General features: G+C 34.8%; 10 protein-coding genes across 10 annotated transcripts in view; 4 read left to right on the top strand and 6 right to left on the bottom strand.

The window, feature by feature from the left end:
* Window positions 1-5,222: 5,222 nt before the first annotated feature.
* On the top strand, window positions 5,223-11,603 carry TRIADDRAFT_60278 (uncharacterized protein; the record flags this gene model as incomplete). Its single annotated transcript, XM_002116274.1, has 17 exons — window positions 5,223-5,351; window positions 6,514-6,585; window positions 7,130-7,253; window positions 7,582-7,655; window positions 7,729-7,850; window positions 7,940-8,096; window positions 8,195-8,438; window positions 8,751-8,860; window positions 8,946-9,198; window positions 9,299-9,411; window positions 9,502-9,816; window positions 9,925-10,211; window positions 10,297-10,368; window positions 10,488-10,533; window positions 10,622-11,146; window positions 11,235-11,381; window positions 11,490-11,603. The coding sequence occupies 17 exons, from the start codon at window positions 5,223-5,225 to the stop codon at window positions 11,601-11,603; spliced, it is 2,904 nt and encodes a 967-aa protein (XP_002116310.1).
* Window positions 11,604-13,195: 1,592 nt separating this feature from the next.
* Window positions 13,196-17,414, bottom strand: TRIADDRAFT_30625 (uncharacterized protein; the record flags this gene model as incomplete). Its single annotated transcript, XM_002116179.1, has 9 exons — window positions 13,196-13,225; window positions 13,511-13,615; window positions 13,919-13,997; window positions 14,130-14,223; window positions 14,336-14,405; window positions 14,590-14,712; window positions 14,950-15,123; window positions 15,697-15,796; window positions 17,311-17,414. The coding sequence occupies 9 exons, from the start codon at window positions 17,412-17,414 to the stop codon at window positions 13,196-13,198; spliced, it is 879 nt and encodes a 292-aa protein (XP_002116215.1).
* Window positions 17,415-20,509: 3,095 nt separating this feature from the next.
* On the bottom strand, window positions 20,510-23,720 carry TRIADDRAFT_30731 (uncharacterized protein; the record flags this gene model as incomplete). Its single annotated transcript, XM_002116178.1, has 8 exons — window positions 20,510-20,697; window positions 20,794-20,947; window positions 21,055-21,407; window positions 21,498-21,560; window positions 21,664-21,803; window positions 22,129-22,404; window positions 23,193-23,389; window positions 23,514-23,720. 8 exons carry the CDS (start codon window positions 23,718-23,720, stop codon window positions 20,510-20,512), a joined length of 1,578 nt encoding a protein of 525 aa, XP_002116214.1.
* Window positions 23,721-27,343: 3,623 nt separating this feature from the next.
* Window positions 27,344-34,491, top strand: TRIADDRAFT_60275 (uncharacterized protein; the record flags this gene model as incomplete). The annotated part of the gene is made up of 11 exons (XM_002116273.1): window positions 27,344-27,572; window positions 31,275-31,357; window positions 32,054-32,099; window positions 32,374-32,502; window positions 32,598-32,677; window positions 32,760-32,918; window positions 33,249-33,414; window positions 33,609-33,731; window positions 33,794-33,874; window positions 33,976-34,119; window positions 34,361-34,491. 11 exons carry the CDS (start codon window positions 27,344-27,346, stop codon window positions 34,489-34,491), a joined length of 1,371 nt encoding a protein of 456 aa, XP_002116309.1.
* Window positions 34,492-36,450: 1,959 nt separating this feature from the next.
* Window positions 36,451-39,036, bottom strand: TRIADDRAFT_60274 (uncharacterized protein; the record flags this gene model as incomplete). The annotated part of the gene is made up of 2 exons (XM_002116177.1): window positions 36,451-37,160; window positions 38,484-39,036. The coding sequence occupies 2 exons, from the start codon at window positions 39,034-39,036 to the stop codon at window positions 36,451-36,453; spliced, it is 1,263 nt and encodes a 420-aa protein (XP_002116213.1).
* A 4,931-nt stretch (window positions 39,037-43,967) lies between these two features.
* TRIADDRAFT_60273 (uncharacterized protein) lies at window positions 43,968-45,439 on the top strand (the record flags this gene model as incomplete). The annotated part of the gene is made up of 6 exons (XM_002116272.1): window positions 43,968-43,986; window positions 44,149-44,190; window positions 44,368-44,465; window positions 44,621-45,028; window positions 45,143-45,277; window positions 45,398-45,439. 6 exons carry the CDS (start codon window positions 43,968-43,970, stop codon window positions 45,437-45,439), a joined length of 744 nt encoding a protein of 247 aa, XP_002116308.1.
* A 263-nt stretch (window positions 45,440-45,702) lies between these two features.
* TRIADDRAFT_30505 (uncharacterized protein) lies at window positions 45,703-48,582 on the bottom strand (the record flags this gene model as incomplete). Its single annotated transcript, XM_002116176.1, has 10 exons — window positions 45,703-45,819; window positions 45,924-46,027; window positions 46,118-46,228; window positions 46,304-46,488; window positions 46,596-46,662; window positions 46,775-46,848; window positions 46,921-46,994; window positions 47,067-47,145; window positions 47,676-47,912; window positions 48,512-48,582. 10 exons carry the CDS (start codon window positions 48,580-48,582, stop codon window positions 45,703-45,705), a joined length of 1,119 nt encoding a protein of 372 aa, XP_002116212.1.
* A 2,468-nt stretch (window positions 48,583-51,050) lies between these two features.
* Window positions 51,051-53,695, top strand: TRIADDRAFT_30652 (uncharacterized protein; the record flags this gene model as incomplete). Its single annotated transcript, XM_002116271.1, has 6 exons — window positions 51,051-51,119; window positions 52,638-52,729; window positions 52,881-52,995; window positions 53,140-53,211; window positions 53,410-53,517; window positions 53,591-53,695. The coding sequence occupies 6 exons, from the start codon at window positions 51,051-51,053 to the stop codon at window positions 53,693-53,695; spliced, it is 561 nt and encodes a 186-aa protein (XP_002116307.1).
* A 6,258-nt stretch (window positions 53,696-59,953) lies between these two features.
* On the bottom strand, window positions 59,954-62,558 carry TRIADDRAFT_38242 (expressed hypothetical protein; the record flags this gene model as incomplete). The annotated part of the gene is made up of 2 exons (XM_002116175.1): window positions 59,954-60,528; window positions 62,403-62,558. The coding sequence occupies 2 exons, from the start codon at window positions 62,556-62,558 to the stop codon at window positions 60,058-60,060; spliced, it is 627 nt and encodes a 208-aa protein (XP_002116211.1). The 3' UTR covers window positions 59,954-60,057.
* Window positions 62,559-71,799: 9,241 nt separating this feature from the next.
* The window catches only part of TRIADDRAFT_50847 (uncharacterized protein), a gene marked incomplete at both ends in the record, with an annotated part of 14,984 nt that continues 14,694 nt past the window's right edge, over window positions 71,800-72,089 (bottom strand). Inside the window, one exon of the mRNA XM_002116174.1 lies at window positions 71,800-71,830. Coding sequence (XP_002116210.1) covers window positions 71,800-71,830 — 31 coding nt within the window. The remainder of the gene's footprint in view (window positions 71,831-72,089) is intronic.

Genomic DNA, 72,089 nt, shown 5'->3' with positions numbered 1-72,089 from the left:
ACAAACATACTGTACACTGTGCAGTGCGATCCTTTTCCAATCCGATGAATCAGCACATACTGTACAGTACAGTACATTATACTGTACTGTACTGTACAGTATGCGGGCATTTTTGACGAAATTAAGTCAATTTTTTATACTGTATGTGGAAACAGTAAGCTCTCTTGGGCATGCTGTTGCAACTTTTTGGTCAATTACATGTTGAAAATGTTTTTTCACCATTTATGGTGTACCGTTATTCTTGTAAAATCGCCATTTTACAGTACATGCTAGTACAGTAAAGTATATTCAAACACACGCACGGACTCCCAACATCATAAGCAGCGTAAACTGGGTCCGGTGTGGTGCGATACTAGCCGAATCCGCACACTCGGCACTCAGTCGACAGTGCATTAAACATAAATATTCCATAGTCAGGTTCCAAGCTTTTAACTTGCTATAAGCTATTAGCAAGCCTACAATCGTAGACGGCATAATACAATTTATGGTACGTTTACATAGGCAGCGAAAACCCAACGTCCAATCAAGAACTAGACATACAGTATTTGGTCAAATCCTTTTCAAAACTCGACGCAAGTCGCCCAGAATAGAGCATTAACGTATTTGAACTCTATATATTGTGTATAATATCATATGTGCCAGAGTACAGTACAGTATCTACTGTCCTTAGGGACTTTTAAAGAAAAACCTTTCAGCAATTGAGGCTTTCTTTTGCTGGTCCATGGTACTGTACACTGTACAGTACACTGCTACTTATCCTGCTGCTGGTGCAGCAAAGATTACTTAATTAATTAATTAATTCAATCAGACCTTGATACATTTCATTTGCTGGCGAGAGGCGCCTAATATACTACCGTAATTAGTGTTTGAATAAAGCAAGTTCTGTACTGTTGAATAGTACAACTTGTAAATGTGATAAATCATTCAGGTACAGGGTTTCTGCAACAGCCTCGGAATGCTCTTGTCTTACTGTATACTCCTACGGTACAGTACACAGTAAATGCCAGTTGATCTCCTATTCCTAGCTTTCATGTTGAAATACTATACTTGTCAATGGTAATAATTATATACAAAATCGAGATATTGAAGCTTAAAATATCATTACATAACATCGATTTGAATTTTAATAGCAATTTGCCTTTAATATTCCTTAAGAAATACTACGGAAATTAAAACTGGTAATAGTAATCAGTAATATCACTACATATTTCCTATCGTGTCAACAGAACTATCACGTTTACAAAGCTGTAATGGTTTCGTGATACTGAAGCAACGTCAGTACCGGCAATGTTCACCAAGTCTAGAAAACGTAATAATCTTTAGCTTAACATAAATAATAGATGCTATAGTAATGTATAAGGCAAAAAATCGAAGAGCTAACTTAATTTGTGTATAGATGAACTTTATACCTGTAGTGTAACGTAGTTGCAGACTGTAAATATAGTAAATTCAGATATTAATTTGAGGTATCTTACACCACTTTCAAATTATATCATCATGGATATTTATAGCATGCATACGTAACATACAAGGGTAATAAAGTTCATTAACTGGTACGAAGATAAGGAATCCTTGGTGTAGCAATTTACAAAATATTGCAAGACTCTTTTTGAACGTCAGTTACTTTCATCACATCTTTGCTACTTATGTATTTTTGAACCGCTTTGATGATCTGCATAATCCCCAAAAATCGTGTTGTTAACAAAGTTTTAAAGTGTATCAATGTTTATGGCATTATTGTATACATACCGTACATTAATAGTGATACAATTGCGGAAAATATAATCTAATTCATTAACATTTACCATATAAAGTGACATAATCCTAGAAGGTAATATTGCATTTATTTCCTGAAGAGGATATTACTTACTACAGTAAGCACGCGTCTATCACGTATAATGTTATCAATGTACTGTACACACCTCTTCATGGACAGGAAATCCTTTCGATTCCAGCTTCGAGAAAATTACGTTTCCGTCAACTGTGACCTCGAAACTCGCTGCGAAAAGATTGAGTTGTTATTTGTCAGAAGTAACCATAATAAGAAGTAGTGTACATACGAGTATATGTACAAGTTATATATTGAAATATGAGTAAATTAAGTAGCGCATGTTTATACGTGTACACGTGTTATAGACTTACAAGATCTACCAGTTTCTCCTTCAACAAGGAGGTTAGGTATTGTGGCCTTTAGATCCCTAGCGAGGTCTCTGTATCGGCCGACATAGCCTCAGCTGCCACTATGAGAGATGTTGACAATAGCTATGAGTTTATTCGGTATTGGAATGAAATTTAAATTACTATAATATTGTATTTTACTATTCGCGATCACATGTATACTCGTATGTATATAATTTTAATATTTAGTCACTATAGTATAAATGATCACGAACGAAATTGCCGCTTCAAAGTATTGCAGCACAGTGTTATTTCCATCAGCAATAAAACCATCCACTCTACTGTACTCATATATACAGTATAAATAAAATGATACGGATAATGTGCAAGTTATTTTCAGGATCTCTTATTTCATCACATTAAACAGTACAGTGCCATAATAATATATCACGATGATATCGTAAAAAATACTTCGTCATTGTCTCACTGCATGGCATGGTACCGAACGAATATACTGTATACTGTGCATATACTGTACTGTTATGATGAGGAAGAGTAATTACTAAGTACAATAATAATAAGAAGAAAATAGTTATTCTCTACGGCTAATTAATTATTATATCTTATAAATTAACTATTTATAGCCGGTACCGTACTATCGTAACACTTTTATGATCTGGCTGTTATTCACAAGGCAAGCGAATCAAAGTGATCGCAATCAATAAAACGCGTACCGATACTCACTAGAGATAAGAGACCCTCAGGATAGTAAAGACTTGACGAATTAGAATGACGATGATGATGTTGTATTTTGAAAGTGACTATTCTGAAAAGCCCTGTTCATTTAAAGAATTGAACCGTGGAATTCATTGCACGAGCGTCCGGGCTTACTTGCATACTGTAGAGGTAGTAACTTACACAAGTAAAGAATTCCTCATAAACAGTGTATCATAGCTAAAACTAATTATCATAACTTATTAAAATCTATCTCATGAAAGGCTACTACTGTCACGTCTAATTGCTGCTCAAGAAATCACCATTAATCCTAGATAGGATCAACAGTACAGGAAGACTAGAATAATTTCTAACGACATCTATTCGAAATTCAATACACTACCGTCGTACAGTATTATCGTGACATTCCTTACCAGTATTCTACGTGAACTTTGGCACTCATATTGATTGATCGATCGAAAGACTTGACGAAGGATTAGAATATACTCTTACACGTCGTATGATGTTGCGATGGCAGTCGGACAAAGTCTTTACGGCTTATGATGCTTTTAACAACTACAGAATGATTGAGGTGGCCAGTTTCTATACGGCCTTGTGATCATTATTGTGATCACAAGACTATATATAGCAGATCACGTGGTTGGGAAATACTACAATATTGAGCTAGGGACCGCTAAATACAGTACTGTACAGTACAGTATGCCAGTGTCCTTAAGAATTTCTGTAGCGATATAGAGAGCGATTGCACTCATTTTGGGGTTAGAAAATGAACTATTTGATCGGGTTCGGGTTGCGTTTTCACTCCATTTAACTACAGTACTATGGAATGTGGATATACATAACATTAATTCATGCTGGTCTAATCGAGGATACGGTATCAAACCGCTAATTGTGATGCAGTACGCGGTAGAACATCTCTCGTGCTTCAAAACGATAGTTTGACTTTTTGAAGGCACATTTGAATACGCGTATCTTCATAATTTGCGATTTTTCCTTCATTGGTGAAGTGCCTAATTATTATTATATTGAGCAGTATTCTTCTTGTAAAATTTGGACTATGGGAAGATGCTGTTTTTTATTGTAGAGCAATTCACTTTCAAAATAATCGAATGAATGAAAATCGTCATTATACGTGGACTAATACTGCTAGAGACTATTAAAAAGAAAGAGACGGGACAGGAAGCTGTTGTTCACTATACTAATAATGTGGAAGCTGATTATGTGACTGATCATTTCGACTGTATCGTATGCCTGTATCCATATACTATACTGTCTGCAATTGATATCCAAATTAGCTGCTATTAGCCTGCTAAGTCAGTTTGTGCAGTATGGTATACGGCTTCATCAGTAGCGTATAGTAGAATGACCGAAAAAGTGATAAGCTTCCACATCATTTTGCACTGTGGTCGTTTCCTGCCCCGTCTCTTTCTTTTTAATAGTCCCTGATAATACCTATCCTATCGTTTTTAAAATCAATCAAATTATTCAAAATACTGTAGTCTGTATTAAGAAGAAATCATTGCTAGCTTTATCTATTTTACCATGAAAATATTGTTTATCAATACGTTTAATAACTCACATCTCGGAAAAGCTAAGAAATTATCAATTATTTAAACCATTAGCAATGGATTACACTTTAAATTTACTGCCGTCAAGTTAAAATTCAAGGAAATGATAAATATTGATATATTACAAGCGAAGTACCCACACGCAGATAAATATATATATACGTATATCTATCAGTTTAGTTTTAAAAGTCAATCATGTTAATTTGAAATTGTTATGTTTTTAAGCAATGAGTTTTACTCCGCGAGTAAGATTTGTAACTAACTTTCTTATTAAAAATGCTGGGTATTTATAGATATTCCAGCTTACACCTTTTGCTTTTGTGCGTCGTGACATTTTACATATACATCTAATTACTAACTATTATAGCTATCGTTTACGTTACAACATATGCATGTATATACAATAAATTATCAGTCCACCTTTTACAATATAATCATGTACGGTATTATAAGACTACATACAAGTCATCATATTATAAGTACTTACTACAAATGAATGAGCAATGATAACTTATCCAAGTATTCCGATATCCCCCTTAACTATTGAATTCAAGAATTAGAATATCAAGTTATCCTATCAAATTTCGAAGGAATTATGATGTTATACACTGAGCTGTATTGTATCTAGCTGGCTGATACTATATCCTCCATTAGACTGAGCTTGTACACTATCGTAACGGACGGACAAGGCGGACTTGTTCTGTCGTCATAGAAATACTAGTACTACGCTCAAGTTGAGACTTCGTCAAATTGAACAGTGATTGAGGGCTAGTTGGATGGTAAATAAGTTGGATTATAATTATGGCTGAACGAGCTCTGGATAAAGTTCTAGGTTTATCACTCGATCATTACTATCACAAAGCACATTTATCAGTTGTTAAAAGTCTTCAGTCTCTGGTAAATAAACTTCTCGATGTCAAATCCAGGCAGGTAAGTGACAATTCTCTACTGCCATTGACGTTATTCCTTGATGCTTTCAATGAAGATCTAATGGTAGACGCCAATACTTCAATAATAATAAATCAGCTAGAACGATTATAACTTGGCAGCTTACTCATACCATTGGAGCATAATAGCAACCAATAGTTTTCTGTTTGCATCTACCGTATTTAAATTGTTTTCGATCTGATCCGACTTTAGACGTCGATATTTCGATGATAGTTAATCAAGCTTCAAGATGTCGGTAGCTCACTCATACTAATACAGTTGGCGATCGTGCCCTAACCCTAATCTTAGCTGCAGTGCTCTGCAGATATTCATGCTATTTAATATTTCCAGGCCTAACTTTGGATGTTAGTGTCTCAATGATAATTGAACAGGCTAAGTAAGTCTAGAGCTCTCCCACCTTAATATGTTTTAATGTTATGTGTTGAAGTACAGCACTATTTTGACGACCCTGCTACACTTTGCAATACGCGTACACACTCCAAATCGCAATGGTAACTTCTTTGCTACATACTCTGCAATAGCGATACAGATAGGTCAGTAAATAGTGTCGTCTATAGTTGCAAGTGTTGTTCAGTATGACCGTAGATGGAATTGGAAATCAATTGTTTTAGATAGAGATTCTACGCGTAGAGTTTCCGAAATCATCATGCCTGTCATAGAAATAATAATTCGTAGATTAGGGTAGAGTACGCAATAGATATTGTTTACATATAGTATTCACGTTCAATTTAAACAAATAGACATCAAAGCCATTAACTTAGTAGACTCCACAAGAACTTGTTATAACAAATAATTCGACCTATAGATTGCACATAAATGCGTGCTATATATCCATCTCCATTATTGCTTGTTCCCTATCTCTGGCTCTTTTTATTACAATCAGCTTAATAGATACGTCTCATGATTAAATGCGTAGTGTCTTTACTATGTGCTTAAACTTGCAAGATTGATTAGAGTATATTACTTTCACTTTGCTGATCTTGTTATTTCGTGCTAAAACTTCTTGATATTTAGCTCTACTAAACAATTCTGTCATACTATCGTTGGCCACCACATATTTTTTTCATGCTATAACATCTAAAGCTATTTCATTACACACTATATCCAAGCTGCACTTAGTGGTTATTTATGTTTTCATGTACAGCAAGAAGATAAAATATTATGTGCAGAGATCGAATTGCTAAAGGAACGAATGCAATCACCAAATATTTCTTCAGTAAGTCTATGGATTGCTATACAAATATTAAAAATAAAATTTTAAAAGGAACTCTTATCATGTCTAGAAATTTGCTTACAATTTGTAAGGGTTTATGCTAGATCGTATTATACTGTACAGATTGTATTCATTATTTCTTTACCTAGTATAAGATAATTACATAAGTAACCTATAATTAAGGTTTGTAACTGTTTGCATCTTGTCAACGTTCTCCAATGTATGCGTAATTTGTATTACAATTAGCTACTACAGCTAATGCCAGTTCTTGTTCGCAAATATCCATTAGTCCACGAGAGGAATATGTTATGTACGTATAGTTTTACCGTAAATGAAAACAATTATAGATACAAACTAATATTATCTATGTAGTTGTAAGTTATAGAATTAATGATAGTGCTTTAAGGTATATAACGTATGTTGTAGGGGCTATCTCATGCAGAAAGAATACATAATTCATAGTACTGTATATAATGCGCATTCCGTGTTATACGCGTACAATTATTTCACTGCTAGCAAAAGTAATTGATGTAAATATTTCCGTCAGGGCGAAATGAAAGATTTCCTGGTCGAAATCATCTTTATGACAACACATCATTACAATGTCTCCTTTGCTGATATTCATGCCATCAAATTTACGCAACAGAATTCCATGAAAGAAAAACGAATCGGTTCGTAATATTGACCTCACTGTGGATATGTTACAATATGTACATTTAGTTGAAAAAGTAGAATACAGTATTGCCAGATAAATATTCGACTTCATTCACACATTACACCTCACTAATTCTAGTGCTATGTGCAGTTTCATCACACAATCCGCCACGTATGCCTGCTTTTTTAATTACTTCTATCTTAAAATTCTTCACTGAAAGCTTTCATGAATATCTTACTGTAACTACGATATATTTTACATGATTGATAACATTACGTATATAAATATATCTATACAGTATTTGTCAATTTGACATCTTACCAAAAGAATGTTATCTTATTAAGGCTACTTGGCTGCATCATGTCTTTTAAGTGAAGATCATAATCTACTGGTTCTATTGATTAATACGCTGCAAAAGGTTTGCCTGTTTTGAATACTACATTTATTAATTTAGTATCAGTTATTTATTTTACGCGTAATGATCTCAATAGGACTTGAATAGTACTAATTTTGTTGAGAACTGTATGGCGTTATCGACCGTTGCTATGCTAATTAATATTGAAACAATGCCTGCCGTAATTCAAATTGTCGAAAAGAAAATTAATCATACGAGGTAGTCATTTACCAGACTCATAACTTAATACTAGCTTTACTGTATATTTTAAAAATTTCTCTTTTTGATTATAATTTTATATTTCACAGAGAAGCTGTAAGGAAAAGAGCTGTTATTGCCTTACTTAAATTTCATCATTTATCTGCGGAATCCGCTAATCTTGCGAGTAAACTTCAAGAAATATTATTCGACTCTGATTTTAGCGTTCTTACGGCGGTCATAACCGCTTACCTGTGCCTAGCCAAGGTACCATCAAACCCTTTGGTCTTGTTTTATTAATTTTCATATTATAATGTTTGGTAAAGGTCTGAATTCTATTAAAATTGTTAAATATGACTACACAGGAAGATCCCGCACCTTTAAAACCCTTAATTGACAGATTTGTAAGCATCCAGCGTCAGCTTTTAGCTCATAAGCCACCGTCCGATCTAAATTATCGTGGAATATCTATGCCATGGTTGCAGATAAAACTCTTACGGCTATTAGCGTATTTAGGAATGGACGATTTTAATTGCAGTCAAAAAATATATCCCGTTATTATAGACACCTTAGCATCGATAGCAAATCCAAATTGTTTAATTGAATATTGTAAGTTCACTTTGGATCGAGTCACTTTGGTAAATGTCTTGGTGTAATAGTGTAAGATAAAAGAATTAAAATATTTGTTTCAGCTATCATTTATGAGGTGGTTCAGACAGCTACAACAATATACCCAAACATAAAACTACTGGAGAAGGCTGCAGATAGGATATCAAAATTTTTGTCTTCAGAAAATAACAATTTGCGTTATATAGGTAGAACTGTAACTTAAAAATGTCTAATGTGTTCCATTTATAATCGGCTAAGGCTTTATAGTTTCCTTATTATTTTCCAATATTATCGTATTAAATGGTATTTTAGGGATTAAAGGTTTATCATCGATTGTTCAAGTTAACCCATTGTTTGCCGTCGAGCATCAGATGACAGTAGTGGATTGTTTAGACGATCCTGATGAAACATTACGTCGAAAGGTAAGTAACTGTATCCTACTGCATCATTTGTAACGTTTCGTAACAATTCTAACGATCCTAAACTATGGATGCAAAAATTTTTAAGACTTTGGATCTGCTATGCCGAATGATTAACCCCAAAAACATCGTATTTATTACCGAAAAATTGATTAAGTATCTGCAATCTAGCGAAGACAACTATTTTAAGTCTGATTTGGTTTCCAGAATCTGTCAGCTTGCTGAAAAATTTGCTCCTGATAGCTTCTGGTATATCAAAACAATGAATAGTATATTTGAACTAGGAAAAGACTGTGTACCTGTTACTATGGTCGATAATCTCCTTCGTTTAATTGCAGAAGGTTTGTAATTGGCTTATTACTTCAAACTGCGATAGATTATTAATAATTACTTATATAACGTGTAAATCTTATTTAAAATTTTGTATTAAATACCTTCTAGGGACAGAAGATGAGCAATCTGATATGGAACTACGTATGTACGCTGTTCATGAGTATTTTAAGTTATTAAAGCGTCCAAAACTTTCAACTCTCTTAATACGCGCAATTTCCTGGGTTTGTTCACTATAACATACGTATTTGATCATTTCTAACAGTCTAATAACATCGTCTATTATTTACTTATTTCATATTTATCATACTTAGGTTTTAGGAGAGTACGCGTACTTGGTCGATTCTATACAAATGATGAATCTTGCTGATAATATGTGTATCTTAGCTGAGAACGTCTTAAAGCAGTATCCTGGTTGCTCTTGCCTTTTAATAACAGCTATTATGAAATTGATTAGTCGAACAAATGATGTCTCAGATTATACTCACAACTTTTTAGAAGAACATAGTAATTCCGTAAATCTGGATGTACAGCAAAGATGCCAGGAAGCACTACAATTATTGATTACTTTAGATATCAACGATAGAAGTGAAATTCTACCAGTGAATGCAAGTTGCGAGGATATTGAGGTATATACCAAAGAAGTATCAACATTGTATCCTATAAAACGTAAATTACGATCCAGTAATCTTCCAAAGCTAATACTAATTGCATCATCAATATTGAATTATTGTTAGGTTGATCCTTCGCTTGGTTTTCTAGACACTTTTGTAAGTAATGCTTTAGCATATGGAAGTTTACCATATCGAACATTGAATCAGAGAAAGGCGATACCAGATGTTAAAGTCAGATCAAGTTTAAAATTCGACCCATATGTAAATACTAGCGCTAGTTCAAAAGAGACACCGGTAGAGGATGACGGAGGAAGAGTAATAGCATCTCATGATTACTCTAAGCCGGAAGGAACAGAGTTTAATCGAAAAGAATTTAATCCTCAAGATGTAAATGCTAAAAAAGTAGAAGGGTGAGTAGATACGTGTATAGAGAGGAATACTAGCAAGACCTAATTCTAAGTTGAATATACTTTTCTGAAAATTATCACCCTATAGCCAACGTCCATGGACAAAAGAGGGATATATGATACAGGCTCCTTTAGGTGGTCAAGACATCGAAAAGAAAGCGTTAGTACTTGATGACTACATTAAAATTAATTGATTTACAAATGTAAGCTTTCTCTTAACGATTTTCAGGATGTGCCGTTACTTACACATGCGTTCTTATTAATAATGTAATATATTAGTAAAGAAGAAAATCTTTCCAATATCGAAGAACCACCTAGCCAAACGGTAAAATGAGGGATGATCATATAAACTAAAGCCGTTATGTTAAAGCACGTATAAATTTTAATCTAGGGTTTAAATTTAATTGATATAGATTTTGCAGAATAAACCCAATTATGAATTAGAAGAGAAAAAACGCATCGCATCAGCTCTGTTTGTTGGATTTGATTCAGACGACATAAAGTCTTTAGCACCGGCGGCTAAGGATGAAAGAAATAGAGTGAACGATCAAAGTTCTACCACAGCGAGTGAAGTCACGTTATCTGCAGGCATTAACTCTGCGGAACCATACGAATCTCCCAAACCAGCAAGCGACTTATTGATTGGCGATAATTCTACTGAATCTAATCTAATAAACTTATCTATAGAAAATATAAAGATCACCGAAGAGCAATTAAATACTAACGAAAACAGTAGATATTTGGAAAAATTAATTGATGTCGAAAAGAATCAACTTCTCGATCTTGAAAATAATCCGAGTCCAATGAGTGCGAATCCTGTTGCTGATCGATCAATACAGAATCCTCTAGACGATTTAACTGATTCCACCATTTCTATTGAACGCGAACTGTTTCCTGCGGAATTACTATCATTTCCTCACGGCAATCTTGATGTCTTGGTAAGTGTTAGCTAGAGTCTTTAAATTCAAATATTGTTTACTAGTATTCGGTATTACAATTTAATTATTCCCGCAATTCTGTTACTAGTCAACACCCTCTTTTGGTAAGTTAAGAATTGCTCTCATGAAAGTTTGGAAAGAAGACGCGTTTATAATTGTTTTAGCCATAGCGAATCAGGCCGATAAGCAATACAATAAAATCAGTACAGTCCTTAAACCGTCATCTGGTATTCAGGTAGAACATCGTTAAGACTGTTTTAATTATTTCATACTCATGATCTACGCATGATAAATGTTTCACCTATAGTATCTTTATGTCATAATGTTATAACCTGATATACAGTGTGCCGTTAATGAGAAAAAAATGGAAAACCCCAATTTTATAGACAACTTAGATATCGGCGAATCCGTATGTATTTCTGCTAGATTAATGTTTGACATATACGGTTTAGGATAACTTATATTACTGTAAGAGTTGGCATGTTATGATCGATTATATACGTAATTTTACACTAATCTAGGCGTTTCATGAGTTGGAGCTGGTATTACTTATTCCATCGCTAAATCTTAGCTTGTCAGGAAATATATCCTGCTTCAGCCCAGTAACAAACTCCTTACAGCGTCATTTTTTTAATTATTCTATTTCTATATTCGATGTAATTAGGTAGGCGCGGTGTAAGATATAAAAGAGTATCTAATCAATGATAAAAGATATATCATCTTCTAATCGTTACAATCAGATTTAAAGTGTAACACACACATTCTCAACTAAGATTACTTGTTAGCACTGGTACTTTGCAGTCAAATACAAATTTCTGTAATGCAGTATAACTAAGTTCATCGTTGTGATCTTTTCCCGTTTTTAGACCGCTTAATTTATCGACTGCAGCATTTGAACAAAGGTGGATATCAATGGCACATGATTATAAACATCAACAAAATCGAATCTCTATAACGAATCTAGTGTCAGAATGTGAAAATATATTAGAAAGGAAATGTAATGTAAAAGTAGTGGAAACCATAGGTATCGTGCAATTCAGCTTTTCCTGTACATGCTTGATATTTAGTGTACTGGTATCTTTACATAAGTTCACCCTTGTATTGATCGGAGATATCGTACTATCTCTATTATCTTTATAATTTCCTTCTATCTTCTTTCTTACTAGGAAATGAAATTATTGGTGCGGGCAGGTTAGTGCAGTTATCAAATACTGCTTTAATACACTGCCAAGCTGGTAATGACATGATACAAATATGGATCAAATCGAATAGCAATCTCTTAAGTCAGTCGATAGGGCAGCAACTATCTAGTATGCTGAAGAACTTGAGCTAATACTGCACATCATTCGACTCATTGTACATGCTGAAAATATATCTTCAGAGAGTAGAAGCTTAATAAACTATTTATTATGAAATTTTGTCATCTATATTGCAATACATAATTGCATACTGTAAGTCAACGTGCGTTGCATAATTGCCACTGTATGTCAACGTACACCTGCAATATTCTATAAATAATCTGCACAGCTGGATCGCTGCCAACAATACAAATCTTAAAAAGAGTATCTCTATACCAAACCTGATAAATTAATTACTATCTATCAAGAACTAAATCATCTACAAATAATTACATGTATTATAATTACGTAGATGATTACATACATTATTATTAACTGTGCTACTTCTACAATCCGGCAGTTTCGAGAAATAATGTAATAGCTTACACGCTGTCTTGCGATAAATTGCCGCAAGAGATCAATTGGTGTTGTTTTAATTGTACATTTTGTTGCTTACGAATGTTTGGTATTTACTGTTACAAACTTTATCCGGATTAATTAATTATATAATTGTTAGAAAACCTTACGTAATCACTGTACAACACAGCATATTTATGAACAGTGTTATATTTTATTGGAAGTATAAATGGTCGCTACTAAAATAGGTGTTCATTAACTTGTACAAAATTAATGAATAAGTTCCACCATTGTCACATGGTATTGCGTAATAACTCCTACGAATTGCCCGTTTGAATTCATATTTGCTAAAACTTTAATGGCTTTCGCCTGGTTTACCAGCGACCTACAAAACAAATTGTCTTCTTATTAAATTCAAAGCATTCGCCTATCCACAAATATTTTATTACAATTAAGACCTGTTTTGCTACTATGGTAGCCCATGTATTTTATTACTATGTAAATTTTGTTTATATTAATAAAAGTTTTGATTTAATCAGAGAAAGATAGTATAATGATGACATTTAGGTAATAATTTAATATTGAGACCACTTAAATAGTTTGTTTGGTTACTACTAAGTTGACACATATGGTATAGATGTTGTAAAAGATAAGAAATAGCTACACTTACGCGTTTAAAACTGCTCATGTCAGTTTTGTCGATTAAATTTCCAATAAATGCCAAATGGTTGATTACAGTTATATCATCTCCACCTTGATTATTTTTAACGAATAGCTAAAGGGATATAAAAAACTATTTGTAAGCTTTCTTCTACATGTATTTTGATTTAAAATAAATGGAGAAAAACAACTAGATATGAGTATGGACAATCTAAGACACACGTATAGAATTATATGATAAATATAACAACTATATATCAAACCGTACTATACTAATTGCGCATACTCGAATTTTAATAATATTAACACATATGAAGTCTGAGTTAATCTGATATGAATAATCTCAACTGCCAAATAAATTTATTATAAATCATACTAATCATTCAATAAGTGCTGATTAAGCGGCATTATAGTGTACCGTTATATTTTCAACATTTTGAAATTTGACGTAGCGAAGGTTAATAACATTTCCTTCAGATACATCTTCCCCCGTTAATCTGAAAAGAATTTAGGAATTACTGATATGATTGATAGCAAATTACAAAACGTAAATTTTAAGGCTTACAGTTAAACTACTGCAAAATATGGAAAATGTGTTACTGTATAGATAATTAACGTCAATTCCTTACTCAAATTGCTGAGTAGACTGTTTTGCTTCTGCTTTGTCGAAATCTAATGATACCGTTTGATTTGTAAACAATTTCACTATCTTTGGTGCTCTACCTAAAAAATTGATAAGAAATAATTAGGTTACAATAGCAAGCAAAAATTTTAGCTAATAATTAGTCGTGCTTCCATATTTAAATAGTATATGTTTAATTGTGCTACAGCTGACCATCATCAGGAGCATTTAAAATAATGGAATGAATCTTGACGGGCTGCTGGAATGCTATATAAATTAATAGCTATAATGACAAAATAAGCCATAATTAAACACTGAACTAGTAATAAAAATATACTTCATTGCCTGATAATTAATCAGTATATCATTACGATCTGTTACATTGTATCATTTGAAAATCCTGGAAGATTTCAAGCTATTTAAATCAATTCTAAGTTGATAAAACACAATATAAGATATTTTCTTACCTGTTCATCACAATCACTTTCTAGGTATAATGCGCTTTTCGTCAATGCATTCTTAAATGGATGATCATCATTTTCATTTAAACACTCGCAGTTCGATAGATTTATAGCAGAATATAAGTTTACCTGGACACAGTCAATAATTTATTTATCAAATTATATTCCGATACAACAAATAATGCAAGCCAAACGACTAAAAATAGTCATAACGAAATTTAAAGATTTAAGAATAGCATTTTCAACTGACATCTGATCGTAGTAGTATTATATTGGGGGTAGAAATTGAATATTTACGCCTATACAGTACTATCACCCTTAGCGAATTTTATAAGTTGTAAAACTATTACTTACAAAGCCAGATACAGGACTTTCATGCTCATTCGTTGAACTGCTAGACGAGTTACTGCTTCCACCATGCTGCTTAATTTTTTCTTCCAATAGCCCAGCTTGACTACCACTAACTTCATCAATTCTAGCTTTATTCTTAAAGAATCGGAATGTCGGTACTGAACGGATGCCTTGCGCTTCAGCAGTATTCTGATTGAATATAAATTGTACGGTTACTTGAAATATTTTCCATGAGAAATTATCTTTTATGCATTTTATTTTATTTATACAGTTAACGAACAAATAAAGCCCTATTACTCGATGGATTATAATGTTAGCAATCTCATCGGAACGATATCAAAGAGTGCAGACTTCGGAGTTGATAGTACTAAGAACGGTATGTAAAGGACAGATTTTGTTATTATTATGTCCAATAGTTTTACATTCATATGGACTAATTCCAGACAGGAGATAATAATCTACCAAGTAGACTGAATATCCGATATATATATAATAAGTTAGTAAATTAAAATTTGCATGCATTAGGAGTATAATACAATACCGTACACTGTACAGTATTACGATTATTTATAGTAGCAGACTTATACGTGTTGATTTATCTTGAGATTCTGCTTTATGAGTAAATTATGATGGCTTAATGTATGTAAACTGTGAATGAAATGAGGCACGAACACATACACACAGTATTGATATACAATATAGATAGATAGCATGGTAATTTTAATTAGTACATTATTTTTCTATCCAAAAGCTCAAACTAACCTGACATTTATCAATATCAACAGATAAAAAAATCGTGGAACCTTTATATTTATTACTTAACGCTGCAAATATAGGTGCCATTTGACGACATGGTCCACACCTAGATATAGTAAGCATAATAAAGGCTGATTACGAAATGCATTTTAATTTATAGAATTAACTGAAGATAGAATCTAGTCTAAAAATATCTGCAAAGCAAGAGTAATATTGACATTTAAAACTGTATCATCTACTGTACTAGCATTTGGTTGCTTTTGTACGCGTACACATGCTATAGTAAGCGTAAGCATTACACTGAAAGATCTATACCAAAGTACTAGATTGTAAATTACAGTACAGTATAACTCCATTTTGGAGTATCACCAAGTTAGTGATTGTGCTACTTTTGGGCTTAAGTTAATGTTCTAGTCAGTCAGTGATTGATTACTCTTCATACAGTAACCAATAGCAAGTACTAACAGTCCTGCACCGATGTACTAGAAAAGTAAGCTAAAACTGTATCCGTCTTCCTATATTGTAGTAGGCATTGGCAGTTACTGGAAGTGCTACATCCTCTGCATTACATTTTAACCGAAAACCATGTCTTGGAGAATTACTATGATTATTATTTCTCTATTTTTTGGACTTTATGATATTATTATACTAACTTATTGGCTAATTATTTATCTTGCTCATGCTGAAGCCAGTAGCAACTAGTGCAAGTCTGGTTGTAGACGATAACCTTATCCTTCTTTATATATACAGTATAGTCGCAGCCAGTAGCAACACTAAAAGTACAGTGTCCCGATACGCTGGATTGTAAAGTACTGTACAATGGCATCCTGATATTGATTTTGACAATTTTTTTGAGTTGATTTAACGCTACAATAACTCCTTGCCTGGCAATTCTTCATAGACTAAGTGGTCAAATGGTGTTCAACTTGTACTACTATTGTCAGAATGAAAAATGATTTGACGCTATGGAGTCCTTGTGATAATAATTAATGAATATACCGTGAATGGTATGAATGGTCGGTTAATAGCATTCTACGAGATAGGACATCGGACAAGTAATTAACTTAAAATCGGTGTAGTCCATATATTATCATAAATTTTCCGAAACAGCTTGTAGAGAATGTAGTACTACGTATAAATAAATAATAGGAGTAATTCATGACATTATAAATGGTATTCTCAGTAAAGAACCACTTATACACAGGACAAGGCAGCTTCGTTTAGAAGACAGTGAAAAGGTTCTACAATTTCACTTGCTTCACACTGCTGTTGATACAGTACTGTACTAGCACTGGTACTTATTGCAACAAGTCAGCTAAACATTTCTTATTCTTCTACAATAAGAATACAATATTCAAGGTAGTACTATGTAAAAATAAATAATAGGAGTAATTCATGAAATTATAAATGGTATTCTCAGCAAAGAACCACTAATACACAGGACAAGGCAGCTTCGTTTAGAAGACAGGGAAAAGGTTCTACAACTTCACTTGCTTCACACTGCTATTGATACAGTACTATACTTGCACTGGTACGTATTGCAACAAGTCAGCTAAACATTTCTTATTCTTCTACAATAAGAATACAATATCAAAGGCCCTATGATATCCGAATATTTACCATGTTGCCGTAAAATCAACCACTAGTAACTTTTCTCCAGCTTTGTTGAATTCCCTTTCAAATTCAACATCAGAATTACAAGTAATGACAGAACTTGAGGCCATCTTGCTTCTCCGTATTCAATGAATTGCCAAAGTGAGTTTTCGCCTGCACGGACTCTTCGACTGAAGTGGTTGATGCATCACTCGGTATTGGCGTATGAGACAACATCGCATTGTTTCTCTTGAAAATTTGACGTACGGTACGGTACAGTCGTACAGGTGGTGTCACCGTCACACACTCATACTATCGTCGTATCACTTCACTTCATTCACTTGGACTAACTAGGACTTGCACGATTTGAAGCGTAATGATGATTTGGCACAATACTGTACAGAATACAGTACAGTGTATTGTACTGGAACATTTTTTCTGCATACTGAACAGTACTATACAGCGTGCAATGTACTGTACTCTACAGTGTGCAGTAGAGGTGCTTTTTCTACTGTAAGAGTACTGTTTAAAATAAAAAAAAAAATAATAATAATTTTCAAAATTATGTAAGTTCACCCAGTTTAACCTTGAAGTTTTTTTTACCTTTATGAGTTTGTCACGTTCTGTAATAGTTACATAATTAGTATGTTACCTTCTTTCTATATATGGTTAAATATCACGATGTTATTATCACGTCATGCGTATATTTTGATGTAGTTATGGTACTATATTAAGCTTATCTATAGATGTATTCTCATGTTGCCATACTCGGTATGATATCCTATTTGTAATGTCTAAACTAGGGAAACCTTTCTCTTAGTGATGATCTTGTGATCTATGCCAGTAGATCAAAGGTCACAATAAAGAAAGTATATAAACTCATTATTTTAACAATAAAGTTAGTTCTTCAACTTAATTACTGGGTCTCCTTGCTGAGTGCAGATCTAGTACTTGTTACAAAATTTGGAAGTTGTAACAGAGTTCAAATATTGTACATTAAGTTAAAGAGAAAAATTCTTACAATCATGACCTATAGGCGGATCATCAAGCGATCCCAATATGTACAGCACAGTAATATAATAGTATTCTCTAGCACACATTACAGCATGAAGTAGTCTACATGGACCTTGGCTGTAATGCTCATTTACTCAGTTTGAACAGCATTTCTCCACAAACAAACTACGGCTTTATATTATTACTGCTAATTTGTGCATGTTGATACTCGTACTATTAATTAACCGTATTCGTATACTGTACTGTTCAGTATGCATGAATAACTGTACAGTAGACATATATATGATCAAGGTACTGTAATTTCGATGCCATTGTAAGCACGGACGATTGAAATTATCATTAACATTTACGCGTATGATCCCCAGTATAATTACGTAATTAATTAACAACAGCCTCTACTGGAATACGTACGATATTGTACGCATCATTTCTGTTAAGAATAAAACAAAACTAAAAATAACTTTCTAATTATTAAACTGAGCTGTTAATGCTCATAGACGGCCTTTTGAAACATCAAGTCACTACTCACTACTCATACTTAGCCTGGAACATTCGTGAGAAATCATATTATACAGTATAATAATTAATTTTTAACAGTAAGTACGACAGTTTACGTAGTACCATGCAAATAGAACCATCATTGACTTATTATACATACATAACGATCAATCTTTACATTTTCGAGCCAAATCAATATCTGATGTCCATTTTATAGTCATGTTGACAACTTATTTACACCAGTAATATCAGCGGTCCAACTATATGAGTAGAGAGTATACGAGATAGTCCGGTATAGCACAATAGACTTCGTTACTGCTCTACTTTGCTACTATCGTAATACCTATGTATGCTTATACAACTATCTAAGCGCACATCGTTAAAACATGAACACACGAATATGGTTTGTGATTCAGTTATTCAGGACTTATTCTAAGTTAAATACGCATAAACGTATATATTTTACTGATCTGCTCTTGCATAGAATCATAAATATACATAAACACGGTTAAATAGACGCATATCTTATTCATCTAATTTTAATTACGGCTTAAGAATCATTCTTTTAAAATTCAACCCAGTTAACGGTAATATAATCAATGAGCTAGGTAAACATTTCAATACAAAATGTGTAATTATGTGTGATATACAGTAACAAGTCCAATCAGAAGGACTGGTGTCAAAAATTAAAGATAACCTCATTACTGCATTGCTAGTTTAGTAATTAATGGATGTTAGTATATTTTTTGGAGTATCATCTTCTTAAAGATTACAGTGCATCCATGGTTTTACAGGTTGCAATTCAAAACGAGTAATAAAATAGAACAATGGCAATGCTATAACAACGTAGTGCCAGGTAAAAAACGCTATGTTAAATAAGTGAGACATGTATGCGTTCTATGCATATATCGTAGCACTATCATTTGCTTAGGGTTTAAAACTTTAATTCCGTGTTAAACCGCAGCTTCACATAAAGTGTGATCGACGCACAATGTTGATAACTTAAAAATATTTTAGCCCCTTAAAATTCGATTTCATTTCATAATCTTAAAGACAGATTGGACACAATATTCTTAGCCCTCATTACCAAACATTCTCTTATCCATAGATATCAAATCTATTAGCACCATGTTATATCACTAACCTTGCGTGCTAGTACAAATGTTGCGTTACAGATTGATGCAATTGATCTCGCAAATTATTCCTATATGCAATAAATTTATCTAGCAACGTAATATTACACAGTAAATATGATTAATTCTTTGATCGTGAATCATTGCCTACAATCATACATTTATAAAAAATCATATCGGTATTGACGCGGTATCAAGAGCGTTGACGATTATACATGATTCTGGGTTAATGAAACTTGTACTTTAAGAGTTAATTAGTACGATTAAATCCTAATGAGTTCTATTACTAATTTGAAATAGATACTATCTAGATACGATACGCATATGGTCAGTACTAAGTATTAAAAACGTTGAAATTTACACAAAGTACGTTTATAACGCAATGATGCAATTGCTGGAAATAGCGTCTAAAATTATTATACTACAGTAGAACGCCTAATATTAATCTTATTTTCAATACGAGAATACCTGTTAATACAAATACTAAAGTATTAATATGATCATATGCTTTAGGACTACTAGTAATTTTGAATAATCTCTAACCATAGAACAATTAGTGATTTCATCGTGACTAAATCACTTTAATCTGGTGGCATTCGATTTGTAGATGGAATCGATTGCAATACTTGATCTAAAAGCTGTAAAGCTCGATGAAGGTGAATTTCAACCCAGCAGGGTGTTTGCTTAATATCCTTACGAGGATAATCAGGTCCCCACCCTTTAACGAAACTAAATCGCAAAATGCATAATCGCCGTAAGTCATCGACTCCTAAACCCATAAAAATGTGTTTAAAAAAAAATTGAAATGACATACTTAGTATAAGAATTTGTTGGGAAGTATAGCCACATTATTTATCTATCGTACCTATACCAAGAGCAGAACCCATGTTTATAGCAGGAGCAATTCCACCTACACTACCACCAGTACCAATAACAGCAGCGGCCTGCGCGGCTGCTGCCGCTTGAGCTTTGCTGGCTTCTTGTTGCATTTGTTGATAGCATAACTGCAAATCAAATACCTAGTGCCATAATCATCACGTCTTAATAATTTGTAATATAGGCCGATATTAAAATTCCATATCATTAGCTAATACTTGACTATACCATAAAGTATACGATGTCTTACCTTAATGTATGCCTTAGGATAAACCTTATGCACATAATCAAACGGCCCTCGGCCAGCTTCTCGGTCTAAATAATAGCTTTGGACAAATACACTATGCTCGCTAAGACAACTTAACCAAACGTCACCTTCACCATGGCATTCCAATCTTACACCTTTACCGATATGAAGACGGGCACGTTCACTTTCTTTAGTACGATGCACATTTGAAAGTTGGCCTAAACAGAATCTATTGCCTCCAGATGGATCAACAAATCCATCTACAGAAACAGTATGAAACTGAGAAGGGACTTTAAATGATTCTCCAACTTGTAAATCTAACTCGTAGTAGGCTATAGTGCACCAATTGTCCGGAGCTATATAGGCAAGAAAGTATCATTTGTTGTGATTTATAGATTTTTACAAAGACAAAATTGAAAAAAAAATTTTTATTTTCGATAACTTACGAGGTTGACTAGATATTGGTCTGGGCATGGAAGCCGCTGACGGAGAACTTGCTGCTTGAGTCCCTATACAATAATACAGTGACTCGAGTATTACTGTTTATAGTATCGTATAAAATTTCACAGTAGGTTTATTTATTATTACAGTAAGCAGTGTTTTGTCCGGTACGAGGAGGAGGGTTAACTGGGATACTATTATTATACCCAGATGTAGGCCATTTACCATTATCATACATGAATTGGTCTCCGGGTTCTACAAAAATTGTTGTTTTGATTTTTAACAGGTCAAATGTACTGATTTTAAATAAACTTATGAATCAAAATAATTACACATTAATACAAAGCGTGATATATATTAAATTGCATTAACTTAATAACTGGCATGGCACACTTACGTTGGTAATCGCTGAATCTTGGTGCATTTAAGCCATCATTAACATTTAAACTGTTAAAGTCATCTGTAATGGCGTGATCTACTGGATAAATATAGCAATGTAATATTGATTTTGAATTCATTTATCAAATTCTATATTACTTAAGCAAGTAAATATTTAAAGTGATCTTTAAAGAAACACTTTTCTGTAAAAGATCGTACACTGATATAGCGCTAAGGTACAAATAATACAATATATACCAACCAACGCTTTCGGGATCAAGACCCATCATCCTAGTTCCTCCAGAGTTATCTACACATGAAGTTGAGGCCGTAGGCGCCGAGATACCACCGTTCATTATCATACGAGGATCTGGACTATTTACCATCATTGCCATAGGTGAAGGTTGATTATTATGCATCCTAATTGCGGCTTCATTAGGCTGCTGACGAGAAGCATGCATGCTATTTGTTATTGCAGTCGGATCGACAGTTAGTGGTATCTGCGATGCACCTATAGAAATATCAGTTACGTTACTATCACCCGATATCGCAGTAGTTAAAAAAAACTTTAATCAATTGTACTAGTCCTTATATACGATCCGAAGGTAACAAACTAAGCAACAATATTAGTGATAATGACTACGAAATAAAATATAAGTCAATAGACCAACCGTGCATCATTTGCGCGTTCTGATATTCGTTGACCGCTGTCATTGAGCCATTCCCTTCTAATTATTCAATTTGAAGAAATCGTAATGCATATGTAATTCAATTGATAGTTAATGAAAGAATAAAAGAATGACCGCAATCATTAGCATCTACAGCAACTTAGTTACGACATGATTAGCCAGTTTGCACTGAGTATTGATATTACTGACGTGCTATAATAAAAGTATTGCATTCCTTTAACATATACACTGTACAATACATTCTACAGGAGAACTACGACATCAAGAATTTCTTTTATGTAAACGCTTTATAAACAGAACATCAGCTATCTATCTCTTACCTAGAGGGTAACCGGCATCTTTCGGTCATAGGCCAAGAAATAGAAAGATCATTAAAACAAAAGCGATACAGTTACAGTTGTAAATTGCTAAAAACGTCAAAATTTTTCTCTGTATGGAACTAGATTAAGGGACTATTAAACTTACAATTATGTGGTATAGAAAATGGGGGTAGCTCTAAAATTTAATAAGAAACAAATATCCAGATCACGATTCACTATCTTAAATCGTCAAGATTTTACGAATTTCTGTTATAGGTATAGAATAACAAGATAGATAGATTTAAAGAACTGTAGCATTGTTATTATCCATTACTAACCAGGTGAAATAACTCGCTCATAATGATAAGGATTAACGCAAACATGATCCAATTTAAGATCAAAGGCAAATTTGCAAAGTTTTATATGCTTTAATTCGTTTTTGTGAAGGTCAGGCCATCTCCAGATTCGCGAATAAATAACGTGAGGGAAACCCTTCTTACCAGCAACTTGTAATCGACCATCTAAAGTTCTCTGCACAAATGTTCGATAAATAATATTATACCTCAAAAATTAATATAGGAAATGGCCCCCAAAAAGTTAATAATCAACCTAAGGGAGAACGCATACTTAGATAGCCAATAATTGATATACTCACAGCGATAGTAACGCATTTAGATTGCTGAATTCCATTCGAAGTCACAGCTGTAATCAAAGCGTCAAGTTCATCGCGCTTATCTTTTAATTTTTTTACTAACGATTCTACGGCACGTTTAGCAAAATTTTCCGATTCACCGCCTTGACGATGGCACATCAACGTATGAACAATGCCAAGCGTCGCATCACCAGATCCAGATGCACTCATGATGTAAGCGTCGCCCCGTAAATCTTGCGATTTGACTGCTGCTGATAATCTGCACAATATAATAAGTAAAGGAAAATTTCAATATGCTATACTTTGGTAATTGAATTATACGTTTACGTTGTATGTTAACAGTGTATAAAAATTACGACAGGAAATGATATCACGGTTTCATATAAATTACAATACTGATTCTCTTTATACAATGACGTTTGCACCTTGGTACAGTAGATGCACAGCTAGAACTGAGGGTAACTTCAATTCATTCTAGTATTCATAGTTTATTAATATGTTGATAATTGTAAGCATTACAAAAAGTCGACAGTAGTCATCATATCAATTAATATACTTTTATACGATTATAATTTCACGGCATCGTACTACGTTCATTTACTATATTAATTCAAGTTGGTAGATAAAATTGCACGCAGTTAATCCTTGAAGTAGCTAAATTTAATCCATATCTATTTATAGATTCAAGGTTGTAGTTTATATAATACTAGTGGCTGTTTACGAGAAAGAATACGCTGGTTATACATTTAGTACCAGGGACAATTTCAGGTCAAAAATATTTTTGACCTGAAGTTGTCCCTGGTTACTACCTACTGTACTTCAGATCGAGGAAAGGCGAACGACCTGATTTTGACTAGGCACAGCATTGCACTGTACACGACATATTTGAAATGCTTGCAAACAAGGCACACGCAAGACTGCACTGTTCACACAGTACTATCATCGTAAGTAGAGTAGGTAGTAAAAGCAGGAAACTTGAGAACGAGAATGATATCGAATCTCTACTAATATAGTAATGCTGTTAGTTTAAATTAATTTAACCTCTAACTCAACTCATGTAATGTACACTTCAAAGCATTACTCTTATTTATGCAGTATCATGTTAATTTTAAAGTAGATTGATGTTGCGCCAATTTCAGTTCTTGGCATTGCGAACTTGTAATCTTAAATAAATAAATATCTTTCTCTTACATCAATCATGATCAATCATAAATGTGATAAGTTATTTTAGATTTACGGATACAGTCAAGGCCTTGTAAAGAGCAAATTCATACGCGTAGTACGTTAGCGTTAGTACTGGTACAGTACTGTACAGTCAGTCTAAACGACGCTACCTCCAATGCTTGGAAATGCCGACCTATCCTTATCCTTACACGCCTCTATCGAGATAAGAAATGGACTGTACTGTACTGTACAGTACAAGCACCACCGTATCGGGACTGTACTGTACTCTACGTACTTATACTGTACTGTACACATTGTTTAATAATAACAAAATGTCAATGTTACATTTTTGTCAAGATACGCTCTTGATCGATTGATAAAATGGCGAGCAAGTACAAGAAAATAAAAATATCATGCGGTGAATGAAACTTATACTATCATTCCCCTATAATGAATTACTGTATTCAGTACAGTACCAATTGAAGTGCAGTATACTCTAGAACAAAATTCATACAGGCTAGTAAACTACATCATTAGATGGTTGATACAGGAATGAATGCAATAATAAGATAATACGATTGTATTCATTAACTTTTTGAATGTTTAACGTGAAATTTGAACTTTGTTACTATTGCTTAATTTGAAGATCCATAAATTAACGGATTCAATGCACATTTAGCAATTGCACTATATCACATTAGTGTGTGCAAAGTGAAGTATATATTCTTATTAATCTGTACTGAAAAACGAGCAAATTTCACATCATCAACACAGACATCCGACTAGAGCGATACTGTACGGACAGTATACATTGATTTAGCTATAGTGTGCACTAAGCTATCGGATGTGCTTGTTGATCTACACTATACTGTTAATATAAATGAATGCTTTAATAACAAATAACATGGATTAAAAAAAAAAGACTAAGATTCGGTTTCCAGTTATGCTACATAGAATAGTTCACTTTTAGATTTGATTTCAGTAGTCAATATCATCCAGTTTTCATGATAGACACCAAGCAACGCATAAAAATTTGTATGAAAGCGTCTACCGTACACTATCATTTTAATATCTAATTATAAATTAATTAAATAGCTATCCTGTAAACGACTCACAGTATCATCTCAATTGATTGTACAGTATATTTAAAGTAAAGAAGTATAGCTTTGCATGGTTCAACTCCGATGGCTGACACAGCCATTTTTAGCTTTAAGCCATGCAACAATGATGCAACGTACTTGCTCCCTTTCCTAGTGGTAAACTGATTGCTCGTCAAGTAATAGTACTTGTATTTCAGAGTATTCTCCGACTGCACGCTATACGGGATATCTACTGTACTGTGTATGTCGATACTTTTTAGAACTGCGTCAGTAGACGCTACAGTATTCTGTGCTTCAGTCTTGTCTCCTTTCACGCTAACCAACTTGATATTAAGTTAGTCATGTTGATGTCGCATCTATCAATATCTATCAAGTTATGTAGTGTAATGATCAAAAAGAAACATCATTTCCTATCTATTTCAACAGTAAATCATTCTATAAAGGCGGGTAACGTGCTGATCTTTACAGTACATCGGTGGATTGCTGATTAGGCAATTCTAATAATGTACAGTACAGTACAGTAGAGTACTCGTATCGTTCGAGGTGAATAATCCATGGCAGCCTTATTGAAAACAAGACAAAATGCAATTGGCTCCAGTTGGTTTGGTCTTTCCCTTGACACAGTTGTGTATTTATAATATCTACTTGATTTACTTGAGCTTACCTTGTATCGTTTTGGCAAATTGTTCATTCAATAAACCAGCCAGAGTATCAATAAGATCTTTCTATAACTATTTTATCAGTCATGAAATGATAAGCTTGGATCCCTAGTCCAGTTGCAAACTTATAAAATGCATCCACTTCTTTAAACAAGGTTGCGCTGAGATTGGAGTCGATCCTGTTTCTTGGCCAAATCGCCAGTGAATGAGAAAAATGCAGTAAATAGTGTAACAGTAGAGTACCCAAGCGACAGAAAGACTCAAGACTGTACAGTGTAGAGTAGAGTGCAGAGTACTGTACACAAGTCCCTAGCATGCATTACAGTACGGTACTGTACTGTACACTAGGGTACTGTACTACAGTACTGAGTACTGTAGAGTTCAGCATGGGCCATCAACTCGTCCATGTCCATGATGTAGCGATGAGTTCATGACGTCAGTACACCACGTGATCTGAATGGCAGAGTGCTTTGCTAGTGGCATAGTACTTGTGCTTGACTGTAGTGGAGACTGTAGGACCAGTAGACTGCTATCGGCTGAACTCGCTTGTGGTGTAGTCGACTAGTGGTGCACTTTGGCACGTTTGTACTTTGTGTCACCGTGGTGGCGGAAAACTGCAGTACTGTACTCATTTTTCTTTTCAGCGGGTAATCCAATCTCTACAGTACGGTACAATTTCAACGTTGAGTGGAGTCGCTACTGTACTGTAGTACAGTACTGTAGTAGTGTACAGTAGCCACTTTGTTCAAGCTAACTTTTACTGTAGCTGTGTTGGATAATACTGTACTGTGTTCCAAAGTTACAGTATAGTCGATAACACGCATCGCTGTCATCGCAGATCTTGCAAATTACGTACATAATTATCAGGTGATAGGAAGCGACTCCAAGAGTCAGTCAGCGAAAGTGAGTAATGGCAGCACCTGGTAACAGTAGTAATGGACCGACAACATCCGTCGATAGCAATGGAAATGATTCATTACAAATAACAAGCGCCGTAAAAGATAAGGACGCAATCAAATTGTTTGTCGGTCAACTGCCACGCGACTGTACGGAAGAAGATCTCCATTCATTATTTGATCAATTTGGTCCGATCTACGAGTTAGCTGTTATCAAAGATCGAACTACCAAACAACATAAAGGTAGGTTAAACAAGTAGATGCATAAGCGATTCAACATGCATTGGCCACTTGCTCATGAGTTTACGAGCTGATACTATCAATTTCACTTCATCCCTAGTCTTTTTACTATAGTATAGTGCATGACGAAAGTGGAGATGAGAGACACCCAAGTGACCCAATAACTTTGTAAAACGATAGTATACAGTAGACTGTAGTCAAGTAAAAAAATGATGGAAACTGGTGCTGCTGTTATAGCATTTAAAATACTTCATCTCGACACATCTGTGCGTATATCATTGGCATTTTAATGATAGATGTATTGTTGGTCAGCAACGATCATTCCACAGTAGAGAACAGTATCGCCTGTAAAGAAGTGATTTTGCATCTTGATATGGAGGAAAGAATGATATTGTAGACCCAACCATGGACAGTTCTAATGGATGACTTGATGTTCCGTACAGTATACTGTCTGCAACAATAGGCACAAGCTGTACAGCAGTGTTGGCTTTATCTTCAAATACTGTCATGTCCTTTGGTTTTGCGATTCGTTGTGTATCATTGATGGTGCGGCAGACAGTATAGCATACGAGATATTGTGCTTGAAGACACTGTAAGGGTTGTGAACAACTTTTAGACGTCATCTGAATAATTGTAAAGTCTGAGCATTGACAACACTCGATCCACTGTTTGTTTCATGCCAGTGATCACCATTTGCACAGAGAGTACAGTAACTCACAAGCATGGAAAATAGATAGACACCAAGCAGACCCTACACGTAGATTAGTGAGGGTCAAACTCCTCACTTTCAATTCATTTTTTGGACAAGAATTTTTTGATGAATCATTTTTTAGAAATGCCCCTTCTAATCAATGTGTTAATGCCACTGCACAGTGCAGTGTGCACGATTCCCAGTCAGTCTTAGTACAGTATGAATGCTGAATTGGTGGCATTGTCATAATGGAACGAGTCCAAACTGCTGCACTGCCAGTGCTGCAATTCACTCTGGACATAGAGTATAGTAGACTGTACGCAGTCGTAGGCACTTGTGCCGGCTGCTGTACACTAGGGAAGAATAGTGTCAGCACTTTGCAGTTCCAGACTGAGTTTTAACAGTAACATGTGACAATTGAGACAAATATTTGTCTGAGCCAACTACGGTATGCTTTCTTGGCTCGATCTTGACGACACTGTGTCGCCATCGTAAAAGTACTGTTTGGTCATGTACGATGAGTACTGTAGGTTCGGTGAACTTGAAGACGACGATGTCTAGTTTGACTAATCTCACTGCCACTCGAACAGCTAAATAATCAACTAAGTTTTGTACTGTCATATTGTCCTGTACTATACAGTAGAGAGCATTGCAGAATCGCCAAGTTTTTGTTGTCGAGGTCTCCTGTCTGCAATCATCCGTGGTTGGAATAACTTGCAATCGGATACTGATTCCAGATCTCGTCAGAACACCGTTTTCATTCTTCAATCATTTGCCTTGATAATAACGACAAAAGGAAAATTATTTGCAGTTGAAAATTAAAAATTTATCGAGGATCTGATTCTGTAGAAAAAGAATCTCTTGCATGGTCCCATCGTCGCATGGACCCCCAGAACAAATAGAAAATCTACAGTCCATTGTAGTACTGTAGTCAACACTTTGAAAGAGCTTTTTCACTCAACGCTACAGTACAGTAGCAGCCTTACAGTACTGTACTGGACTGGAAGGACTGTGGCTCACCAGCGTGTTGCTGCAGCCAATCAAAGAAGTCCAATGTGCATTGTAAAAACGAAACAAAGTATCAAAGTGTGTTCTGCATCGGATTGCCCCTAGTCAAATCTCCTTGACGATATTTCTCCATCACAATCGGCTACCATAGATCTGCAAGCACTAAATGCCGGATACTGCATATTGTAGTAGACGTTATCCAGCCTTGACAAGAATCATACAATTCATGATTAGCCATGGTCAAGTTTGACTTGTTTCTCCTTCTTGAGCGACTACGCGTGACTACCTATACTGTGCCCGATACGAAGGTGACCACTGTTGTGCACGTATTGTAATTCTAATCCACAGTCAGGCAGTACTGTACCGTTTGGTCCAATGATCACACCTAGGAACAGCGCAACGGACTCAGTATTGGAAAATACATGCGCCTACAAAGAAGCCAATGGCTATTACAATTATATTATACAGTATATATATAGAGAGAGATATTTAATTATTGATCAAATACTTTAGTATAGGGTCATTAATTTTCTCTTAACTTAATTGAGTAATGATTAAATCAATCTCCTAGTCTTCTCGCTATTACAATGACAGGCCATTAATATAGATCGTGTCAGGATGGATTCTGGAGCATGGATTAACTTTAGTCAGATAAATTCTACAATCTGCCTTATTGTACAACATCATCAGCTATAACTGCATTTAAATGCATTTTTGAATTAATGACATGAACTCCCTGGTTCCCTGCTGCGTTATTCTCCTAGCTTCACTGATGAGCGCATGCCCTATTATTACAATCAATCGAATACGGAGAGCAATTGGAGCCTAGGAAAAAATGAGTAAGCTAGGCAAGAAAATCATTAATTATCTCTGTACTCTACTCCATGGATGAAAATGAAGTCATAGAAAGGTCCGAAAGAAACATACCACTTTATCTTATAAAAATAATAAAATCAGGATAGGTATAAATAAACCGATTTATCTGTAGAACGAAATACTGCAATTATTTCTTATTCATGAGCACTACAGCTTCAAAATTGAATTTGACAGGTTGTCATGACGCAGCATGATAAAATGCAGTTTGTACTACTATGGATTGTGCTGTAGCCTGTATAGACGGTGTAATTGAATCCATACTACAGTAGACTACAACTACAATATCGAAAAGAAATCTTCAATTTTGGGGGGTTACGCATTATACAATATGCTGTACCATAGGCTACTAAAATGACATTGATATATTGCTAGCAGTCTTTGACTGCATAATGTAAGTAGCATGCTTAGTGCTTTTCATTTCATCGATTCAACAAGGCATTCTTGTTTGTTGAGAATTGAATTTAACGGTTTTATGTACCTTATATTTAGCAATCTACAACGGAGCAACTGATACTAAGTTCGTATCACTGTCTTTGTAGAGTCAAAAATTAAGAGACTTTATGAAAAGAGAAAATGTTACATCGTGTTGTAATCTGGCCAGTTTAGTGTCGTAAAGTCTATTTCAAATCATTAACTTAGATAACTGTTACACAACGACAATTTCCAATTAAAAATGTTGCAAATTATATGACCGTGAGTGCCTAGATCTTTAAAGATCAGTCACATAATTGTTGCAACGATTACTATACCGTAGCATACTATATGGATGCTGCACATAACACTATGACAATTTCAGGATTGCAATAGGCACAGTTCTTTATACTATTCGTGGCATCGTTCGCTGTTGGTATGGGTACATCATCTCTTCCCTCTTAGATGCATAGGTTAAGTTAGCAATTACGGAAATTCACGTTGCCAACATTGACATTACTTTGGGCTAAAACTGATATTTTCATACATTAACGTACAAGTACAGACCAATATTGTTATAGTAGTTATTGATGTAAAAGTCATTCAGTTCATGATACTAATGAAGAGGATTAATTTATTTTTGTTTTATATTTTTCGATGACTGTACTCTGCATAAAAGTAATCTTTCCATTCTTCTATGCTTTTATTTTATGTTTTAGGATGTGCTTTTGTAACATATTGTAAGAAATCTAGTGCCGAAGCTGCTCAGTCAGCTTTCCATGAAAAGAAAGTTTTATCAGGAGTAAGTTGTTTTCGTCAAACTGCAAGTTAAAATTTGTTTACAGATCTAAACTGTCGATAATCTTCCATGGAAGTTGACATGTGCGTATAAGTGAACTAAATTAGCAGTAATAAGCATCGAAAGAAAATTTATTCAAAGAACGATAAATTATAGAAACCCAAGTGATAATGAAATCAAGCGAAATAATGCACATAATACAAATATAGCAATGATTACAATTTACTGCAAAAAGATAACATATCACTAAGTAGTTTTATGTTCTATCTTCAATAGTAAAACTTTTTAATAGTTTTATTTAATTTGGAAATGTTGTAAATACCCTAGTAAATTTTTGACCTTGCAATTCTGGCGTGACACTTTAGTAGATAAAATCTATACAAAGAAGATGACTCGAAAGTTGAATGCCTTTGCAAAATATTTATCAATCAATTGCAGTTTTAACAAGGATTTCATAGCTTTTTAAAAATTAATTAATAAATACTATACAATTCTAGGTGCCATCGCCGATACAGTGTTATTTCTGATTATGATTGCAAATGATATTAAATTTTATATTCATTTAAGAAATGAGCCTAATCGAGACAAATTCTAAGATCAATATGGTTATTGAGACATTTTTTAGATGCGGTTTAGGGTAGTTTTTATACCAAATAGAATTTAATCGTACTAATAATATACTATATTTGATATATTAAGATGCCAAGGCCAATGCAAGTTAAGCCAGCGGACTGTGAAAATCGAGGTAACATTTCAGAATGTAAATACTGTCCACTATTTAAGAGATTATCAATACTTCGGTTTTAATTTTATAGCAATAAGAGCAAGTGGTAAAATTCTATTATTCAACAATGATAAAAATAGACTTAGCCATTATACAGAAATCACAATAAAACACTTTTACTTATTACTATCACTGCGTTGTCAGCTTACCACAGCAAGTACCATAAATGATGTTTAGTTGCTATTTCGTATGAATCTATCACCAGGTTGAAATGATTTCTCTGATATTTTTATAGAAGAAAGAAAATTGTTCGTTGGAATGTTGGGTAAATTAGATGATGAAAATGAATTAAAATCTATGTTTTCACCCTATGGTAGCATTGAAGAAGTAACTATTTTGAGAGCTATAGACGGCTCTAGTAAAGGTAAATATAGTATAACTAAAATATGTTAAATAAACAGGTTAACGGGATAGCAGCTTTCTCCATTCAAAATAACTTATTTATTTGCCTGTCGCTAGGATGTGGTTTTGTAAAATTTTCGACTAAGTCTGAAGCTCAAGTAGCTATTCAGAATTTACATGGTAGCCGTAATATGCCTGTAAGTAAAAGTATTTAACATTTAGTGTAGATATTATGGGTATTGCCTTAACTACTCATATTCTATTGTTATACATTTACAGGGTGCATCTCATCAGTTGGTAGTTAAATTTGCTGATACAGAAAAAGATAAATATATCAGAAAGATGCAAAAAAATGCATCGAATAATCATATCGTAAATTTCGGTCGACAATATGCATCATATGCTCCGCAGTATAATAATTATGGATCCTATGGGCAGGTAAGCTAATATTAATTATTTATACTATTATACGAGTGACCTACAACACTCGCTAGAATTCGTTTATGCCATCTAACAGTTCAAAACCACAACTTTAATTAAAACTTGGAGCTGTAAATCACAAACACCAACACGTACTCTGAAGTATCAGACATACTTACTGTTTGCTACTTTGTTGATCGCACGATATGAAATTTCATTACTTTCAGCGGTACTACTTTTATATAGTCTCGCTCTCAATTGTGAAACAGCTCTTTCTTTACATAGCAAATTTTTTTACCTGTATTGTCATGCGTATATCACATGGTAACGATCACATTTATTTTACAGTTTGCCCTTCAACCAGCTATGCAGCAACAAAATAACTCCAATCAAAATTATGGTGTACATGTAGGATTAATGGGTCAATATACAGCTAATCACCGACTTAATGCTGGAAGTCATTCGCATAATTCAACCTCAATGTCTCACCCCCAAACTTCAGTTACTTTTCCTGGTAACTTTACAGCAATAGAAATAATAAATCATCTTATTCGTTTTTACTTACACACATATGGTGATACTTTCATCATTATAAACACAAAGTCAACGGTTCTTTATTAGTCATGCAGTAATTTATTTTCCGGGATTTGTTATAAATTGTAGCTATAAAATAATATTAATACTAGCTGTTATCGAATCGTTCCTTAGCAACAACGACTCAAAACAACTCTAATGTTGTTACCGGATCTGCTGGTGCTGTTGGATATGGCTTCCCTGGGTATCAAATTAACATTAACGGATTGGTGGATCAAATTCAATCTCCCTACAGTGGTAAGTGAGCATTTGTACTCTATTACTGTTTGTACTGAGATACCTATAATACTCATACATAGTCAAATATTTGATAGCCCAATATGCACCTTTCAATCACAATGCTGCTTCGGTTTCGGCGAGTACAGTATCCCCTAAGGAAGGTAATTGCAATTTTGACCCTGTTTTTATTATAACTAAGAAATACGTATGAAATCATTCATAATTGTTAAAGTATTAATTATAATTTTTTATTTTTGACTAGGACCTGCTGGCTGTAATTTATTTATTTACCATTTGCCACCAGAGTTCACAGATTATGACCTCCATAATATTTTTGCACCTTATGGTAATGTGGTTAGTGCGAAGGTGTATATTAATAAAATAACGAAGCAAAGTAAATGTTTTGGTAAGTTTAAAGTCAAAAACTAATTGATAGATTTTTTACAATTAGTGACAATAAAATGAATCATAAAATATTTCAAAGATGCCTTTCCAATTATTTCGACTAGTTACATAACATGCTTATGTTAGCTATTTGTTATAAACATTCACCTAGTTATAATAACAACAAAAGTACTATTGTGCTGTTGAGGTATCTGTTATTCACTTGCGCTCTCAATAAAGTGTAATTTTTCTTACCCTGTTAGGCTTTGTAAGCTATGACAATGCTTCGTCTGCCCATCATGCAATTTCTACATTAAACGGTATGATGGTCTATGGAAAGAAATTAAAAGTGGAATACAAGAAGCCAAAAGATGCAACCAAGTCTCATAAATAAAGAAAGTAGGTTACAGTATTCATTAATTCCTTTACATAAATGATGCTTTATTTCATTTGTTATATCCTACTGTATATATAATCTAATTAGAGCCTATTTTCACTATTTTTAGGCTACTACGAGCGAGTTTTAAATATTTTAATAACAACAGTGGTACTCCAGAACAGGCACGATAGTGGATCTCTTTGAAAATAGTAAAAATCTTAGCAACAACAATAGTTTTATAATAATGTCAAACCGATTCTTGTGACTGCATAGGAGTACTGAAACTTAGCTATGTATAACTTTATAATGAAATACTGTAGTCTATTTTACCGATAAAGTCTCCGTATTAGATTCTGCTATTCCTTCGTAGTATTCGTTTTCTAGGTTATAGTAACCCTTTTTAGATAAATGTGGCTTAGTATACATGGATACGATCGACTCAATAGAGACTCTTTTTATCTATGTCTATTTTGTCCGTAATCAAGAATAAGATTTGATATAAGTTTAAATAGTGCCCTTTATAAGCAACCACTGTACGATTTAGCTAGTGCCGTACATACCAAGATATCTTGTTACTTTGACGAACTTCAATGGAAGTACTGTACACATCATGTATATTGTGCTCCATCGGAAACTACATCCGAACTATGTTCAGCTGAAATACAAGTATGATGTACTTGTCATTTATAATCTACTGTACATGAAATATCGGCTGATATTTTAAAAATTTTTGCGTTATGACGACTGTACAGACGCTGCGAAGGTATCGGCGAATAGGAAATGACAAATTCTTTAAATAAATGAAATTATATAAAGATAAATTGATTACTACATATTCGAATGTATTTGACAGGACAAATGACTGCAATATCTGATGCACACCGTTGGGCCACGAATTTTATCGTACATACAGTAAATTGGAAATTTGTAAAGCTTTTTCTACTGTGTTATTTTTATGCTTCATATTACGGGGTGCCGGAAGCAGTACATCAGAGTTTCATTATCCTATACGCAATACCCGCCTATTACAGATTAAGCTGATAGACTTTTATCCAAGGCAATTTACTATTTTGATTTACTGATAGCTTTGATACCTTTTCAACTACAATATTGTAATATATTCGAAGCTTAGAAGGGAGAATTACCCCAATTAATGTTGAGGAATTCTCTCTTTATAATGGAATAGTTCTAAAGCGTGTGATTGTCTAACCGGTACAATTTATTATTTTGATTCAGCAATAGACTGATAGATATCTTTTACATTGCGATACGAATTAAAAAATTTTTAAGGCTGACTAGAGAAGATTACGGTACGTTATGTCAAAGAAAAGTTCTTACGGCAACAGAATGAGTTATTCTGCCTCGGTAATTTATTTGAAATTTTATTGAAATTTTGAATTCGATGAAACATTGAATAGCAAACTATGTGGAAATTTGTATACAGAATCGAAAGTTTAATATAACAATTCATGGTTTAATTTTGCTATCAATTTCAGCGCTCCAGTTATTAAGCAATTAGTACTTTCATGTACGCGTACACATAAATAGGAGAAATACCGTCTACCAGGGTCATCCTTATTTTATGATTAACGATAAGAATATTTCGGATAGTAATTAAAATTATTTAAGACTTGTAATAAAGCAACGCACTTGAAACACTTTTTATTATTTGACCTTATGAGTTATCTTAAGGTTTAAATAACGTGATATATACTTATTCACAAATATGTCTATTTCACTCATGTAGTAGCATCGGACATTACATTAATTTTTAGTAGTAAACTCTTTCATAAACCATATACATTTTTGGTATCAATAAGCTTAGTAGTAAATGATTAATAATAATAATTGTACATTTTATAAGACAAAGCATACAATTCCTATATATATATATATATACAATATTTTTCATGGATAATAACCTTATGCCATCTACCAAAAATTTGAAAACACTCCTTGTAGTCAGAATACTTATCACGACCATTGACTTTCATCTCGGTAAAGAAAAGGAAACTTTTTTAAGCAAGGATCGCGGATATAATTGCCAAATTGATAGCACACAATTTCAAATCGTCTATCGGGTGGAAAACGTTGATAAGATTGTGGACAGAGACATCGCATCGTGAAAATGTTTCTCAATTCCGATTCTTTACATACAAAACCAAAAATATCCCGAATACCAGTATTTACAGAGGCAGTTTCCAAGTTAATTAATCGTGGAGATTTTAACCAATGTGCAGCAATTTGGACATCACGCCTGATTGATCCATCACCACGTAATCCTAAACCTGCTTTACCCACATGCCATAGACGACCTAATGTAGGAAGCAAAAACAATGGCCGTGGGTTAATAAATCTATTGATAATAAGCCCCAGTGATTCAGACCAGTCATTATTCGGTATTTTTAGAAATTTTGATGTTTTAATCGTTTTCCAGAAAGAAGCATTAAATGCATAGGCCATTGACGGAAAAAAAGCTGAGTAACGAATATCGAAAGTATCTGGGTGTGCGTTGATTAGGTTTTCACCCGACCATCCACCTAGTCCAACTGCAATAACCCTTTGTCGAGATTTCTTAACTTGAATCCCGTAAGAAAATACTTTAATTGCATCAGGTGATAATATTATATCATCTTCTAAAAATATCACGTCTTTCCTGTATACTTGCCCCAAATGGAATATATCTGCATTAGGCCATCGAAAACAAGAAACAATTTAAAATAGAGATTATTACTTTCAAACAATTGAAATTAAATCTAAAAGTAGATTTAGAATTAGAATTATACGTAGGTCTTAAGAGTACGTAGCCTGATACTGACTATCAATTATATCTATAGACATCTAGTTGAACTATTTTACTCAAGACTCAAATTTGAAATATAGAGAAGACTGATACGCTAATAATTATTTTTCGTTTATTTAACTACGAATCAATTTAAAATATGTATTATCGTTTATTAATAGTACGTAGAAATTATGGCTAGAAGGAAAATTTATAATCGTAGGATAGGACATACCGCAAGCCTGTAATAGCTATGCAGTTATTAATGTATTATCCATGTCTGGCGGTGCCATTCTACTCAAGATGCGAATGCATAGTCATCGTTTTTTATACATTTTAACTAAGAATCAATTTAAAGTATGCATTTTATAATTTTTAATACATTCAAATTTAGCTCAAGAGCATCTATATAAATACTAGTAGAACTCAGGCTCGTTATACTTGGCGTACCGTAGGTACTTATATATTTTACTTTACAACTATTGCACGACATGCTATAAGCCATTAATAATAATTTCTAAAGCTGAAAACGTTAGAATTCTCATGGCTTTTCATTTATTTAACCTAAACAAAAAACTGCAGCTTAAAGTACTTAACAGAAAATGAAAAGGGCGCAAGAACTATATCTTTGATTAGTTACTCTATAAAGTAATCATTTATTGCATGATACAATATATCGAGACATAAATACGAGTACTGCATTATGCCATATTTTGTGTTATACCTAAACCTATGTAGCACGAATTGATGTACTGGTAGTGATTGTCGATATTATTAATATTAAAATTTATGCTATCAATTAAGGTAGAAAAGTCGCTACAGATGAACAAATTATTATCGCTATAACGTCGCAATTATACGTTATAATGGAGTATTTGAGCTTAAGATGAATGGGATTCGCGATTTTATTGAATGATTTATTCAAAATGGGTAGAAGTTTATATCGATATAGTAGACATGGAAATAATCTATAATCTGGCCTTGATTTCTATCTTTTTATAAAATCTTGGCGATATTAAAATTGAATGATGTTGTCATACGAGACTAGAGCTAGTTAACTATACGTATTACAATTGTTCTAAAATTGGTTAAACATTAGAGAATATCTCTATCTGTAGATACTAATCATGAATGAAAACGATGAGATTACAATTGTATTATTATCTAAATCAACAGAGTTGTTTAACATTTTGCAGAGGTGTTGATTTAATGGATGAAATCTTACCTCGATCTTCAAATACTTTAGCCACAACCTTATACCAATGCATTTTAAACGCTTTTGACGTTCGATTCTTACTCAAATCAATCACTCTCCACTTGATTACTTTGCAAAAGTCAATTTTGTTTAATAAATCATTCATCCCTTTCACACTTTCTTCTGTAACTTTGGGACTTTTATGCAAGACAAATAAGCATGGTGTTTGAGGGTTGAGGAATTGTAAATTCTTCAAAGAATCGATTAGCTTAACCGTATATTCAGGCCGATAGGAACAAAATATGACCATAGGGATTATCATTTGCGTATCTAGCTGGAAACTAGCTGATGGTTTTATTTTTGCATGATTAGCAAACGTCATTGAGTTACTAGAGTTTTTTCTAATACCAAAATATTGAGGGATGAATAATTTATTCTTCTTGCTCTGGAATTGTGGGAAATGCTTTCTTTGCAAAGAATCTTCCTTATCATCATCTTTGTTATGGGAGCTATAGTGAATTAATAAAAGAATAAATTGCTTAACAATAACTATTACGATTGTATCTACGGATGTCTTAGCCATGTTTCTTTACTGGCTTTCATTTTCAATCATGAACGACTGACAGAGAATGAGTTAAAGATAGCTTAAATTGAAGTTAGCAGAGCTCTACTATGTCTTATGTGATCAGGTTAAAATAAATTTTATTTAACGGGGAGAGTTCAACTATTAGAGCAGCAATTAGCTAGTAGATTACGGCTACAGTATGTTTTCGCATTACCTAGCGAGCTCAGCATAGTATGTGCAAGCCTAAATATACAGTATATCTGATGATGTAAAGGGTAATTTAATAGTTTCGTTAAACTGGGAGATGTAAGCCATTTTTTCGATTTTATTCACCTTTAAATGGTTTCTAACATCTATGTAAAGCCTACGTTGACTCTATTCATTCATTTTTAATTTTATAAACATATATGGTAACGTCTTTAAAAAGAAGGATAATCGTACTGAACAGAGAGAGGGGGAGAAAACGCATGATGTAGCTTGTTAATATGCAACACGATAAAGGATATAACACTCAAATATAATCGTATACTAACAACGCTGGTACTTCAGGTACGATAGCCTATCAACGAACTGCTTGTTCTAGAGTAAGGTCGAGATCAGCTTGAATTAGGATAGGAAACTAATCGATAGGCTTACTTGGACATGATCATGATAAAAAGTTTGATCATTCAGAATGGATCCTGTAGCACAAGAACTGAATAGCGAATATGGTTTAGCAGGGCAAGATGTAGATTTATCTACGAATGTAATCAATCAAAAAATAGAGTAAACTGTAATTACAATAGTTTAGATCATTATCTACCGGTTTATCAACTTTGGCAACAGTACACTAAGTATAGAGAGATATTGAGTCAATGTTGATTTATCAGTTTACTTTACAACTTAAATCGTTACTTTATCCTTTGTAACGAGAGAGGATAATGTGATCAATAGTCAATCGGAATAGCTTTATTAGGTGCATTATGGCCCATGATTTGCAAGTCTAGGAACAAAATTTTAGATAGTATTTATCCTATCGACTTGATTATCTTTGGTCATGAAATTACTAGTAATAGAAGCGTAACCCTAAAGAATATTCGCCTGTTTAAAAAGTCAATAGAAACAGTTTGATTAGGGCCCATGACTTATGAATGTAGGAATATAAATTTTATCCCTTAAATTTTACATAGCATGTATCCTATCGACTTGGTTATCTTTGGCCATAAAATTGGTAATAACGTGTAACCCTCAAAATTGTTCATGCGTCTAAACGGTCAATGGAAACAGTTTAATAAGGTAGATTAGAGTTCAATTTTACGTAGCAATGCATCCTATCGATTTAATTATTTTTGGTCATAAATTAGTAATAGAAGTACCGTATCATCCTAAAGATTGTTCATTCATTTAAATGATCAATGGAAACAGTTTGATCAGGTAGGCTAGGATCTACTCCTCATGATTTTAAGAACAAAAATTTTAAGTAGCATGCACCCTAATCGACTTGGTCATTTTTAGTAATAAAAGTGCGAGTAGGTACGTAATGAAAGTAAAATCTTAAAAGTTGTGCAATCGTCTAACATAGTCAATCGAAACAGCTTTATCAAAATAGATTAGGGTCCATTCCTAATGAAAGACCAATTTTGGATAGGGGATATACTCATATCCCATCGATTTGGTCATTCTGATGGTAAAATTGACAATGAAGTGTAGAAGGAAATAGAATGCAGACACCTGCAAGGCGTGAACAATCGATTGGGAGAGAATATCCTCCATCATCCACAGATTGATGATTAACTGTAAAATTAATTAGCAATATCTTGACTTACTTTTTATTCTGCAGATTTTGATGATAAAGCAGCAGTATTAACAAGATGGCAGTTAAACTAATAGCGATTCGAAAGATAAATTTCATCGACTTGCTTGTTTGCCCAAATAACGTGAGATCGAGAGTGCGAGCTAGTCTTGATGGATTCTTTCACACTTAGAGTACACTTTGATGGTTTTAATGACATAAGATCTATCTTCCAACCTTACTTATACTAAGCATTGCAATCGCCCATGATCAAGGCGTAGTAGGTCCATGCAGATCTAGTTTTCTAATGATAACGAAGATGTATCGTAATCATCGAAATAATAATCTATTCTGTCGTCAGGGTGGAGTGCGATTGGAGTAAAATTACAACTATTAGACGTTTAAACTATTAGACAATGCTTTTACTTTATTGGCACAGGAGAAGGCCTTAGCTTTCCACTTTGTAGTATGCTATAGCAATGGGACTTTTGTTATAAGACAGTAACCTCTTTGATTTGCTACTACTGTTTGACATCTATTTACAGAAGTACTATAGAACATATTGTATTGTTAAGGTAGGCAAAGAGAAAGAATTATATTATTCATGATGGCTTGTAGAATGAAAATAATGACGAAGACAAGCTAAGGATTACTGCCGCAGGTAGTAATCTATAACTATTCTAAGGAGCCCATGGTTGGCAATGGGTCTTGAGTCAGAGCTTTGATTAAGAATGCAATGATGAGTACAAAAATTAAGTCATGCACGATTGGAAAATGATCACCATTTAAGATTGGATGGGAATCATGACGCTTACTACCGATACAATAACGAGTAAGAAAAATCGGGTCTAATAGAATCATTTCGCAGTCTTTCGATAGACTTTGACCATTTCTACATGAATCGAAAATGTAATGTGCAGGCTTGATACTACATTATTTCCTGTATGGATTTAATCATTTCGTAGTTTCTCAGTCAACCTCTCTCCTTCGATAAATTTATAACTTCTGCATGAAACGACAATAATGTGTAAGCTTGATAATCTCTCTTATTAAGAATATAAGGACAAGTACGAGAATAGAAATGCCACCTCTACTACATTATTTCATGCATGGATCTAATCACTCTAAATCTAGTAGAATTATTTCGCAGTCTTTCGATAAACTTCTCCATCGATAGAGTATTACAATTTCTACATGAATTGATAGTATAGTGTGCAAACTTGATAATCGCTCTTATTAACAACATAATGACAAGTAGGAAAGTAGAAATGATACCTCTACAACATTATTTCATGTATGGTTGTAATCAAAGCTGAATCTAATAGGATCATTTCACAGTCTATCGATAAACCTCTCCTTCCATAGACTGCTATGATTTCGATATGAATCGAAAAGCGCAACTTGCAGACATTATAGTCACTCCTAATACTAATTTTATGACCAGTGCGAGAATAAAAATGCTACCCATACTACAGTAGTTTGTGTATAGATGTAATTATTTCCCAAGCATGTAGGATCATTTAGCAGTCTTTCGATCAACCTCTCCTTCCACAGATGTGCTATAATTTCTACGTGAATCGAAAGTATGGCTTGCAGACTTTATAATCGCTCTAATTACTGATATTATGACGAGTATTGGAGTAGTCTATCATATGGATGATTGAGCTTAGTAGCCCAAAACTATGAACTTGGCAATTTTATGTATACCAAAGCTAAAAGGAAGATATTGAAATTATTTTAATAGTTGGATTGATTTTCGTTATATCGAATCAATTCTGGTATAATTGTTACTGTACTCATCGTTGACAATGAATCTGATAAAAATAGGATAACTTCATTTGGTGATTATTACATCTAGACTATAAAGCAATAATGCATATTAATTTTTAGCTGGCTGATTTCCATCATCATTTCAAAAATAAATTCTGAAATTATAAATAATATAAGTAATATCTCATGCAATTTCTAGAGATTTCAGCTTTATACAGTACCGAAAGTAAATAATTTAGTGCTTGATAATTGAGTGAATAACTGATTATAATTATTTAAGCCAATTATGATTTATTGACTTCAACGTAAAAGTCAGAGGAAAAATATCATGACTCTTATGAATGATAACCACAGTTTTCATAGAATCGATTAAAAATCGTCAGCAAAATTTGTTATAAAATTAGACAAGCAATTGGGTACTCATATAGCTATAAAAATGGAATGCTGACGATATTCGCTTGTCAACACTTTTAAAGAACGGCAAATTGTGACTCTGTTGACGCAATCGGTAGGTAACTTTTAGTTATAGAAATTAGTAATTCAAAATGATGGGTACAGAGATATATTCCGTAAACTATGCTAGCTGAGTTATAATGTCCTTACGTGGAGTTATTACCGTATATGCAATAATTTTTATACATATTATTGTGAAATTAGCAGCCACCTTATCCCTCTATCTCAGTTCCATATTCTATCTACCGCAATCGTCATTCAAGGCGTTATAATCGATCGGTGATAGTATGACTAAACTCCTACTTCTCCCTCTCTACTCGTATATGCCCTTTTTTAGCATACGTAATTTAAAGAGCTAGTTCAGCTATTTGAAGTAACAATTTAAGGTATTTTACCCTATTATTACGTTAAAGTCGAAGCAGCCAAGTTAATGCTTTGATCTTGCTATCGAATACGAGTATATCCCATGCACAGCAGAGGTTTATCAAGCAGCTGTATAATTACAACTAGCTACTAAATGAGAATTACATGGCCAAATCATCGTTTCTTCTTCTATATATAGACAGTTTAGTTCACGCTATCCAAAGAATAATTGAGCTACATAAATTCTGAATGAACTATTTAAGATGTGATCAACGGTTATACTTTAGTGAACAGCAAAGTTTATCGGTTTTGATAGTACTATCCTGAACGAAAAAATTAATTTAGATAGTGAGGAATTGCACAGCTTGTGCCGTCTATTCTTGCATACAAACGAACTGGCAACTGCTACGAAAGCATCAAAATTGGAAAGAAAATATGAAAACTTTAATAAAAGTCTTAATTAGCTGCGTAAATTATACGCTTCCATCGAACGAAAAATAATCTCATTTTAGTGATGAGAAATGCACTTAGACGATTAAATAAAATTACGAATGAACAATTAGGGCATGAGATATAGGTAAATTCTCCATAAATGAGAATTGCCAGCAAAGGTCAGATGATAAGGATGATGAAAGCGTGATAATGTCGGGAAAGATCAGTTCGATCGCACCGACTACCAAATTTTACATATCACAAGATGCAAATATAGACTTTATTTTAGAATTACTGACATTGCTGATGTTGAGAAAAACTTATTTAAATCTTGTATTCAGTCAGATCACCTCATTTTTTCCAGAGAGGAAATTCACGAAACGGTATGTATACTTTCTCATTTTCACGCTAAGCGAGCTCACACGCTTGAACTAATTGCTCTTTTCTAGTTGAGTAATCTTGTTGAATGAATTCAAGTTTTGCTATTTTATAGTTATGAAAAGCTTTTAGCTGGAATAAAGCTAGATCTCTATTTACTAATGAGGTTGTTTTTTTAACAGGAATCGATATTACCATGACCAAAGCTTTAGTTATCTTGCTATTTCTTGTAATCGGTGTGCGTTTTCCTTTATCAAACGCAAGGAACATCACTTATTCAGTATGTGAGCTTTTCTATTAGCTTATGCAATAGTGCATTTAAAAATTGTACAATCATGTAATATCACTAGCCTGCTATCGATAACTATCGATCATTTTAGCATCATAGAGTATCTGAATACCCTGCACTTTCTGTAATCTATCTGCAAAATCTAGGAAGACTTTGTTGAAGAAGATGTGATTAAAATGTTTGAAAATTCAGATGCATCTGAAGTCATTTCAGAATTAGAAGAAGATAATATTCTGGACACAGCTGAAGATGATGAAATGGATAATGACGATGATAATACTCAAGGCAATGAAGAGGAGTCTGATAATGATGACGGCGATAACTCCGAAGATGCTGAAGAAGATAATTCAGAGTCATCACCTAATAAAGGTGATTTGGACGAAAAATCAAGCACTCAAGAACTTTTTGCTCGCGGTGGTCCACCACACCGTCCACCTCATCGTCCACCTCATCGTCCACCCTATCGCCCACCACGTCCTCCACATCACAGGCCATGGCACCATCCTTGCTGCAAGCAAAGACACGCTTTACGTTGCAAGATTCGTAAATTACGTGTAAGTAACAAACGAGATCACTCTTTTCTTCACTGGAACAATTAAAATGAGGAGTTACAACTACGTAGAACTCTTTACGCCAAAAAGTGATGCTTTTCAAAAATTTTTTTGCAGAAACAAACACGTCATTTGCGAAAGCTAATTGCTAGATTAGATCGTAAAATCATATGGATTATCAAAGAATGTGCAAGACGATTTAGACCTAATAAGCGCAAAATTTCATTCTGCATCCGTTATCGCCTTAAAAAGGTATGAAGATAGAATAATTTTACTAGCAAATATTTTATACCAAGAACATAAAATTGAACCTTTTTAACAGGTTCTCCTTTTATTTTCATACACTAATAATTATCCTATTTACGTTTGCAGCACTTTCATTCCTCTTGCCACTGCCATTGCGGAAAATATTAAATACCAGTAGAATAAGTAAGAAAGTGTCCTTATTTAGGTTAAAGAGGTTAAAATGCTAAGAAGTATTTGTTACAATGTAGATGTGTAGAAACTATTGGATGTATAGGTAAAATCGCCTTAATAAAACCCTAATCTATTAAAATGCTACTTTATGGGAAATATGTCGTATTCATTGTGAGATTTTAATATTTTTTTCCTTGTTGATTGGCTCAATTTTGCTAATGGCAACAGATACAATTAGCAGGAGACAAAAGATATATAACTTATTGCTGTTGATCAATTTCTGGCTTGCGAACGATAAAAAAGATATTATGATACAAAGTTGTCATTAGGGAACTTGGATCTTGCGTATATCCCGATACTATGCCCTTTTCTTCCTTCTATAACAATGCATAAAGCACGATATTAATCATAAGCGCTTATAAATCGATTTTTTTATCAGGTCGGCAAAAGCAAGAGGTGATTGCAATGATATTCTTATTACCTCATAGCTAAATCCTACATTTTCTATTACAGTTTTAACTTCTTCGTAGCTTAGTTCAAGCGATTGTTCCCCAGCCATATCAGCAAAATGATAAAGTAACGGTCCTAATATTAATGTACAAATGACATCATTTAAGAAATCTATACTACAATATTAGACGTGTGTTACAATTGTTACATTGACGTAATTTATACCCAAGTTTATCCAGTATCCGCCAGGTTTTAATATCTGGTATATCTTTTTAATGTATGCTATGATGCTGTGAGCGGTATCGATAAAAAAGCAAGTTGCAACGCAGTCCCATTCTAGATTATGCATGATCAAATTAGTGTTACAAATAATTTTTTCAAGCCAAGTATTTGATGGTTAAGCAAGGAAACTTTTACCTGGATCATTATAAACCAGCAAAAAATCTCCAGCACACATGGAAAAGGACGTATCTTTTGGTATCTCTGAAGGAGCCATATCCGGGATTTTTATGTTTCTAACCTGGTCGTCAAATCCAGCAATGTTACAGTATTGATGAACCCACGGGTAGATCACGTATTGTTCTGTAGTAGTACAGCTTTAATGCCCCCCAAAATAGATCATGATTAGGATTTTATACACACATTTGACGAGAAAAATTACAAATAACGTAATAGTTCTGATTATTAATATCTTTTTTCATACTTATTCAAAATAAAATTTGAAGTTATTAACATATACAAGCTAATTTCATTGCCTTGACAATTGTAGCCTATAAATAGTAATGACTGATTAATTGATTGACGATGAAATCATTTAATTGATATTTATTTTTTGGATATCTATCATCTTAGTTTAATTAGAAGGGTTAATTATTACAGTACCTAACTTCACTATTTCAAACGCCAATCTACCTAGGCCAGCACCAGGGACCAGAATGTTGATAGCATTTGGCTGTCTGTAATAGTTCAGTGAGTATTTAGCTTTAACAACAGATCGTATAGTTTGATTCAAATTGAAGGGTGCATACATATCATCTCGAGGAAAAAGACGGAGAATTTCGTTTATTATTGGTAGATAACAGGTATTTCGTTCTTTTTCTCCCTAGCAAGACATTTGGCTTCAATTTATACACTAGATAGTAATGCGTTTATGTATTAAAGCTGTACCACTTACCTCTTTACTCCAATCTCGAACAAATTGTTTAATAGTTGATTTGACTTTTTCCATGTCAAATTCAGGGACAGTAGAAATTCTATGGCTGACATGGATTTCGTCAGCTGCACTATCAAGGTGAATACGGGATGTCTAAAGTGATGTGAGAATCTAGGTTGATTCAATGCTCAGAAAATAGCGAATTGATAAAAGTCATCCTAGAAATAGTGTTTATTGACGTTAAAGTAAGCGTATAAGATAGGCTGGATTTCTGCTAGTATTGATCTTACTGTCTGTGGTTGATAACATACGAGTATTTAAATACTTAGACACCATTTATAGTATTAACCTTGATGGGCTAGATTGAATTAGCAACTGTTATTCAAATTGTATGATGACCTCGCATAGTATTACTAAAGAGAGAGCAACAAGGAAGTTTTTGAACAAACAGTGCTAATTTGTTATAGGGTGATACTGCTAACAATCTGTTGCAATGAATATGTGAACTACTGTATTTGGTTATATAAATAATGTTGTATGTAATCTTTCAGATACCCTACGATGTGCTGTCGACTCGTAATATTGTGGTTGTATATAAATCTTTACTAGATACAAGATCAAAAGAAATACAGATATGTCAGTTTAATATAAACGCTAGAAATAACCTCATCCATTTGATAAATTTCAGAGTTTAAAAACAAGTTTTGAGTTCTTTGCAGAATGGTTCTTATAAAATCATAATTCACACCAATTGCCATCTTGATCAAGTCTAATTTGGTTGTAAATTTAGGAGCCAATTGTTGATCTTCTTTGGATAGGCTAGTAAAACATCGCCGAGCTTGATTCACCCTTTTGAGTGAATGAATCCTGCAATAACATCAATTGTTTCAATTTGGCTATGGTCATTGGAACAGGGGGAATAATGTTGAAAATAATCTTGTATTTCCTAGGTTGATATCATGGTATTACAGCTTCTATGCGGTGTTGACTATACTTTTATTGACTACCGTCCAATCCAAATAAGCATACATACTGTATTTCTAATTGATGGTATAAACAAATCCAGATCATGTACTCGTCTAGAATGGCTTTACATCTCGTGCATTACTCAAGTTAGTGTACATCTGTTGGAGGTTGGACCTTTCAAAATGGAAGACCTGAACTGATAATGTGCATCATCTTCATTAATATTGTACTCCTCCAGTAGTCTATCCATGTATTACTTGGCAGGAAGTAATGTAAAAGTCCATGTCGTGTCGTTTAATTATTGCTATCATAATAGACAGTATACAAGTTAAATGAAGAGTACCGTGATTACCCTAATCCGATCGATAGTGTATATATATACAGTATGATAGCTCAGCACTATGTCGAATAGAGGATTAAAACTATTCTTATCGCCTTGATGATCCATTAACAACAGTCTGAATATGCAAATAGTGTACAAGCTGTAGGTCGATGCTAACCTGTAGTATAGGAAAGCTCGCACGATACGTTGATAGTGTTCCATTTCTTGTGTCATCTCATCTTTTTCCATTTGATGTTGATCGCTGCCATGACGATTGGCAGTCTGATCTGCTTCTACTAATTTGGTTTTCTTGGATGACATTGCTTTGGATCCTATGCAATAAAAATGCATTTCAGTTACATCTCTACTAGAGTATTCCCAGCAAATGGCTGGTGTCCAGCTAGTGTGTAGTCTCGTCAGCTTTCGATTTCATACCTCTATCAATTACAATTTGGTCATAACTGTAGCATATTCTACTATGATAAGAGTCAATAGTGTTAGGAATACAATTTGGCGTTGTAGGACAACAGTGTATACCCTTGATTAATCCAGGAGAATGGATAAAACTCCTGTGGATCCACAGTAGATTGCTCCTTCTGGCCTACTTCTGCAATCGCTTGCCAGGGTTTCCACTGGGTAATATCTAGGCTGCATGCTTTAGTACCTCGGGTGGAAGTGTTTTGGTATGGGGCATGGACTACTGTTAGAGCTGTTATACTGTCTTTCAACAGCACGAGTACTGAATTTAGTCTGTAGCTATTCTTGGGCTTTCAATCCAGTCCTCCACCTCTATTCCGCCATGGCATTTTTGGCTCTATCATCTTCTCATGTGGTAGAGTCCATGATACTATAGAGCTAGGTGTTCAATGTGAAGAGCCTTTCTACGAGTATTAATGAATCAATGTGAACAACCTTTCCACGAGTATTCATGAATCAATGTGAACAGCCTTTCTACGAGTATTCATGAATCAATGTGAACAGCCTTTCTACGAGTATTCATGAATCAATGTGAACAACCTTTCTACGAGTATTCATGAATCAATGTGAACAACCTTTCTACGAGTATTCATGAATCAATGTGAACAGCCTTTCTACGAGTATTAATGAATCAATGTGAACAGCCTTTCTACGAGTATTAATGAATCAATGTGAACAGCCTTTCTACGAGTATTCATGAATCAATGTGAACAGCCTTTCTACGAGTATTAATGAATCAATGTGAACAGCCTCTCTACGAGTATTAATTAATTAATCCAGTAGAATAAACGAGTCTCTTCTACAGTCCACTCGATTCTTGATCAAGTTGACAAGCATTTCATCAAGTCGGATGGATAGAAACTGTACTGTTATTACGCATGTTGTATTCAAGTTAGTCATGGCCTAGACTGTCCTCTACTTCACTAATGTATCCTAGCTAGAGCTCTAGAAAGCTTGCTTCAGTAGACCCCTTTTAGCGTTGACTATGGCTAGCTTTGGCTAAAAATTTCAATTTGTACACGACTCGTATTTTAACAGATGAATGGTTACATTGGCCAAAGACACTGTATTAGGCTAGTAGCTATGCTATATTAGATCTATATATGGCTGCGGAGGAGCGTTAGGACAGTAATAAGGTACATGCACACGATGAACTTTTTTACAGACAGGGACTTCATGGACTGAAATGTCCTCTACTTTGTTTGTACATGATAGCTAGAGAGAGAGAGAACGCTTATTGCAGTAGAACAGTCCTAGCGTTGGCTGTTGCAAACTTTGGCTAAATTTCAATTGATACACTACTCATATCGTAATGGATGAATTCTTACGTTGGCCAATTTGAGACACTATAGTAGCGATGTTCTATTCGATGGATATACGACTGTACAAGTGTGCAATGTCCATCTTAAATAGAGAGAAAGAGACAGCTTACTCCAGTAGAACAGTCCTAGCGTTCACCATTGCTGACTTTGAACTACTTGTGATTGTAACGGATGAATTGTTGCGTTAGCTAATGGAGACACTGTAGTAGCTATATTATGCTGGATTGATACACGGCTGTGCACTGAGCATAAGTACAGTAAAAATGGACTGCAATATCCTCTACTTGGCTTGTGTATCCTAGCTGGAGAGCTCGAAAGAGAGCTGATTTACTGCAGCAGAACAGCCCAACAACTAGAACTAATATTATTGGTATCATAACAGATGCATTGTTGCGTTGGCCAAAAACCGTGCCATCGCTGTACCTAACCTTTGCTTTTCCTCACTTGAAGGCAAAGGCAATACTTGTACTATAACTCCTTCTACTTGCAAACTCATTCAAGCAAATGCATCTCCTACGACAACATCAACAGTGAAATTGCAAGTTGAAATGGAAGACAAATTGGAATGGCGGAACTGCTGCCGCAGTCGTCGCACCGTCCGTCTGATCAACCCAAGCTGTATACGGTACCATGGATTCCTCCGCGTTCCATAGTAATGCCTCACCGATGGCGACTTTCCACTGGGCATGCGTGATCAAGGATGACACATCGCTCGACGGCTGCCTCTAGCCCTAGCCTATGGCGTTGCTGTTTGTCAATGGCTTAATGGTATTACACCCTATTCTCTCGACTGTTTCATACAGTATATAGCGAGTGCAGCTAGCCCAAGCTATCCTTTACTACGCGTCCACTTTCACTCTTGGCCATTTTGAATCCCCAAGCAGTCTTTCTCCAGCCATCGTAGATACCTTTTCCATCATGATTAGGGCTATAATGATTTTTAATAATCATGGCAAGCCGCGCTTGATGAAGTTCTTCGAATATTACGTAAGTTGATGCAGTTCATGTCTTCAAATTATGCACATTTCCAGTGGTATGGAAGCTTTACAAGGATACATTTAGGGCGATCAAGTCGTTCTTGACTCGTCATTTTGCTTTACTGCAAGGATGGCGATGTTTACTGATTTTATAGCATACAGCAGTCGCTTAAGTAGTTATTCTATCATACCATAGAACGATAAGTCTACTGTTAGTAAACAACCTTTTTTCATGTATTTTTGCATATCCTTTTCTTCAATGATGGAATAATACATTAGGGGAATCAAGTCGTTCTTGACTCGTCACTTCATTTTGATGCAAGGACGGCGATGCTTACAGACTTTATAGCATACAGCAGTCGCTTAAGTAGTTATTCTATCACTTGCTATTCTATCATCCAATAGAACGACAAGTCTACTGTTAGTAAACAACCTTTTTGCATGGATTTTGCATATCCTTTTCTTCAATAATGGAATAATACATTACGGGAATCAAGTCGTTCTCGACTTGTCACTTCATTTTACTGCAATGATGGCGATGCTTATTGACTTTATAGCATACAGCAGTCGCTTAAGTAGTTGTTCTACTTACTATTCTATCATCCGATACAACGACAAGTCTACTGTTAGTAAAGAATCTTTTTTCATGTATTTTGCGTATCGTTTTCTTCAATAATGGAATAATACATTACGGGAATCAAGTCGTTCTTGACTCGTCACTTCATTTTGCAGCAAGGATGGCGATGCTTACTGACTTTATAGCATACAGCAGTCGCTTAAGTAGTTGTTCTATCATCCAATAGAACGACAAGTCTACTGTTAGTAAAGAACCTTTTTTCATGGATTTTGCATATCCTTTTCTTCAATAATGGAATAATACATTACGGGAATCAAGTCGTTCTTGACTCGTCACTTCATTTTACTGCAACGATGGCGATGCTTACAGACTTTATAGCATACAGCAGTCGCTTAAGTAGTTGTTCTATCACTTGCTATTCCATCATCCAATAGAACAACAAGTCCACTGTTAGTAAAGAATCTTTTTTCATGTATTTTGGATATCCTTTTCTTCAATAATGGAATAACATATAACTGTAATGATGGCGATGCGAACGACTTTATAGCATACAGCAGTCGCTTAAGTAATCGTTCTATCATCCAATAGAACGACAAGTCCACTATCAGTAAAGAACCTTTTTTCATGTATTTTGGATATCCTTTTCTTCAACAATGCAATAATACATTATGGGAATCAAGTCGTTCTCGACTCGTCACTTTACCGCAAGGACGGTGTTACTGAACGACTTTATAGCATACAGGAGTCAATTAAGCAGTTGTTTTATCACTCCAATAGAATTTAAAGTCCTCTGTCATTAAAGAACCTTTCGTCATTATTCTTAACGGCTTCACAGGATACAGTAGTTGCTTCAGTAGTCGTTCTATCATCCAATAGAATCCCGAGTCCACTTTTAGTAAAGAAGCTTTTTTTCATCCATTTTTGATATCCTTTTCTTGAATAATGGAATAGAGTGAAGAAATTCAACAGCAAATCCTGCGCGAGACTTACCATCTTGTATCCAAACGTGATGACAATGTCTGCAATTTCTTGGAAGGAGGAAGGTAACCTCAACTTGATCAATTCCAATTTCTTATAGCATCCATTGCATAGTGTTAATGCACATCGAGTAGTGTAAGAATAAGATGAATAGTGTTGACTCAGGTGAAGGTGTGCACCAGTCTAAAATAACTTATCCAACTTTATTTCGACCAGTTTAATAGGTGGAGATTCTGGTTACAAATTAATCTATCGACACTATGCCACCTTATACTTTGTCTTTTGCGTCGACTCTTCCGAAAGTGAACTTGGAATTCTTGATTTAATTCAGGTTTTTATCAATAGTTTAACACCGTAATATTCAATCATACATGGGGCTAAATTTGAATGAGAAAAATACTAATCAAACGAATTAACAATGGATTCATTTTCATCGTTTGCAATCGAAAAATAAAATGCTCTTATTGATGTAAAGGTTTTCGTTGAAACACTGGACAAACACTTTGAAAATGTATGCGAACTCGATCTAATCTTCCATATTGATAAGGTTTGAAATAGCGTATACTACTGCCATACTATAATAATAAAATTGAATCAATTTGCAGTTTCAAAGATTTAAAATTGAAATTTGATTCCCATAGTAACCCTTGTATCAAGGCGCTTGTAGTTAATTTACAACTTGATTAAAGTCAAATCGACTCCTGCAAAGGTTACTAATATCAACTGTATGCTCGTATGATTCAAGGTGCATTATATCCTGGCTGAAATAGTTATGGGAGGAATGGTTTTAGAAACGAATATGACGGATGTTTTAACTCACTTAGATGCTCAGGCCAAGACAGAAAAATCAGAGGTTAGTTCAATGTCATATAAATTTTCTCTCTACTTTATCACTAAATTCATCAACCACTACTACAACTCTTTAGGCTGGAATTACTGCTGCTCCAGCACGCGCTATCAGTGCTGTTAAAAGTATGGGACCGAATGTATCTATGCCCCATATGCCTCATTTCAATTTCAAAAGCCACTAATTAAATTCATATCCAATGATGTTACAGTAAGAACATAATTATCAATTTTGATTGTAATCTCTGCTCTATGACATATATATTGTATATATATATACATTTTAAAATGATATGTATTTGTTATGGATATCAGTATTAGAGTTCGCATATTAACGTATCATTGCAACTGGAGTTTGTTAAGAGTAGCGAAATTTTCATGCATAGCGTAAGTTATGCCTTCAATTTTGTATGAATTTTTTATTTCTGTATCGAATTATAAAGACTACAAAGTAAGATAACTGTGTATTATAAATCTCTATAGTTAGTTGTGACAGATACAATTGCAGTAATAAAAAAATATGGATATCAATTCTGAAATTTTCCATTGCGTTAGCTCTTACTCGTGCAGATAAAATAATTTTAGGTGCATGGTTATAATACTGTAGTATTCAGCGGCTGCTGCTTTTTTGAACTTATATAGTGGTGTCAAGGACGTCATTTTTATAGTTGAAAATATTCTGGATGCTGTCCTTTATAATTGGTAATAGAGAAATGTATAGTACCATCAGCAAGGGTTTACTCATGAGGTTCGTCTTTACTAGTCCCTGCATTAACCGTCAAAGTATAACTATAAAATTCAATTAAGGCATAATTCTAAAGAGTTGTACCCACCGTAATTTATTCATATCAGATCGAAATGAATATATAGCGAGTGTAGTAAGGATAGTTATAACAGCAATCAACTCTCTGTAGGAAAAAATAAACGCTTTTACAAGTGTCTCTCTATATATACATATGGATTCATCTTGAAATAGCTAAAGACTTCTAATACAACGTTCTGGCAATAGAGGAAAGTGCATCACTATCCTATTGAACTTGTATGGTGGTACCAAGGACGTCATTTTTATAGTTGAAAAAATCTGGATGCTGTCCTTTATAATTTGTAATAGAGACGTGTATAGTACCATCAACAAGGGTCTACTAATGAGGTTCTTCTTTACTAGTCCCTGCATTAACCGTCGAAGTACAACAATAAAATTCAATTAATTCTAAAGAATTGTGCTGGATGTATTTATCCACCGTAATTGATTGATATCAGATCGAAATGAATATATAGCGAGTGTAGCGAGGACAGTTATAGCAGCTATCAACTCTGTATAGGAAGAATAAACGCTTTTACAAGTGTCCACATATATATACATATGGATTCATCTTGAAATAGCTGAGGACTTCAAATACAACGTTCTGGCAATAGAGGAAAGTGTATCACTATCCTAATATACACATATATATAATATACACTATCCTAATATACACATATTATTTTATATGCTCGTAGAATCTACTGTATAGACGGCGTATACATCTTCAATCTAGGGCTTATGTAGAAAGTCTTCCAAAATTACTTTCGGCTGCAGCAAGTTATCGTTTCTTTGTTCTTGTACGCAAGCTATCTTGATGGTGACCGTTCTGTTTCGTAGCCTCAACTATTTTCCCTACAAAATCTATTGCAAATGAAGAATCTAGTTAAGCATTTACATTGAACCTGAAATAAGCTAGAAATGTACACCATCTACAAGCATAATTGCATTATGACCAACCTCTGTAATGGATGATTTCAGCAGTTCCAGCTCCTGCTAGCTCCATAGCATGCTTAACTATAGGAAAGGATGATGGTGTTGTACTTTAGTACTGTAGTTGCGATTAGTAAAATTGAACTATTAAAAGACTTATCATTTCTATTAGTATACATACTATCCGCAGACGATAGCTTTTGCCCTGTTGTCTGTAAAATTCTTTTCAGATCACGTATGTGAATTGTACCAGTGCCTGCTTCGTCGTAAGCTTGGAATGCTTCTAAAATTTCCGTGTTCAAATTCCTCTGTGCCAGACCAGCCATAATTTCGAGAAAATCAGGGAATGTTACGCCTTCCACATATACCATTAGTCATCAAAATCAATTAAATAATCGTCAACATACGAGTCTATTACAGTCATGCAGTATATAATTAAAGGTATTCATTTACAATCGATTCAAATTTTATCACGGCATTTGTACGAGTCTCTAGTTACTATTTAAACCAGATATTGATTGACTCCATTTACAGCAGTCTATCGATAAATGATAATCACCTCGTCTATCGTATTGGCGAATAATCTCTTTAAGTTCCAATTGTGTTGGATAGAATTCTAGAGATTGCATTACAAGCGATAGCTGATCCATTGCTATCGTACCCGTATGATTGAAATCGTAATAGTTGAAGCATTCCTTGAATCCTGGTTAGTGAAAATTAGCATAAGACTGTAATGAAATACCATTGCATATCCTTGATAGGTTGAAAATTTTACGTTTGAATGATCATTCCTCAGGACTTGATAAGTTCAAGTTGATATACTTTATACTGACAAAAAAGCTGATTGTATTAAAGTGTTATAAAACAAGAAATGATCCATTTCATCTGAGCGAAGCACTAGCTTATCAGCAACAGAATAAAGAATGGTTAATGGTACTAAGTCAAATAAACTTTCTAGGACTACACTTGGCAGTTTTATGCAGTACACAAACTGATTTTATTAAAATGGTTGTAAAACAATGATAGAGTGAATCTGAGCGAAGAACGAATCTCTTCTAAATTCATACTTGGGATTAAGCATTCTTAGCAACAGGCTACAGAATGTTTCTGAACAGTAGTAAAATCGAGTAAACTTTACGGGACTATGCTTTGCAGTTCTATTTAATACGCCATTTTGCTAGCAAGCTCCGAGGATACTATTGATTTACTTCAGAAATAATTAAGTTGGAGTCTAGGTGAAATGTACTCATGCCACCAGCGACTCTTTCTTCACTAGCTTGAGTAATGAATAATAATCAATGATAGGACTGCAGCATATAATCTAATTTTCAAGACGTACACTGTACAGCTCATACTTCACACTTGGGATTAAGCATTCTTAGCAACAGGCTACAGAATGTAGAACAGTAGTAAAATCGAGTAAACTTTACGAGACTATGCTTTGCAGTTCTATTTAATACGCCATTTTGCTAGCAAGCTCCGAGGACACTAAAGATTTACTTCAGAAATAATTAAGTTGGAGTCCAGATGAAATCTACTCATGTCACCAGCTACTACTTCCCTCACTAGCTTGAGTAATAAATAATAATTATAGAGAGAGAGATAGATATCATTAATTATCATCAATGATAGGACTGCAGCATATAATCTAATTTTCAAAGATGTACACTATACAGCTCAACAAATGATTCGTTTAATCGAATCATTCCTATCAAAGAAGTCAACGAAAGGAATAGATGCAAGACATTGGTCATCACTTTGAACTCATGATTTATATTGAAATGTTAATGCTGTAGCTAGGCAGTACAATCACGAATGGATTTGGACTGCGCTATGGGGATAATATTCATACGACTACAGTACTACATTGCATTAGAGTGTCAAATTGGCATATACAGGATCGTAGAATTTCGCAACTGGAAGTTGCAATAACATCCATATTTTCTTTGTGTGTGTTAAGTAAATGATCAACTTCCTGTAAGACTGCAACGTTAGTTTTACTTATTAATATTCTTCACCATAGAGGTAAAAACCTCTATGCAGTAAACTACTCATACTAATCGCTAACAATAACCTGGAGTAAATTCGAAAGTTGGCTCTATTCAATTTCTATCCTATACTATTATTTGGCTACAATTTCAATCAGTAGGGTGCATTTTATGTATGGATTAGAACATCATAATGAAAGTTTGTTACTTACTTTCAATAGATTGCTGAGGTAATTCGGCGGCCTGTTCCATTACCATGATAGAAAGTGATATAAGTTAATGGCAGTATCATGAAGAATAATAAAATTATCAGACGAAAACGATTACGTTGAATCGACTTGCTTTCCAAATTCCAAGTCAGTATGAAATTGTCAGTACGATTTTAGAGTAATATGTTGCTGTATTTCATCAATTAGAATATTAATTCAGCCTATCAACTATTCGAACTATTAAATGATTGAACTCATTTCTTAATCCATATGTTGTACATTCGATACTGCTATGATATCGGCGTTAAAATCAATACTGCAGACTACGGTAGCTACTTGCTGATGGTCATTTGTATATATATATACATATGCTTCAGAAGGCGTTTTGTTATTTGATAACTAGTTCAACCGTAAATGAAAGTGCTGTGAACAAATGTCATCAAGAAAACTGCATAATCTATCTACATTGCATAAAGATTGATCATTTCATTGAATTTTATGGTAAGCCAACAACATTACTAAAGATAGTGGTGATGAAATTGGGACAATTCTTGCAACTCTATTATATGCCAATGCATGCTGATAGAGAAGTGGTGGTCTACAGCAGAAAAATAAAATAAATACTGTAGACTAGTTACTTGCTGATATGAAAGTACTGTGAACAAATGTCATCAAGAAAACTTCATAATCTATCTACATTGCATAGAGACTGATCATTTCATTGAATTTTATGGTAAGCCAACAGCATTACTAAAGATAGTGGTGATGAAATTGGGACAATTCTTGCAACTCTATCCTACGTCAATGCATGCTGATAGAGAAGTAATGATCTACGGCAGGAAAAAAAAAATCCTCCATGAAAGGATCAACTCGATAACAGTCCCAAATTATTCACAACAATATGATACAGAATTTCACCGTCATCCACGTTCATTTTGCAATGCATTACATTATTATAATCAATAGAGTAATCAGACATGGGCGACATTTTTTGACTAGAATTATTGTTGTACCATTTTGGAATCTTGCTCGATTTCTCTCCTTCCAGGCGTGTACGATGGGACCAGAGTATAGCTGATGAAATTAACTTTTAACTCAAGATCAGCGAGAAAATTCGACTCTTGTATTCCACTTATAAACAACTACAACGTAATATATTGTACAGTCCACAACACAACAGCAAGTCTCGTGATGGGAAGGAATAGGACAACTCTGTTCTACTATTTACTGATTATGATGGTGCAAGTTTATACTGCCTTGACTGCCCATCGCAATATTATACTTTTGTAGGCATGAGAATTTGGAAGACTTTAGACAGACTGTAATAAGACGTCCAAATAATCTCACTTTAGTGCAGTCTCTATGTATTGTGTATGCAAATAGGATATTGCACTCATTTAGGACTATGTCAACAATATGGATACAACAGAAAGCGGATGCTCCATTACATCACTAACTCTGCAATCGAGGATGGCATGCTGGCCTTGGACCTGCATTGATAGCTGATTGTCAAATGAAAATAAAATGAAAGTGATAGCGGCAATGTCCTGCTGAGCTAAAACGAATACGATCATCGAAGGGAAAGGAAGAGATTGACGAGACAGATGTCATGAGTACTTGCAAAATGAAAATCAAGTGCGGAACGTTGGTATTGCCATCATGAAGAGTCATTACATGAAATTGGAATATTGAAGGAGTCATGAATTTAGTAATACTATGGAACGATAGCTTCGTGTTCGGAGTATTGCCATCATGGACTGTCATTTCATGAAATTGGAATATTGAAGGAGTCATGAATTTAGCAACAACATGGAATGATAGCTTCGTCGTGTTCTCAGCACTACCATCATGGACTGTCATTTCATGACATTGGAATATTGAATGAGTCTTGAATTTAGTAATGCCATGGAACGATAGCTTCGTGTTCTGAGTACTACTATCATGGACTGTCATTTCATGAAATTGGAATATTGAAGGAGTCATGAATTTAGCAACATGGAATGATAGCTTCGTCGTGTTCTGAGCATTGCCATCATGGACTGTCATTTCATGAAATTGGAATATTGTAGGAGTCATGAATTCAGCAACAACATGGAACGATAGCTTCCATGTTCTGAGTACTCTGGTGAGTCCTGCCCATTTTACAATACCAATTTAAAGTCTAATAAATGCAGTTGCTCAAACACTGATGGAACTGCATTCGTCCAGCTCTATACAGTGATAGAATGATAGTAACTTTCTAGAGTAATTTCATACCTTTGCAAACTTCAATATCAATCCAGAGTACAACTCATGCAATGGGATTTTAAGCAGATATTAGCTCTAACATTGTCAATGAATACGACACTATTAAAAAAAGATAGTGATGCACGCATCTTTAGTAGCACGCAAAAGATCCATTTCAGTTTGTAGTACCGTAAATAACAAGGTAAGAGAGATATTGGATAGTCATAGCAGTACAAACCCAAAAATTTAGACCGTGGTGAAACCAATTTTTATTTAAGGAAAAGAGAACATACAGTATATAATTAATTAATTTATTGATATTATTAATTGAAGATTGAAACTGGAAAAAAAAATGTTTACATAATACGCAAAATAGTATCTTGGCTGTATTACAGAGTTGACTTTTTAGTAGTAAAAAATCGTCTTAAAAGCCAAACTTGACCAATGCCTATAATAACAATAATAACCGATTCTCCAACCGACCAATATGATACCCGCTCGTTTAATAATTCAGCTAAATTCCTTCCAGCAGATTCTCGATTACGGTGATGAGTCTGAACGTCGATCAAAACGTTCAAATTTTCATGAATGTTCACACATGAACTCTCTAATTGTGTCAGAGCTGATTGCTTCTTGTTCAGTCTATCCAAAATAGGTGCTTCATCACCTACGACTAGATCAAAGTAGATGACTTTATGAGTAAATGATGAAAACTCGTTGCTAAAGCAGAAACTGTAAACGCCATCGGACTCCGCTGAAAACGTATGGCTGTCATACTGTTTTCTTTGGCCAGAGTATATCTGACCGGAATCTGGACCTTTTATAACCACATCGACATCGTAATTTCCACCAGAAAGTACCTACAACAGAGAAAACGGAGTTGAAATAATGGAGTAGAGTTAACAAGCTGTGAACAAAAAGTACTTGTTAATCGAATCCGTTGTTAGGCTAACCCATTTGCAAATGTATACGTATTTCATTTTATTTCTACAACAGTTGAGATGAGAAACCTCATTCTACTTTAGTCGAGCAGAGAGTTTGACATGGCCTATCCTATTTTTGTGTAAAGGATACTGATAATCAAGGAGATGATTTCGTCTAGCCCATTCTATTCGACCTAATGACTGTAGTAACGAAATGACGAATGGGATCATTCACCGCACTCTTTTGCTATAAGGTAGGATGATGATGTTCTTACCGTGTGTGATCATTGGTTAATTGAAAATGATGCTCTTTTATGAGTGCTGAGATATACAGAATATGTCTAAATTGGATACAAATTAAATCTATTTGCTAGATCGTAGTCAGCTAGATGATAAAGTCACTGCAGTATCCGAATTTGATGATTTCAGCCGGTTTTTAAGCGAGAAGAAAAGCCGCCTCAAAGCCTAAATTACGTTAGGCGTAACTAACGTCTAGTCATGGACTACTGAAAAAATCATAGTTTCGTGGTCCATGCTCTCGTTAACATTATATATAGACATTGAACAAGTAGATCCATTATCGTGATTGATATAGGGATACATTATACAGTACAAATGCTGACATAGGCCATTGCTTCAAATTCAAAATCCAGGCTTACTAAACGATGAATCCTTGACGACACTGTAGCCATACACTGTCCTAGACAAGACAAACTAACAGAGCTTATCATTCCACGAATGTTGACTTCATGCAAGCAGAAAGCATTCAATTTTGTGAATACATAGCATTTATACAATTAACATAACGTATCAATTTGGCTCTATGTGATCAATAAGGACATGGATTGACTAGAACTACCTGCTGGATAGCAGGCATGAAACTTGAAATACGGTCGAGAACGGTAAAGTCTGTGAAAGCATTAATAGTCCAACAAGTAAGGTCTAATTGGAAGGAATGATTGGCAGAATTGTTATTGAGTACTCCTCTACTCGAGTAGGTGACGAGATATTTTGCGGATTAACAACTAAGAATAAGCATACTACAGGCATTTGTAGAGCTTACACACAAAAGTTTTAACTTGATGATATGAAAGCCATGGATTAACACTGTAATCGCTCAACCATCTTCATTGAGTAGGTCATGGTTTATTTCTGGACGAATTTGTTGGTACTTGAATAACATACAAGGCCTATTTTGCTGTACAGAGTTTGACAAGTAGCATTTAATTGTTCAGAAGAAGATTTTAGTCTCACTGGATCAAGTCAATGGATTATGCTGTAGAGTAGAATGGATATCGTTGGATTGATCTCATTTTAAAGACCCTTGTTTCTTATAAGAACTACGCGTAGACGACGTACGCGTAATCCAGTATTTGAGAAATTGTGTTTGGTTGATTGGTCACACTTGATGTAGTCCATACCAATCTCCAAAGCGTCGGCAGCAATTTCCTCTTCTTGCTATAACTGACAACTACTACTGATCAATGACTATAAGATTTTCTTTTGAGAAAATAGAAAGTAAAGTAGGGCCTATAGCGTGAAGAGGAAGCCTTTTTTTCCCCCTTCTTGGACACCCCACCCGGCTTCTGATTAGGATATCGATTATGATGATGACATACGCACAGTATTGTACTACGCCAATCATTTGAAGATGGAAAAATGGACATGACTATCGATAGGGTAGGCATTAAAATGGCTTAACATGGATAATTGGAACCAGTCATGGAGGGGGGGAAAAAACGCGACTTGAGTAGACATGAATATCGTGATTAAAGAAAGTGGAAAGTAAGACATCCACTCAAAGAACCTACTTGATATTCAAGCGTTGTTTTACCATTCTTGGTTAGATCTTCGTAGAAACACTCGACAGAATTGTCAGGCAATTCAAAGGTTAATTCTACACACCAAGAACATGTAACCAATAGCAATAATAGTGAAGTAATCCATATCCTGTCGTTCTTAAGCATCCTTTGGCCACTTTGTACATGGATTAATCGACTAAATGCGAAAGTCCAACAGCGATTGCGGATTTGATGCTAACGTCGTAGGCGTCGATTTGGCTTGGGGCGATCGAGATGGACACCACGCATGTGCAGTAGAGTCGACGATGCATACGTGTCCAACTTAGGATAGCTTGTACTGTAGCTGCGACTAGGTACTGTAGCCTGGCGTCGTGTGGATGCTGGGCATGTCTGTCCTACAGTACAGTAGGTCTGCAGTCATGGCTGTCATACCATACTGTGTTGCTTTCTGCTTTGCATGTCTGTCCAACCGTAGTCATGGCTGTCATGCTATACTGACTTGCTTGATGCTTTGCGTGTCTGTCCAATTGTAGGTCTGTAGTTGTGGCTCTCATGCCATACTGTGTTGTTAGTACTATACTGTATAGTAGACTATTCATACTATCATTTGATGCTTTGCATGTCTGTCCAACCGTAGTCATGGCTGTCATCAGCCTGACTCTGGCAGCCATACTGTCTTGCTTGATGCTTTGCACGTCTGTCCTACTGTAGGTCTGTAGTCGTGGCTCTGATGCCTTACTGTGTTTTCAGTACTATACAGTACAGTATGTACAGTACTGTACACTGTACACTGTACAGTAGACTATTCATACTGTATTCATACTCTGTATTCATAGTTTCATACCATCCTTTGATGCTTTGCATGTCTGTCCAACCGTACTGCCTGTCATGCCATGCTGTCTTGCTTTATGCTTTGCATGTCTGTCCTACTGTAGTCATGGCTGTCATGCCATACCGACTTGCTTGATGCTTTGCATGTCTGTCCTACTGTAGGTCTGTAGTCGTGGCTGTCATGCCATATTGTGTTCTCAGTACTATACTGTACAGTAGACTATTCATACTGTTATGCATACTCTGTATTCATAGTTTCATACCATCATTTGATGCTTTGCATGTCTGTCCAACCGTACTGCCTGTCATGCCTTACTGTCTTGCTTTTTTGCAAGACTGTCCCTACTGTAGTCATGGCTATAATGCCATACTGTGTTCTCAGTACTATACTGTACAGTAGACTATTCATACTGTTATGCATACTCTGTATTCATACCATCATTTGATGCTTTGCATGTCTGTCCAACCGTACTGCCTGTCATGCTATACTGCCTTGCTTTTTTGCATGGCTGTCCTACTGTAGTCATGGCTATAATGCCATACTGTGTTCTCAGTACTATACTGTACAGTAGACTATTCATACTGTATTAATACTATCATTTGATGCTTGGCATGTCTGTCCAACCGTAGTCATGGCTGTCCATACTGTGTTCTACAGTACAGTACAGTTTTATACTGTACAACGAGTAGTCCATGCCTCCATCTTCCCCATTTCGACTGGCGCAAAAATACTCCCCATAGTACTGTAACTGCAGTCTACTGGAATGGCGTTATGCTACCCGTTGGTCGTTGGTAAGGGATCTACAACGGAACGGGTCGTCCGGTGGGTGTCTCTCTGTAGCGTACTTCCTTTGCGACCATCACGAGGGAAACAGATCCTAAAATGGTAAACATGGATAAAATAGTTTGTCCTTTCGTTGGATGTTCTTTTCAATTACGGCCCCCTTTCCAAGCGTCAAGTACTTGCTGTAACATTGCCAAGAGCAGCATCAAAGTTCGCTGGGCTATGTATTCTTGATGTGTATGTATTATTATACTGTACAGTTTAATAATGTACTGCATACGGTAGACCGTAACTTACGTCCGTAAGTCCGTGACTTCTCCAATACTGTACTCACTGTATAACTACGTACGGGTACTCAGTCCATATTTGAACCGACGGCTCAAGGTGGACTCCGAACCGAACTGTCGGCTCTAGAACCGATCGGCTTCGTTCCGTAATTGAAGGGTTGGGTTCAAAAATGAGCGATTCAGCTCGAACTGGACTGGACCGGACCGAGTCGAGGGGATAGCGACGGTCAAGTGAACTGGCTGACACCGTCCAGTGGCCACAGTGTACAGTGTACAGTGTAGTTCTACAGTGTACAGTACAATGTACTATAAAACCCGTGACCATGTGGATTTCGTTGATTTCCCTCCTTGCCACTACAGTCCAGACAGTGTACTGCATACGGTAGACCGTAACTTACGTCCGCAAGTCCGTGACTTCTCCAATACTGTACAGTCTATAACGACGTACGGGTACTGTAATGATATCTTCTTTAAGTAGCGTAAAGTATTTTAAGGTAGACGATGATAGAAGGTATAAAGGATTTTATGGAGATACAAGTTACAGGCTAACAATGATATGGTTGTTATAGATAAGGTATTTGAGATAGCAGGAATGTAGGAACTGACTAACGAGTTAGCGTACAAGGGTATTTATAGGTTTTAGATGGGATTGAGATAATGTCTTTATATGTATAGCATGTCGTCTATATGTAGTCATGATGTCGTACATTATGAATGTAATACAATACAGTACTTAAACGGTATATGATAAGTATTCGTATATTAGGATATTACTATACTAGGCATCTTCTATATAAGATCATAATGTTACAGGTACTACTGTCCATATTGAACTGACGGCTCAAGGTGGACTCCGAACCGAACTGTCGGCTCTAGAACCCGTCGGCTCCGTTCCGTAATTGAAGGGTTGGGTTCAAAAATGAGCGATTCAGCTCGAACTGGACTGGACCGGACCGAGTGGTGGGAACAGCGACGGTCAAGTGAACTGGCTGACACCGTCCAGTAGCCACAGTGTCCAGTGTACAGTACACTCCCTGCCTACAGTGTACAATGTACTGTAGAACACGTGATTTTGTGGATTTCCCAGCTTTCCCTCCTTGCCGCTACAGTGTACAGTGTACAGTGTTGTGTACTGCATACGGTAAGGTCGTGCTGAAGAGGACTGTAGGCGAAGCAGAAGATTCTTGACTGTGCTGTCCTATAGTATGTCCAAATAGGCGAAAAAATCTTTTCTGGCGAAAGATTGATTTTACTGCTTTCAAGAGATTGCTACTGGTAAAGTGGCGTCAAGAATCGCCAAATTCTTGCTGATATCATCGATACAAGTCTTGCCTTCAAGTAAAACCTGTGCTAGCAACATCTCTCCCTCTTGCCAACGACGTAAGTACTCCATCAAATCACGTTATGTGTCAACATCAGGCTCGCAGTAGCGTAAGATGTCAGCTACGACAATGAAAACGCTACTCTAATCACATGGAGCAACTACTTGAAATTTACTTGCAGTATGTAGTCGATTGTAGAGAGACTAATGGCACATTATGCAATGATACACGTTGAATTTTCAGTTTGCAACTAAATTTCCTGAAGAAGGACGATACTCAAAATGAGTCGTGATTGACCACTTTCGATAGCCAACTTGAATTTGCATCGGACTCGTAGAGTGCTACGCTATCCTTTAAACTCACTAGTGACTAGACCTTGTAGCACCATGGTGTTGCAATCCTCAAACAACAATTCCAATTTACAGTATCTCATCTCCTTTTCTTCGGACTATTTTACCTTGAAAATACTCGCCTTTACCCTACTGGACTAATGGTTAGCCTTTCTTATTCAATCCCTTGGGCAGTCATGTCCGATCGATTGACGACGATATCATGACTAACCATTGTTACTGCTGACTTTTTCAAGTATACTACTATTCCTGCAGTATTAGCAAGAACTTGCGGTTAGGGCAGCATTGCTACAATCCTATCAAGGGCTTAGTAGTCCCTAATTATTACTCTGCTTTTTCCCTGATGCAAGTATGCTTGAAGAGTGTCATAACATTGCCAATGGCTGCTATACTCTACCCTACAATACTTACACATGTACCATACAGCGATGCGACTGTTATGCTCGTCGCTATCCATTTTCCCCTCTTGATAATGAACTGAATTTTCTTTCCTTACTTGTAAGCTCACTCAACGTGAAAGTTAGTCTATATCTGTCCACTTTCAGCTGACTTGAACATTGGTATTGTTTTGCATCGGTTGAACACTTCCAACACTTTTACTATACGATGCAAATCCAGTGTTCAACTTTGTCATCGTCAATAAAGCCGCCATAGAATAGCAGACAAATACAGAAAGGGATGCCATGTCCGGTATTTTGAATGATCATTTGTAGGATTCATGTCTACAGCCCATAGCGTAGAGTAGCATCAGTAGCTGCCGATGCATCATAATAGTAAAAACGATCAATTTAAAGTAGATATTACCGATAGCCAATAGGTAAATAGTGATCATGATGCATTTGGATCGATTGAGAAAGACCATGGCTCCACTCAAGTGCGGAAGCAGCACTCATTTTCCATGCTGTCTGTAGAACGTAGAGTACGCGGTCACGGCACAGAGTTCACAGTCTGCAACATTTTCCTTAGTAAGTAATGCGCCATTTCCGTACTCAACGTACGGAAATGGCATCGATACTCTAGAGTTTGCAATAGAATTCATACAGGTATAGCAAAATCTCCTATAACATACAATAATCAAGGTTCTCCATGCATAATCTCAGTAATGAAATGACAAAGCAATGGCAGGTAAAGCATTTACGGAGCTCATTGCCAACGATGTGTCACAAAAATGATTATTCATGTAGTATAAGCCATAGCCTACAATAGAATTCATACATGTATAGCAAAATCTTCTATAACATACAGTATAATAATCAAGGCTCTCGGTCATGAAATGACAAAGCAATGACAGGTAAAGCATTTACGGAGCTCATTGCCAGCTTAAAGCCAACGATGTGTCACAAAAAATGATTATTCGTGTAGTATAAGCCATAGCCTACAATAGAATTCATACATGTATAGCAAAATCTTCTATAACATATAATAATCAAGGCTCTCGGTCATGAAATGACAAAGCAATGACAGGTAAAGCATTTACGGAGCTCATTGCCAACCATGTGTCAAAAGAATGATTATTCGTGTAGTATAAGCCATAGCCTACAATAGAATTCTTACAGGTATAGCAAAATCCTGTATCACATATAATAACCAAGGCTCTCCATGCATAATCTCGGTCATGAAATGACAAAGCAATGGCAGGTAAACCATTTACGTAGCTCCTTGCCAACTTGAAGCCAATCATGTATCCAAAAATGATTATTCGTCTAGTATAACCATACTCGTGTGCAACGAGGGATTGCTAACTACGTCTAGTAGTGTACTATACTGTCTCTGCAGTATGATTGACCACTGAAAGGAAAAGCCACTTAGTGATCAAATCAAGCCTTTCCATCACTCTTAACATTCCGTCTTACAGTACTGGAATGGCCACTACCTTTTAGACCCTGTATACACGCTATTCACTGGGAACTTGCGACATTCTATTCATAAAGAATTCCCTATTGAATGCCATCAATTGCATATAAATTCAATTTGTACTTTTCTCAACATTACAGGAATAGCATTGCATTCAAGGGGAATAATGTACGTAGAGTAATAAGTAGAACAAATGAAATTTTATATTAATCCGTTTGTACTGTTTTCAAGACAAGATTGCTCTTATTTTTAACACCTGGTACTGGTATGGCATTTCTTGTTATGACCATAACAAACTTAAAGCGTAAAATTGCTTCAATTAATTCAGGATGGAAGTACTATACGTATGTTTTGTGCATACAGTAAAAGCCTACAAGGGATTATTTATGAATCAAAAGTACGCGTAATGGAGTGATACCATGGATATATGCGTTTCTAGTAGTCCATGATGGGTACTGAATTGAGCTAAAATAACTAGAAAGTAAAATTTAGACATGTACGTTGATCACAAATTCTCTACTGGATCAATGGGTAGATTAGTACTAATTAGAGCAGTACAGAAACAGGTAGTAGAAGGTAGTTCTACCGAATAGTGAGCGACGAGGTAGAATTTGTGGATTAACGAGGGTATCGAATACTTCTTTCATATCCTCTCCTTGTCTCACAACCTCCATCGTGCCACTTCGCAATCGATTCATGTCGATCATTGTACAACTTCATGGTAATCTACTTCTTCAATTGCGTTCATAACCATATCCAACTAAAAGTGACTTTGTAATCACTATAATATTGGAATGGTATCATCGTCATTTGCACCATGCGTTAAACTACCTTCTTATCATATTCCATATTCATACTTCCTATTACACTTTGAGATCAACAACTTGTGTTGCCACTGTTGTATCTGTGTCTTGATATTCTATGTATTATCTTCATCACCCATAAGTACCCATAAGTAAGTAACATTGTATCCTGATGCATGCATACGTACGCTATTATCAATTTAGTTGGGCCAACGCAAACCCAACATCAATAATTAATCAAATAAGGTTTCCGTATCAAAATCAAGCTATTTAGAAGTGAAATACAAACATTTCTTGAGTGTTCTCTAGTAGAGTTGTAACCTTTTCTAAAAATTGAATTGCAATGACAAAAGTTATGATTGTACTGGAAGAACGCTAAAGAAATTGAATTTAAAACCTTAAAATCGCTTGATTTAGAATATACAGTACGCATATAATTGGGTGTATTGCATAGAAGAATTATGGTGGCAATGACTTTAAAACAACACTTGTAATTAAATACAGTTACACAATTGAAAAATACCACTTAATTCGATAGTGATCATACAGTATGTACGCGTAAATTCTTCGGTGTGCTATTCAATGCATACGTAGATCTCAAAGTATTGAAGCTTAGTGTGCTCTCTCTCTCTTGACTACGTGTATTGATAAATTTACACCGTAGTACTGTATGGTATCTTCATCTCACAAAAGAAAGTAAAAGTTATTTTTCTACTCATATACAGTACAAAATTTACAGATATCTGAACTGATTAATGCCAACTATTCAGTAATTTTAGCGGTTACTAGAACGTTCGCTCTGTACTACATTGAAAACTGTGCAGTGTAAGCATATGTACAGTACAATAAATAGCAACACTTAACTTCTCTATCATTCATCATTATTTTTAAATGCTTGTCTAATTAATGGCAGACTATACAATTCATGTTGTGTACGATCAATTATCTTTATAATGTCTACAATTTCGTTAAAGTGTTGAACTTACCAATCAATCTAGGTTACATTAGATATGTTTATATTATACATTACTATTTTATTGACTCTTCAAGATCGTAGTGCATTTTGCCAATAAAAGTGCCGATCGATGCTTTGTGAATAGAATTGTGAATACTTTATAAAGAAATGAGAAACGTGTATAGAGCACTGTGTGCATGGATGTTAGAATTGTACTATACATTAAAGTATATACAGTATGTAGAGTATGACCAGCGTTCTACAAAGTAGTCAAACATTCAACCTTTTTATCTACTGTACAACAATTTCTGTGGTATTGTATTTATAACTGAGATGATGCTTAAATGCAAGACGATTAAAATAGTACAGTATTCTTACTTCTTCCAGTATGATAATAGAACATATTCTTGACTGATTTTTTTCCTGTACAGTAGCTATATTTGATCCACGTCTACTACAACATGGCTTCAAAATTTAAAGATGGGGATTTGGTTTGGGCAAAGATTAAAGGTCATCCGCCTTGGCCCGCTTTTGTTGATAGCAGAAATGGTGTAAAGAAGAATAAAGTTACTGTTCGCTTTTTTGGTAGTGATGAAGTGTAAGTTCAAGTCTTTCACCATAGAGTACCGCATCATAGTCAATAATTGAATTTGATTTGCTTGCTCAGTACAGCCCAGTATACTTGAGTACGTTAACTTGATTACATACAAGGTATGTTAAAGATTGTGTTCTAGTTTTAGAGAAGCTAAATTTATGTTTACATACAGTGCACATTTGTACTTATTGTAAATTATAAATTTTAGCTATATTTCCATAGAAAACGACCTCTGGGTTCGTATTAGCGTCAAGATTGATCAATATGCAATAGATACGCGTATGTCAACAAAATGCGTCGTAAAAGTAGAACATCTGATTAAGAATCTTCAACATGATACCAATTACGATGTCAATTGATGTTGTTGCTTAGCACAACCAAATGTTTCTATTCATGAATTGCATCGTATTTGTCTTACGCTCTTTTTAAATTGTAGTCACTTCATCTAACTTAAAATGTATCCTCCTACTTTTGTTTTTCTACTATTGCAGTGGCTTTATACTGCCTAACAATGTATTTCCATACGAAAAGAATAAGGAGAAATTTGCAAAATCCAAAAAAAATAAAATTTTCCTTCAAGCATTAGCAGAAATTGAACACCATGCTACGCAATTGCAGTCTACTGAGGATATTGCTGATGTAGATGAAGAATTTCAGAGCAATCCACCTGACGAGACCCAAACAGACAAACAAAACACATCAACTACCAAATCTGTGCATGAAGCTGATAACAACGCTGCTGATAATACGGTAATTGATTAATCTTCATTTAAAAATTAATCAAGGAGATTTTACCAGACTACATTGTAACAATATCATGTTAATATGCTATCAAAATTTTAACCATCTTGAAAATGCAATCTTGCTATTATAGCAGCCAAATGAGTATGCTGACGATGCGATCACTCCTTTACCTGATAGCGTATCTGTTTCTGTGGTAAGTACAATATTAAGAATATTCAGGTCAATATTTTTATACCGTAATTAATATCAAGAAGTAGGATTATTTAGTTGATCTATGAAAGGTATTACAAAATTTTACCTAATGAAAACGCTACGTATATTATTTTTATAACGAATAGCATTAAATCTATGCATTTAAATATAAAAAGTTGTAAAGATCAATCCTATTTTCTAATTTAGCATATGCTTAAAATAATCAACTCCAGCTGTGCTTTATTTTCTCACTATTCTACTATTTGTTCATAATTAATACTAGAAATTAACATTATTGATAACAACTTGTATGATTACTGTTGCCTCTTACTTAAGCGTTTCAAAAATAATATTTATTGGTGTTACGGATCTCTTCTCGGGGTTGAAGAACTAGTTTACTAATAATTTGTAGTGATCGCTAATTTTGAAAACTTTCAAATAATATTTTATGTACTTAAACGGTTATAATCTATAGTAAGATGATCTAGGTAGAAATGGATATATCCTCACAATGTACAATTCCAATGAATAATTATAAAGAAATATTAATTGACCAATGTGCCTGTTCTCTCTGACATCATTAGACTAAAAAAAGCAAAGAATCCATTCCTAAATTAACTATTAAACGAAAAGCGAAATCAAAAGCTAAAACTACTTCAAAAAAACTTAAAACAACTGTATATAATGAGTCAGATGACGTTGAACCGCCTGATGAAGTTACTGGTGAAGGCAAAAATTCACAATTTGGTCTTATTACGTCGAAAATGATGGATGTTGTGAGAAAAGAGAATCAAAGTAGATTTGATGTGTCATCTGATGAAGAGCACCCTGGAGACGGTACTGTACTTGTAGTAATGGTTTAAAAATTAGCAGTGTAGTAAAAATAGTAATTGGAGTATCATTTTTAATATATTGACCTTGTGATTGATATCTATGGTACAATTTCATATTTTTAATTGGACTCGAATCTGTATTAATT

The sequence above is a fragment of the Trichoplax adhaerens genome, genomic scaffold, assembly GCF_000150275.1.
Source record: "Trichoplax adhaerens TRIADscaffold_14 genomic scaffold, whole genome shotgun sequence".
In the NCBI taxonomy this organism is placed as follows: domain Eukaryota; kingdom Metazoa; phylum Placozoa; class Uniplacotomia; order Trichoplacea; family Trichoplacidae; genus Trichoplax; species Trichoplax adhaerens.
The sequence above is the reverse complement of the archived record's forward strand: the minus strand, read 5'-3'. Positions and strand labels throughout refer to the sequence as shown.